Source organism: Homalodisca vitripennis, chromosome 5 (assembly GCF_021130785.1).
Source record: "Homalodisca vitripennis isolate AUS2020 chromosome 5, UT_GWSS_2.1, whole genome shotgun sequence".
Lineage (NCBI taxonomy): Eukaryota > Metazoa > Arthropoda > Insecta > Hemiptera > Cicadellidae > Homalodisca > Homalodisca vitripennis.
This window is the reverse complement of record NC_060211.1, coordinates 159,773,028-159,845,116: the sequence shown is the minus strand read 5'-3', so window position 1 is coordinate 159,845,116 and position 72,089 is coordinate 159,773,028.

Sequence of the window (72,089 nt, the reverse complement as noted above, 5' to 3'; positions counted from 1 at the left end):
TGTAATTCCTGGTAACATAGTTAAGCTGTTAGTTTATAAGATAGCATACGGACTTTGTTATTCGAATTTAAAATGAGCAACTAGATTTTAATTTATTAATTTAGCCTATATTTTAGTTAAGAATGTATAATCATATTTTAATTTGTTATTTAGTGTTTAGTATTATTTTAAGGCCACCGATGGTTTGAGTTGTTCTGAAAAACAGTAAATGACTGTGAAACCCTTGCAAATAAAGCATTATTATTTATTTTCTTTCATTATTTTGATTTGTAAGCCGAAAGAAATTTTCTTCTGAGACTGTGAGGAATGATAATATGTGGGCATGAGGATTCTAATAGATATTACGAATTGCATAATCAGTTAATTACATATGATAAACCTACGGTATGTATTTTGTACATGTACAATAATGCTCTCTTGATTGCAATGTCTTCACTCAGCTTCTTACGTAAACAATGAGCGTTCTATAGTAATATTAAATTATTCCAACGATATTATGAATTAATCTCATGAAATGGGTCTCGTTACTGAATAAACAGCACACGCTAGGGTGACATTTTGCGGTAATTTTTAATGGTTAATTGTAACTTAACAATTAATTATAGAATTTTCTGATGTAATAGTAATTTTATTCATGTCTAGGAAATGAGAGATACAGATTAAAGTTCTAGATCATCTGTGAATTTTTTAAGTCTGGATTAGTTTACATTCTCATTGGATGTATACAATATACTTAAACTATTGTTTAGTTCACTTATTATTATTTTTGTTTTATACTTTTTAATTATACCTTTTATTATACCTTTTTTGAAAACGGCAAAGCCGAAATATTAAAAGAAATTTAAACTAAGAAGTCTAATTTTTTATAATAGAGCAATTCTGCATTATACAACCGAAGTGAATATATATATATATATATATATATATATACCTAAGCCAATATAACATTTTTTTGTCATCTCAAACCAATCATATGTGCTTACCTTATATTACTTCAATGCTCTCTTAAGTAAAGCCTGCACATTTAAGGTAATACTACATTTTATAATTAGTCCTTATCATTATGTGTAGATACGTTATACGAAATATTTCTTTCTATTTGTTTAAAATTATAAATTTTGTAAATCATAATGTTACCAACAGCACAAGCATTATGCTTACTAAAACTAAACTATGAAAACTATCTCATTCACGTGAAACCTCGTATATTATATATATATATTATATATATATATATATATATATTCATATATATATATATATATATATATATATATATGAGGTATATATATTATATACTATATATATATATGAGGTATATATAATATATATATATATATATATATACCTAAGCCAATATAACATTTTTTGTCATCTCAAACCAATCATATGTGCTTACCTTATATTACTTCAATTCTCTCTTAAGTAAAGCTGCACATTTAAGGTAATACTACATTTTATAATTAGTCCTTACCATTATGTGTAGATACGTTATACGAAATATTTCTTTCTATTTGTTTAAAATTATAAATTTTGTAAATCATAATGTTACAAACAGCACAAGCATTATGCTTACTAAAACTAAACTATGAACTATCTCATTCACGTGAAACCTCATATGGTTGTAAATTAACAGAAACATAGCAAAAAATTTCATGTGGCATAGTATTTGGTCTAGACTAGTTGCAATTCTGTTCTGCCTTTAATACACCATGTATGTTTGGTGATTTGCATTTAAATATTAAACTCATTGGTTATAGGATTTAACACCTCACCCAAAAACCTAATATAGGCCTACAAGCATATTTTGAAATATGATAACTTTCGCGGTTATCTTAAGGTCTACATAGTTATAAACATTTTTCAAACTATAATTTTTAACTATAAAAATCTACATACTAATTTAATACTATATTTATATAGATTTAAAAAAGCAGACAACTTTGATTTCATACCACACTTTGTGCATTTCATCATATTTGAATAATACTATTTATTTGTTATCAATTCAATTTTATTTAATATATTTGGGGAAAACATTTAAAATTAATTTATGTAGGTTGAACCTTTAAAATTATAATCTAATGTTAACCTACCATTCCAAATGTCTCCTTAAGAGTTACGGCTAAAATAATTTGGATTGATAAGCAAACCTTAAGTATAGATTACACGTTATAATTACGAATATCTATGCAAATTTGTAGAAAATAACTTGTTCCTGTCGAACAGATTCAATTATAAACCTTTTTATCGAAAATAAAGACTAGACATGTATTTTTTATTTTTTTGTATAAATTATTTTTTATCGTGTAAGCAATTCATAAAATTTTGTTGTAAACCACCGATAAATTCATTATGTAATATGCATTCCTTCTTTTGCATCGTAAAGGGATATAAGTTATAAACTAATACTGAGTAAACATAATCAATATATTAGGTATAAAGGACTCTGACATGAAACATCTCGTCATATAACAATAAACTCTCCACTTTCCATCAGTGACTTTTCTTTATTGACAAGAAAAGACAGTTTAAAACTTAATGGGCTGTGACCCGCTTTTATCAGATGGAGATATCGTTTTAAACCCACTGGTCTGAAGTTTTAAATTATGTTTCAATCTAACACGCATATTCTTATAATATCTATTACATACATATATAAAAGAAGGTTTCGCGACCTGAATGATTGATTGATTGACTGACTGACTAATTATTCATCCACGATTTCAAACTCGATCAGAGTTTAAGTTAAAAACGGAATTACTCACCAAATGAAATTGGGGAAGAAACTTTGCAGCCCTAATATCCCCTTGAGGTCACGAATCATTTAGCCAGACGGTCGTGGTCGTAAACAGCTCCTTAAAACTTTTTGAAAACTGTCAACTGAACTGAAGTTTTTTACATTAGTCTGTTTTTTATTATATTTTCAAGGCTAAGGCCTATGCCCACTTGGTTAAAGTTTTATGTCATAGCATTTATATGAATACTTTGTATTCTTTTCATAAAAGAAAACTCTTTGTAAAAATTATCATTTTTTTAAAATATTTTTTTTTCATTTGGCAAGTAGATAAACTTATTTCCTATAATCGTCATTTATTGGGTGATCGTTAGCAGAGCCTAATATTCGAGGGGCTGGAAAAATTTATTTTTTATTGTATTGTCTGTCCACGCGATATCATAAGTGAAAACCTTTGCTTGAAGCCTCATTTCTATACAAGGGTCATTATGGTACAGGTCATTCAATTAGATTTGGCTGAACGTCTGTAAAAATTTTTACATTTTTCTAAAAAAGTAACCATGATGGCGACGACAAAATAAAAAGTTTGTATAAATCAGTTCAATTATACGACATTTTAATACGTTACATATTAATACATGACAACTACCCCAAAACATACCAGTACATAGTCTTTTGACGACTTAGTGAGTAGAAACTGCTGTGCAACCTAATTACCAAAGAATAAACAAATTTGTAATAAGCTTGAGCTTACTAATGACAATGTAACATTTAATATTTTGTGGATTGGTTGGCAAGTCTTTCGTTAGGTTCTATTGGATCTTTCAATACTAATGCGAGCTGACCTACAGTAGAAACGTCGATAATTCGGACGTCAAAACTCCGGACCGTCAATAATCCGGATTTGTATGTAGCAAAAATTAAAACATCGTACCATTTGCCCTTGCACTATGTTCCTTAGCGTTAAGCGGAAGATGGCGAAAAGGCGCGTAGCAAGGAGTCGGGGAGTGGCCGAGGAAGGAGCCAAACCACTACTGCTGTTCAAAAACCTTTTAGGCATTTTTTATAGCTCAAATAGTGTTTGATGTTTTGCTGTAAACATGTTGCTACTAACAAATTACAATGCAGTGTTTTGAACATAAGAGATGTTTTTGATTAATTTCACCTTCAAACCCTTTACTGCGTAAGAGAAAATATAAAATTTTAAAAGTTTTGTGTACTTAAATAGTATATACTGTCCTTTTTAAGGTAATTTCGATAATCCGGATAATTTTATAATCCGGATGTGGTCCGGTCCCAATTAATCCGGATTATGACGTTTTACTGTATTCTCATCACATATAGTACAGGAAAAAACAATATAGTTTTTCAAAGTAAAGAAATTTGTTTAGCGGTTATATTATGAAATGTACGTAACAGCTACAAACAACCGTTATCTATGTGTAAAACTGATACATTTAGTAATATGAAATCATTGATAACGAATTTTGGAAGATTTAGATACAAAAGATAACGAGTAAGTTAATGTTTAATTATAGCACATAATGCAACACTCTACCTTTCTATTCAAATCATACAACAAAATTGTGTGTGTATTTATATTTAAATGCTGACTTTCTTTAACTATAATATCAATTGTAGGCATTTATCAAGAAGAAACCAATGGTTTTAGTGAACATTTTACCGAAGTGAGTTCTGTAAATGAGTTCTTACATTTGACACATCCGTTTCTGTAGCAGTTAATGCTACGGTCTGTCAAGAAAAGAATGTATCAGAACTCGAGTGAACTTTAAACAATAAATAACACAGAGTACAGGTACGTGTAAAACTTCGCTAAGGTCAGGCTTTCTAGGTTACGGGCAACCATAAAACTACTGAGAGGAAATCCTGGCACTCTCCCCTGAGTGAATTGTTACTTGTAGTTTATTTCATCAGAATTTGAAATATTTTGGAGCTCAAAGATTATAGAAGATTTGGTGAACCCTGAATACTTTGACTATGGAAATTGTAAGGTCTTATAGTGAAAAATAGCTAAATAAACAACATTATCTGTCCACTCGATATTTCGAGATTTGGCTCAACATTATTAAGGTCTATAACTCAATAAATTGGGACAATTTCTCTTTTTTCTGTCTGTAGATATAATATTCTTTGGTGTATAACCATCTGTCTCAATAATGAAATAAGCTATACACTTAAAATTGTGTATCAAACGTCAGCAAAGTCTGTTACTTGACAATTAGTGTATTTTACATCTACCTTTAAAGTTAGGGTTTTATTTTTCCTCTTTTTCTATGGCAATCATTTTGTTGATTGAAATTGTTTTCCAAAACAACATTTCGTTTTTCAAATTAAAATTCACTGAAGAATAATAACCCGTAAAATTTTTATTTGTGAATACAGGAGGTAGGGGGTTAAAATATACGTTTGTGGGCACGATCATACCATCTTTAAACTACCGGAAAATAACTTTTTAGCTCTAACGCATGTATTTAACGTTTAAGAAGTATCATCAAGTACCTTCATCCTGTACGCGAGAGGTCACTTGAAGGTAATCAGCTCATACTTACTTTTTTACTAATTATTTTCCTTTAGTAGGAAATCATCTTAAACATCTTGTAACTAAAAGGTTTTTCATTTTGGGCGGGTACATGTTGGCAGCCTGTGGCGGCCATGCTGTTTTGGTGTCAACTGTTTCATTAGTGTCTTGTTGTTCAGTGAATGCTGCCATTTCATGGCAAGTTATTTCATCATGACAAATTAAACGATTGAGCAGCACGTTCAGATGATTAAACTTTATTATCAAAATGAGTGTTCATTACTTAAAACGTTACCTGCGTTGCGACCATTTTACGGCAGACGCGGAGGCCCTTCAATGTCAACTCTTCAACGTCTGGTAGCTCAATTCGATAAGACCGGTTCGGTAAACAACCGTACACCCAGACGTCAAAGGAACAGCACTATCGAGAACGTCCCCGCTGTCCGTGAAAGTGTGCAGAGGAACCCGAGGCAGTCAATTCCTCGCCGTGCACAAGAACTCGGCCTTTCGCAAAATTTCAACTTGGAGAATTTTGCATCTGGATTTATGCCTGCACCTGTACAAAATACAACTGACCTAGGAGCTCAAAGTTTATGACCATAGACAACCGAGTGGTCTTTGGTGTGTTTGGAAGAGGACCCTAATTTCGGCCGAAATATTATCTTCAGCGACGAAGCACATTTCTGAATGAATGGTTAACATAGGTTAACAAGCATAATTGCCGTATTTGAGACAACGCCAAGCCACATGAAGTTCACCAGGTTCACAGGGGCTATGTTTATAGGGCTACAATATTGGCACTAATATTTCTCTAATTTAAAAATTATTTATTGAATAATCTTGTTATAAAATAAAATATCATACCACTCTGTAATGAATAAAACCTTACGTTTCTATCAATTAGTGTTTACATTTTTAATAAAAATATAAAAAGAAAGCCTATATTATAATTACCTGGGTACATTCAAATCTGCCCTCAATCATTAATAAACATTTTATGAAAGCTGTAAATAATTACAGATGAAAGTGTTTGAGAAGATAGGAGTGTAGAAGAAAAGAAGAGTTTTCTTTCACAACGTGGCAAAGGTGAAACCACATTGAAAGCCGCCGCAATCGACATTGCAGTCCTCATCTTGACTTTGACATTGACTTAAAAAGTTCTTTGGAGAGAACTCAAAGAGTGATTACACTTTTTCAGTGAATATTCAATGGCTGAAACATTTTACTCATTCAAAAATCAATATTGATGGTCCTATTTGTTTTAAATTAAATTCATTATTAGAAATCATGAATGATGCAATTAATGCTTAATAAATTATATTCGTCTCAAATTTGTTTATCTAAGCTGGTTTCTTTTATGTGTTTAATAAATATATTTACTAAATAAATATATATCTACTGCGTTTTAAAACCCACGTTTAGAGGAATAAAAAGTAATTTACGTTCATTGTAATTAGTGTTTTCCATCCAAAGTAAGAAACCAAGTACACTAATGACACAGGGAATTTTTTGCTTTTTCTATGTTACTGAATGATTTTAAAGATATTACAATGATAAATGTTAATTTAAACCTTCATAAATGCCTTTGTGTAAAACTATCAGTTACCTCCTGATGCTCACGCAATATTGTAGGCCATATTGAGTTTGCCTTGTTGCATCTAGCAAAAAGTGTAGATGTATGACTATTTTAAATTACTCCGGTGTTACAATTTTTTTTCCATAGTTGATTTTGTCTTGTTTCCCGGTCAAGTATATATAATTGTATATATAATGTCTATATAAATTCATAGTGTTCTTTGTAAATGATTTAAATATTATTTACTACACAAAGATAAACATTTTCAGACGAACTACCTAAACGTGTGTCTGTAAGCTATTAAGTTTGAAAGATGTTTTCTTCTCAAACGAATGTTTAGAACTATGAAGTTGATGACGAATATACATCAAAAGTACAAAACCTACTGTCACTTGTGACTAAAACAGCACAGACGGATGGTTTAATTGTGAGCTTTGAGAAGGACAGTTGCAAGAAATGTGTGAGGGCTGTTACTAGCAACCGACAAGGACAAGTCTTCTGGCCTATCTTATTCCTTTTCTTATACTAAGTGAGGTTTTCAGTTACTAACACTATTTTTTCAGTCCTCATGGGTCAGGACCTATTTTACATTTAACCAACTCAAAGTGGTAATGTTTTACTGCCTAATGTATTTGTAAAACATTAAAAGAAAGAAAGTGAAAGCTCAGCGGCTTAAAAAGAAAGTTAAGCAATTCCGAAATTTTATTTGAAAAGTTTAACACAGTGCCAGCTTATTTAATGAAACGTAATAAAGCTGTAAGAGTCATGACAAATCTAATTCACATGCTAATTGTAGGATATGATGTAAAGGAAGGAATAATTACATAGACAGTGCTACGATAAGCCAATAACAACAAATAACAGCCTACGGAATAATGTAACCAATTGTACGCGAACGAATTTCCAGCTCTTAATTGATCGTTCAAATCCTTTAATTAGATACACCATTGTAAATTCTATGCAATCAACCATTTCCAAGGTCAATGATCCTAAAGCACGGTGGACCCAACCGAGTTTCTCGGCTGAACTGGAGCTAAACTCAAAGATTCACCCTTCCCACAATGGCTACGTTACTTGTAGAAAACTCACTTGTTGCACCATGTTTTGGGTCGTCTCTATAACCATCGTAGTGCACTCAATTGTGGACCTAATGAGACAATGAGAACACCTCTTCACCTAGATGACACTATATTTTTTAGTCTACGTGTCTCTAATGTTGAAAATACGCCATAAGTTTTCGTTTTTGAAGCTTCTTCGTCGCTGATATATTTTTAGATTAATTTCAGGCGAACCATGACTCCAGATTCCAGGAGTGAAGTTTGTGACAGCGTTAGATTCCAAACGCTGCATTAAGAATAAGATGAACTGGAGCTAAACTGCTCACTTAATAATTCACATTAATTTGATGGTTGTAGCTCATACAATGGACGACTTTAGGGACACACTTAAGGTTTATTTCAAAATCGATCAGTCATAAAAGTACAAACTTAAGAAAATTGCCGTCTAATAGTCATATTATTATTTTTCAGTCTTAATTTTATTATTCTTATATCACGTATAGATCTAATCATTACAATAACAGTACATCCATGTTGGTTTTTATCTTGAGTTGAGCCGAATTCTTGATTTCATAAAGAGTTTACAAATATTAAACGCTAGAAATCTTCTAATGTATTTTTAATTTTAGGAGGGAGAGGCGGAGGGTTGCGCTGATAAGAGGAGAGTGACATTGTGCCTCTTAGAAATTCTTATCATACCTTTACACGTATCATAATTATGTTACTCTATCACTGCCAGCTAAAGAGACCAAATTCGGAAATAGTATTGAGGATACTGTATAATTGTTATTATATGCAATAAGGTGAATGCATATTATTACCCATTTTATATTGACAAATACTGTTACATTTTTATATAGGCCTGTACAACCAAACTCTTAGTAGAAAGTAAGATATAGTTGTGTTCCTTACATTGATACTTACGTAATAATCCTATCCTATTCTATCCTACTCTCCGCTATCATATTTATCCCTTTTCTCAATATTATGGTTGAATGTTAAAGCGAGTAATTTGTATATTATGTTTTACTCCACGTGTCTGCTAATGTTGTATCTAACAAAAAAAACACCAACACAGGAATCAATAAATTAATCAATAATAAAAATTCACACTTTGCACTACAAAATCCACATTTTAGGTCGTAAATATTTTATATCTTGTTGCATAATGCAAGGGGAGTGCACATAACAATTCTAGCATAACAGTATCAATAAATTGTGTTTATATTCAAAACTTACACATTGGCAAATATAATTTACATACATACACGATTGAACTATCTAACCAACATTGGCCAAACTAAGCTTTTGATGATTATGTAACAAATTGCCGGGAAGAAATCAAGATATATGAGACTTCAGGGAATTTTTATATGTTTATTGGGTATTTAAATAATTACTAATATTGAATGTAGGCTGAATATAATGTTATACAAATAACAAATGTATACGACAGATTTCACGGTTATTATCCAATTTTACATTTAAACACAACGTCTAAACAATGCTAGGACAAGTTAAAAGATGGAGATATTATTGTCCAATATTGTGTCATTACATCTCTAGTGCACCAGGATATTCATATAATGTCATGTAAGTGTTTTATTTAGTTATCCTGTTCTACTTAGCCAATCTGTCTGCTCTAGTGCCCCTCTCTGCTCTTGTAACATAAACTAAGTGCTATATTGAACCATTCTGCTCAACTAAGCCTCTCTATCTACCCTAGTCAGTTAATCTGTTTCTTGTTATACAAACTTAGAGCTCCTTCGAGTCAATTTACATGTTCTCTTGAGGCATCTGCTTCCATATGCAGCTATCACACTTACGCTGAGATTAAAGTTCGTTCATTGGATCATGATAAAAATACATGAATATTATGTCATCTATATCGCTCTCTATTCATGGAAGTTTTAAATATTGTTACAAAGAATAATAGTGTTATGGCTACAACAAAAGAAGAAAAACTTGAATAAAGGAGACAAGCCTTGTTTCATTAACATTAATGACCCCAAATTTAGCCAGGGATTAACACGGCAATAACAGTCGCTATTTACACAGGGAGTTTCATTAGCAATACTGTGTTCCTCAGAACAAAGGTATTAACGTACCAATATATTATCAGTTAAAAGTATGTTTTTCTGTTAGTTTTAACTACATGTTATTAAGTTACGTACATTAGTTTACATGATTGAGCATGTTATTCGTACTTAAATTTTACTGTATTTTGTTACTTTAAATATTTTAAATACTGAATTACATCATTTTGATCGCTATAAGCCACAAGTTTCCTTATGACACAACATTCAAGACGGCGACCAGTAGAGCTGGTTAATAAAAGTCACTATAGCGGTCGGATGAATATACGTAGCTACTCGGCAAGATAAGGTAACTGTTGGCAAACTATAAATATGTATAAAATATAAATTTTCAGTTTATGGCTCTTCGTAATATTTCTTCAGTAGAGTATTCATTATTATTGAATGGTTCGTTCTTTATGTTAAACGACCATGAGTGTGAACCTAAGAGATCAGCTTTTATCGTGTTGTAAGATATCTCGAGAAAGATTTCATACGTACGCTTAGTGCTTTACATTTTGCATTAAACTGACTAGAAATCTAAACGAATGACTTCAATATGATATAAATAGTTTCAAGAAAATAAAATTTTACCATGTAGTTAACCATAAGTCTTAATTTAATAGGTAGATAAACACGTATAAGTATATCTGTGACCTTAAGGTTATCCCGTTTTATATCGAATAAGTATTCTTTACGATCTTGAAAGTTTTTTCCTTAGCTGCCAGTTATCGACTGAGAAAAACATGGCTCATTGTCATGTAACAACTGTTTAGAGCTTATAAAAGCTCTTTCTTTATGCCCAATTTTTATAGCATGGACCTCCTGTTTAAAAATTTTAATACATACGGTAAGATAAACAAGTAAATATAAAAAGTCATGTCTCTAGGATATCTCAGGATAATTAGCCCAAAAGGCAAAGAATTTCGTAGCTTGCCTGTGAATTTGCGCAGCGATTTTTAATACTAACTCAAACTGTGGGTACAGGCTCTCTGCCGATTACGGCAGGGACTGTACGTCGCATTGGGATGCGAGACAGACTATACTCCTCCGAGAGCAGTCAGTCCCGCACCCCGCATCGACATAAGCGGGTTGACCAATTCCAGTACAGTACTTTGTTTGGTGTTTATTGTTTTTTATCTAAGTGTTATTTATATTTGGTGACGATTTGTGTTTTTAAGTAGTGAGTATTATTATATTTACCTTAACTGATATGTAAACAGTTTTTTAAACTTCCAAGGGCGAGCAAATAATTGAAACTAATAGCAGGAAATGAAATTTTGTTCAATGCAACATACCCAGGATATTAAGAATGTGTTGAAAAGAGATATGTTATCTATACAACATTGCTCCAAAAATGCCAATTATTCCTGCAACATCAGAGCACAAAACTTACATGAGAACACGGTTTGATGACCCGAATTGGCAACCGGAAGTTGATGGAAGTTTCCGCTAGTGACAAGGGTTTTATTATTAACGCTTAAAAAACATTCCTTTCTCACGATCAGTAAATACATTACTTGTCTTTTGTCGCAGACGAAATTTAAAAAAATCTTTAAAAATCTTTGGTGATAAACTCAAAAATACATCACACACTACAGCTTTCCTCCTCTTACACTTGCTTAGCGCAGGCATTGTAACATACACCACCGAGATCAATGAGTCTACTGTATTACACTGGAACTCGGTCATCTGCCTTGCACTTAAATGTTGACATCTAGGAATCGCTCTAGGGCCTGGGAATGTCGCATGGCATATCAAATCGGCAGCTAGGAGTCTAAACAGATCGCAATTGATTGGTTTGTGTACATCAGCTGTCAGCATGAGATAGACCTCAACATAATCAGAAACCTGCCAGAAGGCTTTGTCAGTATGGGTTTAGAAGCACATTTGGCTGGTTCTTTGAGATGACAGATTTTGTACTAAATCAAATAACGTCGAGATTGGAATTAAAGTAGTATTATATATTGTATATATATATATATATATATATATATATCAAAAGAATATTTCAGGGAAATAAACAATGTATTTAGACATTACAACTGCAATATCAGGGAGGGTTGCATTGGAGGTCCAGTTTTTCATATTAACTCCAGGGTCTGAATTTCCAGCAAAAAACTACATTAAATAAAGTGGCTTGTTTCATTAAAGTCCCAGTTTTCGCAAAGGTCCACAGGTCTCTAATATTAATTTATAAAAATATTAACACAGTTTCACATAAAGTCCCAGGTATCGACTGAGGTCCAGGTTCTGAAATATTATTAAAATACTAGCAGTTCCTCAGTTAACCTCCAAGTGGCATAGGGTCCAGGAGTACAAAGTTTACAACCAGCAGCCTTTTAGGGCATCCATTTGCCTGCGTGCAGACGTCTGCAAGGTAACTTTGCGTCGTTTAACCTGCAGGCGCGTATTCATAACTCAGGATTAATTATACCTTAAATAGAATTTGTCTTTTTAAGGTTGGTTTCAACTTTATATACACTTTTAAAATAGTGCATAATTGGTTTAAGTTTATAACTGAAATTTAATATTGTTAGGCGGTTTACCCATTGCGAGAAATATTTTTGTAGCTCAAAACACAAAATAAATATATACAAGTATTGTGTATTGTACCCCATCTCCTCCCAGTCAAACAAACTCCAGAATTATACCTGTTACCCGATTAATTCTGAAAGTGTAAAACTAAAAAAAAATTTATTAATATTATTAAATGTTGCGTGAATTGTGTGTAGTTTGTAAACTTTATCCAAAATAATAAACAAACACACACGTAAACATCCCTTTGTGATTACGAATACCGAATGTCTGTCTGAACTGTTCACACGGTGTCCGTTTTCATGCTAATTTGATCTTCACATCTTCAACGACCCACAGTGATGCAATGTTAGGTTATTAATTGTATTATCCGTAAGTATATTTAGGACTTTTATTTATACATTTTAATTTACCTGGAGATATAGATCTAATCAAATCAAGTTGCTAATTCACAGTGGTTTATTAATTATATAATCGGTATCCCAATTTGTTGACTTACTTTTACCAGTGATTTTATTGCCATCTGATGACAATAAATATTTCAAAATATCAATTTCTTGTATATTTATATTAATTTGGAAGCTATATGTACACACTTTTATAAATATAAACCTTTACAAAGCTTTTGAAATTCAAACAGCAGGTAAGAATTGGTTTTACGAGCCGTTTAGGGGTTATCTTTAGATTTCGAAATTCTGTAAACAGAAAATGTAAAAAAATTACAATACTTAGTCGCCTAATAACGGTGGCGAAATAGGACTGCTGGTTGGAATACATATATTTAGAAAGTGTTAAAGAAATATGTGACCACCAAGTTTTGGGTAAAATTTTTAGAGACAGAAAAAATGGATACTCCAAGGCCTAAAAGAAAAACTTAAAAATAAAAATTAAATAGGACGGTTTATTAGTAGACTATTACATGAAAGATACAAGTTACTAAATGCTATCCTCCTTACATATATAAATTTAATAAATAATTTACTCTCTGGAGCTTCAATCGTATACATACTGTAAAGTTATTACAGTTTAATTGTTATAGCTTTTTTTTATTTTGGTATTATTACGAAATTGCCTATATTTTTATAAAATACTGCCTGCAGTTTCTAGTGGAGGTGACCTAAAACCTTTTCTAACAGGTTTTTTATTACGTTGTAGTTTAGTAGTGTTTATGGAGTTAATTTTTTTCAAAGTTTGGACATTAAACACAGATGCTTGTATTTCAAAATATTTTAAGACTATTCCCTATTTTCTCCATTGCTGTATTTTGATGAAAGGATATTCACTATATAAAATCCCCTATAAATTATACCTTGCCATTCACCCATTTTAACCCAACCCTCGCCTTCAAAGGAGTGGAATTTTTTTTAATTGTTACGGAAAACCCACCATTGTTTACATATAGCATATAGGCTATGCTTTAGTTTTTGTTTTTTTTTTCAAACATACCCTTTTGTAGCCTTATACCTCATAATATCAATAACTAAACGGTTCGGCACTCAGTATATTGATATCATTACATAACAGCATTACATATCATTCCTATGAAAATAGAACGTGGTTATAATTGTCATATAAATCCGGTTAACTGATAGCCCAAAGAAAAAATGCTTCAGAAAAAAAGAGTGTCCTTCCATACTTCTTTGTAGAATATAAGTATCGGGCCGTAAGCAAAACGAATGGGACGGGACATCGACACGTTCATCACCGTTTATCACGGGGGTTGTGTAAAAAATAGTATAAAATAAGTCATATAGGTTCCCACTGTTTGTTAACTGAAAAACCGATTAAAGCTTTTCTTTTAAAATCACTCCTTGATTAAATTACTAAATATTTATTTTAATCCCTTCAAATGATTACCAAAGCACTAAAACTTTTTTCTCTAGAACCGATTCCGAGTGTTTAAAATTTACATACATACATTCCATCTAATTGAAAAATAAAAATTATGACGCCCCCATTATATCTCATCTTGATAAAATTTGGGATTAAAGATGATATTATATGAATTTAATGAATTTAATTTCTCATGATAGAAATTCCACAATACAATCATTTTGAACCTATTGGAGAGAAAAAAAACTGGCCCAAATTTTTACAAGTAGTTTTGGCCAATTACAAACGCTCTGTAATATATAAATTAACAATTCCTTAATCAACATCCGGCCGGAGGGGGGGGGGCCCGGGGGGGGGGGGGTTAACAACAATATTTTATATAAACACAAAAGGGGGGGGGGGGGGGGGGGTCACACACGGGGGGGGGGGGGGGGGGGGGGGGGGGGGTGGGGGGGGGGGGGGGGGGGGGGGGGGGGGGGGGGGGGCGGGATTAACCAGTCCTATGATGTTAATTTAACTGATTAGTTAATTACATTTCTAAAACTAAATTAATCTAAAATAAACTAATTTAGGAGTCTAGCATTATGGTTTTATTACAAGGTTGTATGCCCGGTCTGTAGCATCTGTGGGGAAGAGGTATATTCATTTTAAAATACGTGCTTAAAAAACCACTACTCTAGCACGTTGGTGAAACACCCCTACAATCCTTCTGACCATAAAGCCAAGCGTAAACCTGTCCTTTTTACAAAAATACTATAATATTGATTGAGTTCTTCTTTGACTTGAAGGCCGGAAGTTGGTTGAAAAAGTTTAGGGCCTAGAATATTGAATGGAATAGACGGAAAAATAGATCATGTTGACTTTTGGTAGTTTAAAACTTATTTTATTTATACGAAGCTTCTCCTACTTGTAAAGTAATTGGTTCCATGTTGGTTATAAATAACTTTCTCTATTTTCCGCCTCCATAACAAAAAATCAGTTCCCTCAGGACCTTAAATATATAAAAAAGAGAATGTTGAAGAAGGTAGGATTGGGAAAATAGAGACTTGCTCTCGTTAAGATTTTTTAAATGAATTATTCGAAGAAAAAAATTTTGAGTTGTTCTTGATCTCTATCTATTAAAGTTTTGGTTAACCCCCCAGCAAGGTAGAGCATGACTGTAGGTTTTAGAATTGTGATTGATGCACAAAAAAATAAAGGGTTCTGAAAAGATTAGAATTACAAAAATTTTCTGTAAAAAATAAAATGGGTTCTTATTTGTGAATCTTAATTTTGATTGGCAAGTCCTAAAATGATGCGGTTCAAAGGCAAGTTTTTTCATTCAAAGCCAAAAAAGACCCAAATATTTTATTGATTTCACTTTTTTCAAAGGGTTTAACCAGCTACGTTAATTGGAAAAAATTGCAGTTTAGGGAATGTGAAAATTAAAGAAGAAGTTAAGTCAGAATCCAAAAAAACAAAAAAATTATAACATTTGTTTATACTGACATTCACGAGTGCATTTTATTTATTAAACACCATTTTCTTAGTAGTAGGAGATACAGAGTTAATTGAATTAGTAAGAAGGGCCCAGAATCTTTTTTTATATTGAAAGGAAATTTAGATTTTTAATGGTATTAACGTATTTTACAAATAAATTACCACCCACAGGCGTTTAGACAATAATGTGTAGAATTTTATAAGGCTTGGTAAATAGCTTGAAAATTGATTTCGACATAGTTAGGACTTAAGAAACCCTAAATAAATCCCGATTTAATCTTTGACATATATAAAATATTATTTTAATCTTAGGCCATTTAAGAAATTTTTACCGCAACAAGTAGGGCTCCTATATGTTGGTTATTAGATAACAGTGAAAGTATACATTTATTCATCATTCTAAATTAATGTGTTAATTCACAAAATTCGATCCTGACTACAGCTTAGGATAAGCTTCATCTTGTTGTCCTCTATATTTATTCCATTCATAAATGTTTACTTGGGGGGGGGGGGGGGTGGGGGGGGGGGGGGGTGGGGGGGGGGGGGGGTGGGGGGGGGGGGGGGTGGGGGGGGGGGGGGGTGGGGGGGGGGGGGGGTGGGGGGCTACGTTTATGTGTTATTAATTGTTGTTTTTATCTGTTTGAGATATCGAGTACGAGTTTGCCAATCTGCTCCGTGCCAGCCTGAGAGGTAGCCGACGGCACCCCCGAAGCTACCCGGACCGATGCAGAACTCAGAGGACCTTGGGAAGTCGATTGTCCCAGATGAGCAGACCGTTAGAGAGTGAGTAACCAACCAGAACGAGAGTGCGTGCCAGGAGGATCTGGTATTATCGCATAACCGAAATCCAAGCTTGGTGTGTACTAGCCGTTACGTAATGTGTCAGACGTATGAGGATCCTACGAACGTAAGTGAATTCTAATATTGTGTTGAGCTCAATCAACCTGAATGAGGAACTTTCGACAGTGTTTTCGAGATTGATGTGTCTCCGTGTGAACTTACAAGGGTCGACCCTGCATGGTGCACTTATCATAGGCCTTGAACAGGAAAATCGAATTTTCTAATATTGGGACCATTTACAGGGGGTTTAGTTAGTAAGTAACAAGATTTTGCCATGTTTCGTTCATAGTATAAATTTTGTAACATTGTAAAAATTTAACGTTGTATTATTAATGTGTAACGAGTAGTCGTAGGGTTTCGTTGGAGGCTGGTAAGGGAGAATTTTTCATAAATTAATATTATGATCAATATCCAATGAGTGATATCTGGTGTCCACAGAAAGGTAAAGCCGGCCACCCCCTTCCCCTTATAACCCATTCCCATCGCTTCCCAATACTGGACTGTGGAATGCCTAAAGAAAATAAATAAATTATTAAATTATTAATACATGATGAGCACACAGCAATTAAGACTGTGGTTAAATGCCTTGCTGTGGGATCTCCCGGGCCCCATCAGCAAGACAACTGCTGTACCGTTGCCAGCCCTTACCAAAATGTTACGCAAGCACTTTTATATTATTTTAAAACTAGCTCACGAATAATACTCAAACGCCAATAGTATAATAGATGATTTGTTTTAAGTGAAACTATATGTTGTAATTCGTGAATTTTTGCTGTTCAAGTGAGCCAAATAGTACTTGCTGTTTTAATGTGTTGCTATGTAATCGTATGCATGCCTCTAAATTTAGTTTTCAAAAATGCTAGATTTAAGAAAATATCAAGTGAACACTGTTTGGCACTGCTAGGTGTATGGCAATGCCAAAACGACTTTAGGTTCTGTTATAAGGATTCTAAGTTGCCACATCGTTTTTGGCTATTAATGGCAGTATATATGTCAATTTGTATATTGGTATTTTTTTTTTAACTTAAAATGTGTATTCCTCGTTTTAAGTAGTAAGACCTTGTGAACTTAACAACTGTTCCAATTTTTAAAGGGGTGACTGACCTACGGCGGCCCCGAGTGAAAGCCCATGCGGCCTCACCTATACTGGGCAAGTAGCGGTTAAAATTTCCTAATCGACACACTTAAATACCTTTTTTTTGTAATAATTGGATCTTAGCAATCCACTGTGGTGTGCTTGCTCGACCAAAAAAAGGAGTAGGAAACTTAAAATTAACGATCTCCTCCTTCTCCATAATCCCACAAATAGTTGTTGTGTCACTAAGGGTTGTTTGTTTTTAAAAACATGTTTGGTTGCCTAGTGTTAGAGTGTCTTTCTTGTTGTGAGCGTATTAATTATAGATGTCACTATTCAACAACCATGTTACTTTAATTATTTTATGTTAAATTTTATTTCGTTTCCTGAAACGAAATTTGTTATTGCCTGAGTATGTTAGTCAACCTTGAATTTTTGAAAGTTTATTTTTGAATTAATGAAGCTTTTGTTTTTATTGACTTTCTGTGAAAGGGAGAGGCACACCCGAGCGACGTATGTTTGCAAGTTTCCATCGATTTTTTAGCGAGATATATTAGTACGAATTTTAACTTCGAAAGAGAGTCCAGATAAGGACATCCAACATTTTTTTCTTTTTTTCTATTTTCAATACCTAAATATCAGTTTGAGATTTAGCTGAAACAAATTCCTGAATCAATTAAAAAAAAAAAAAAAAAAAAAAACAAGGGAAACCTATTGAACATTGGACTTACCGTTTTATGTTACCTCATGCTGAGGACAGCATGGTCTAAGGGTGAGGGGTGTGTGGACGGCCCATTAAGAAAGCCCCTGACCATTTGACACTGTGAGGTTAATATTATTATTGACCAGTGAAGTACTACAGTATTTATATTGTAGTACTACCAACCAACGATTCTTCATTGTTCCCTAACAGTAAAATGTAAGTATTATTACTTACAAAAATATCTACCGTCACCTAAATTATTAAAAGGAAATAAGGAACAGTGATTATTATATATTTATTTAGTAAGATATAAGTCCAAGTAATAGTTGCTCGGAATATTCTAGTTGATCTCAACTGAGTTGTTGTTAAGCAGAAGTAGCCCGATACCCGTGGCAGCTTTAGCTGCAGCTGGCTGAAAAATTTGCTGATTCTGCTGACTCCAGCCTGTGTCTGGCCAAGTTGTGTCGTTTCTAGACTCTGTTACGCCCAAGTAAATCGTTTGGGAGCAGCACCGTACGGAGTCTAGTCCGCCATTTTAATAAAAAATTTGTAGCGAAAAAGTATGTGCGTGGAGTGAGTTGATCGCCGGTACTCGAACGTAACGCGTCGCTCCGTGTTTGCCCCTTCCCTCTAAAATCTAAATTTTTTTAAACCTACTGTTTCGCTGATGAATTATTAATATATTTTAAAAGTACAGTTTAGGGAATGTGAATAGTATCGTAATAATTATTAATGTGAAAGATTAAATTAAAATCAGATTTTTGCGGCCAACTAGTTTTCCTGATTATTTAATTCCCAAGTCCCGTCTCGTCCGTTACAAGTGGTGTCAGGTGTGAAGGTGCGGTTCAAAAGTCCGTGATTGAATTGTTTCCACGTTTCTGCGAGTCCTACGGAGCTGAGGAACCCCTGTGGAGATGGGACTGCGGATCATCAGCGATTCCAGTAAGTAAAAATAATCTATTACGCTTAACCTAAGCTAGCAATAATAATCAGCTAGCAGATTAATTAATAGTTCTTCTATTCAAAATTTATTTTGTATATTTTTAGAGGAAGGGGCACAGATATTAATCAATTAGTTGAAATTTGAAAATAATCTGGTAATATATTATCGATTTAAATTAAAGCATATTTGGAAGACGTATTTAAATTTAATAGTGATGCATTGATCTAGGCATCAGTTCAGACTATCATAAAGGCAGTGAAGCCTAACAGTCCACGTTAACTGCTACTTATTCTTAGTTAACAGTAATTCTAATTATAATTAGTTGTTATTTTTCTCCCCGAAGGCTCTACAGTTGGTCCTTCGATAAACTGTTAAATACAATCCACGACGATAACTGTTCTTTACAATATCCACGATCAATTTGTCCAGTGACAAGATTAGGAGGTGGAAGCCCAGCTATCTATTTCTCACCCTTTGTATTGCTCCCCTTCCTCCTCACCACCCTCGCAACACACCCATCACCTACTCCTAAACACTGGATTTTCAGATAACATAGACCTTTGGCCAACACATGTTTATTTATTTTTCATTCAATTGGACCACCACAAACTGGTATGGTTTTGAAACTCAGATGTGGTGATATATAAGTGATAACCATGAAAAATAGTCTATTTGTAAAATCTCTTTTCAAAGGCAATAAAACATTAATAAACAATACTTTTAAAGTATTTTATAACCAGAAGTAGAATGTGTTTATTTTGGTACATTGATTTGTGTGATAAGTGGTTTTTTTTTGTGTTTAGGGCCGATAGTTTTAAACTCTTTAAGTTACATTTAGAAGGCTCCCGTATCTCTTAAAATGAATAAAAAATAGGTTTTTGCTTTTTTATACGAAATGTTTCAGACCTATTTATCAATATTTTAAGGCATATAAAAAAAAAAATATGAGACTGAAATTATTAAATTTTCTCCAGTTTACTCAGTCACTATTAGGGTGTTTCGTATATTATTTCTTTTCAGAAACCATTAAAGGTTTACTTTTAAACTTTTCAATAGCTTTGTAACAATAAAAAAAACCCTTATCAATACGTTAGATGAAATTCAAAGCCGAAATTGCGGTTTTTTTAAGTATTTGTTCAGGAATAAATGCAAAAGGACTAAATTTGTCAATATTTTTATAAATTAATTTTTTATAACAAATATAAAAGTACCTTATTTTTGGAGCTTGAACGAAATTAAAGATTTCTTCACTGTGTAATGCAAGCTGCTTTGGGTTGTAGATTGCAATTCTGTCACGCAGCTAATGTCCTTTATAAAAATCCTAACAATCACATTCAATCATATTAATTTAATCTTTATTGAACGTTTTTAGGAATAGCTCTCCTAAAGTTTTCTTACGATGCATTAAAGGTTCCAAAAAGGACAATTTCTTTACAAAATAATTAATAGGCCTATACTGCTGATAATAAGGTGATAAAAATATTCATCGTTTGTTATCAATATGATAACAATATAAGAGAAGCGATAAAATATATTTATTATTAGTTAGTTTATTTTTGCATTCTTGTCGATAGAATTCGAATTATATAAATACGGCATATTATTACCTTGTAATTCTTCTGAATTGGATATGGTTAAAATTTAACTTTTGGGATACTTCAAAGTGGAGCTATAAAGATATTAAGACAATGTAAGCATTGGTGGGTTTCCAAGTATATTTACGTAAGTACAAAAGAATACTTTAGTAAAAGTATAGTTAAAATTTCAAATTTATAAAAAATGAGTTTTTAATAATGTTTATGATGGTTAAATATTAGCATCAATTAAATGTCTTTTTCCGGACAACTTGCAGTATTAATTTTGAGACAGAACAGTTTATATAAAACTGTTGATCTGTTGACCCATATGTGAGTACGGATTAGTTTGGAAGACACTAGCCAAGGTTTATAGACTTGGGCCATCAGACAGCTGTTTATGTGGATGGGAATCGTGACGTCATTGAATGACCTGGCCGCCACGTTCTGTACTGAAATAAAACTGTGCGGTATAACGCGAAGTTATTACATTCTCCCTTGTCGGACATAATGTGTGCTTTTACGTACAGTGTTGCTGCTTCAATCAGCAAAACTACAAGTTATAACATCATCATTAGTATTACATGCAAACCTTTCTGTACTTCAAAGGATTGGCTGATCTTTAATCTCAAAACTTGCCACATAAACCACATAAATCCATTTCGAATGGTAGCTGATTTTCTACCAATCAAGCAAAGCTCTGTTACTACTTCAAACTGCTATTCTTACACACAAACGTTTTTCAGGCAAATCATTGTAGGGTTATCTGAAATGAAAACTTAATAATTGTTCTGACATGTGGAACCATGAGAATGGGCAGGATGTCATGCTGCAAGTTGACCTTGAACTGGGGCGAAGATGTTTTCGTACTTTGCTCCCAACAAGTACAATGAATTTCCCTCTTCTCCAAAGTACATAAGTCCAACAAAAAGCTGTCTTTATTTAACAAATATTTTTTACACAGAAATTGCAGTTTTCCTGCCTGAGTTTTTAACTGTTGTTGATGTTATTGTAACATTTATCTCTTGTTAAAGACGCAAATCTCGTAGCGTGAATTGCTTTGTAAAGAAATACAATTTTTGAAACATGAATCAACCTTTTACCTTTTAACCGGACAACCAAAATATTTTTGTTTCAATGAGAGAAACCAACATTACGAGTCTTTAGGACCTTTCTATTGAAAGTTATCGTGCAAACAGACGAACTGCCCTTTAATCTTTAACTCCAAAAACTAAAGAGGTTTTCCTTGGAACTTATCTAGTTTTGAGTCTCTAAAACCTTTCTATACTCTTATCGTACAGTCGGACGACGACATGATTTGAATTATATATATATATATATATATATATATATATATATTTATTTATTTATTTATTTATATTTATATATATATTTATATATTTATACTTCAAATATTATTCCATGATTGAGTTTCTAAAGTGATCGTAATGTCTAGAACTAAAATGGTTCTATTGTTTTATAAATTCTCCATCTGCATACTGTTTAAACCAAAATAAAAGGAGTATACCGGGGCTTCAAATTAGTATGATTTGTAAACAGAATTTTATGAAAAATAATAATACAGGAATGTCTTTTACTATTTAGAAAAAACACATTTTAACGCTTCGATAGTTCAGTAATAGCTAAAGCTCAGTATAGTTTTTCTAAATAAAACTTTAACCATATCGAAACAACCTTAAATATTATTTAAGTGGGTAGTAATTATATCTTTAAAATTTTAACATCTGCCATTATTATACGACTAAAATTAAGGTCGAAAAGGTTGTACGCGGTTTTAACACTGGGATGGTTGTTATGGGGCTGTACTCAAGATGGCCGCCAGGACACTGCGATGATTAAATGGTCAAAACTATATACAATACTTTAAGTTCTGTGCATTAAATAAGTAAAACTTGCATAGGAATCCGTAAGGCCATTTCCTCCTCGTAACAATATAACTGAGATTAAAAACCGTCGTTAAATTACTTTTAGCCAAAAATTTAGCTTCATACATTTTGAATTCCTTCAGTTGGTAGTATGAAGATTGGACAAAGTCTGTGGCTTTATTTGGATTTTACCATTTTGATTAAAGATATTAAATTATATGATTAGTTAACTTGAGACTTAATTGCAATTGCATATAACAAAGTAAATAAGTTTCATAAACAAGTCCCTGCCAGTGCGAAATAGATTAATGTCATACACATAACAGTTTTTTATGTAAAGACTATTGTAATTCTAAAATTAAAACTCGAAGACAGAATTTTTGAAATCCAACTTATCTTTGGGCTACAGCATGAAAGGTAACGCAATGAAAAACTTCAGCTTTATTGACTCCACAGTCTAAACATTCAGACACGGGCAATATTAACGATAAAAACCAAATATTGGAGCTAAACAACATTTTCGAATCAGTGTTTTTTTTTTTTTTTTATATATATACAAAATTAGAACACACTCCTCTAACACGTTATTGCTTGATCCAGATCTTCTTGATTAAACCTTTCAGCCAGAAGCATCTATGTGGGTATGTTAAAACATATTGTACTGTAAAATCGACGCCAAAGGGCCAGAGGGATATTACAATATTTGGTTACCTGGATATAAAACTTATACCTTCTGAGCCCCAGGTTGTTGATGATAAAAAATAATCATTTCCTGAGGTCTAGACGAATATAACAATATATGACAAGCTGAAATATAGGTCTTTTAACCTTTGAGCCCCAGGTTGTTGATGATGTTTATGATGTACATTTTTGTACAGAAAATTAGTCGCCTGAGATTGAGATGGCCTTAGAGTATAGGATAACGATTATCCTGTTCATCCAGTAGTTTGATACAACGGTGCAAATATGTTTTACAAACATGTCATAACTATGTAAAACTTTTCTATCATTTTCACTTTGATTTCGGCAATTTTTGGAAATTAAGGACCAAAACAGGGCCTTCTTGAAATCAAATCGTTGTCTATCTTACTATGCGAAGATCATAAAAGAATTCCTAAATACTTGAAAACTTGGTGCCTAGATTCATCTTGGTCTATAAATAATATTCTATTAACTTTGAGGTCAATGAACAACAAAGTTGTAACTCAATGATCGTATATCGTAGCCTATATACAAATCACAATCTATTTTGTATCTTATAGGTAAATGACCTAATCGACCAACGAACACCTACGAGAAACATGAAGAAAAAACAAATTAGTAAACAGAGCATATTTCGAAGCCTAATCATGTCACATTTTTCAATAAATACTGTGAAGAAATTATTGCGTTGGATCTGTAGGATGTCATAAAAAGCTTGAGAATTTAAAGTTGCAGTTAATCTTAGTGATAAGTTAGTTTAACACATCCTCAGTCACTTATCTTTGTACGTTTTGTTCTCTTTCATGGTTACAATCTGAAATTTACCGCAATTAAAAACCACAACAGGACGGATTTTAAACTATCTACAAATAATTTCCACTAATCCGGGAAAAAAAGTCACAGCCAGTTCGATGAAAACCGTAGTTGTGTTCCGTCGGATCCTTTAATACTACGCTATATCGATTTAATAACATTTAGTCACAAATATAATAATTACTATAAGATTAATTAAATATTGGACTATCTTTTTTAGTATTTTTGCATAATAATAAAAAGTGAAACTCAATAAAAAGTTCTTAATTTCAGATTGTACAGATGCCTATAAATGATAGATAATAAGCGAGTGCATTACTGAGTCTAAAGAAGATTACTATATGCTCTACCTGAATCGGTAGATTCCATACCATCTTATCAATAGTTATTAAATTTTATTAGTTAAATATTACTATTAAATTAAATGTAGTAAATGTAAACATTAATTTAATATGGAATTTTAACCTAGTTTTTCAAATAACTTAATCGTGATCCCTAATTCTTTTCTTATTACTATTAAGTCTTTGAAAATACAATAATAGTAATTTACATAATCACCGACATTAAAGTGATGTTTTTATCAAATATGTTGAGCGACTAACACCTCCAAGCCTCTGGCAACAAGATAAGTTCTTCGTGGTTTGTGCAAGCGATATTTACTGGCGCTACTATCGCAGTCTCACATCTCTATCACTCTACTCCGCTATCCTGCAGTTACCATTTCTCACAATACTCGCCCCGCAGGGCTGTGTATACCTTGCACTAAGTTCCTGTAGGTGGTGATGTAAATGAACCCTTCCATGTTAATGTTTAGTTTAGCTCCAGTTCACCTTCCGCTTAGTACAAACTTCTGGAATCTGCCTCTATCGCAGACTTCACTCTTCGAATATGGAGTCATGTTTGTCTGCCACCAAAGAATTATCCAAAAATAGTCGGCGAAGAAGCTCAAATAAACTTTTTTCAGCGTTTCGACATCAGAAAATCCAAACGACAAAAATAAGGTATAATCTAGATGAAGAGGTATTCTCGTTTCTCATCGGGTGAACATGTAAAACTCAAGCTGAACTCAATATTTATATTGATTCAACCCTTTCCACCACAGTTATGTCTCTTCCATGTTTTTTCTAATTCTGGAATAATATTTCACAGATAGTACTTCAAAATTATGTGGTCATGAACAACATTTGTTATTTACGTATAACTCAGCTACAAATAAAACTTTATTATGATAAACAGTGGTGACAAAGTTGTATAAATAATGGTTGTCAAAACTTCTATCTTCTAATTTATAATAATTCTATTTGCATTAGAGTAACGGATATCTTTCTGGAGCTGATGCTGCAAAAGCTATCGATACATAGTTTACCAATGCAATTATGATTTTAGTGAAGCAAATAAAATTACATTCACAACGCAATGACAGAATATTCATTTCTATACATATAATGTGATCAATCCAATTACCACATAATTTACTGAAACGTCGGATTATAATTAAAGTTGATGTCGCACATATTAGAACGTCCTTGTTAATTACTAATTACAAATGCTAATTATTTGTGGTATTTTGCGGAAGCAATTTCCCTTTGATATTTTATTTCTATGGATTTTATTATGTACAATATTAATATGATCCTTCCTTCGATTATTTTTCCCCTGAAAGCAACTTATATAATATTCAAAATATTTATAAATTATATTAAAATCTTTACGGAATTTTCGTTTCAGCCAAAACATTGGTTAAGGAAAATATGTATTGTATATGTATTTGTAACGTGTTATAGCCTTTGCTAAGGTTGTGTGCAAAAGTTTAAGACTACAGCTCTTTTCATTCTCGAGATGTCCTAAAGTCCAATAGACAGAGAGACATCGCATAGAAAACACATGTTTACGACCTTCTGGCAGACAAAAGAACATTGAGTCGACATACTGATTTATGGGCTTTTCAATGATGCTTAGCCAAATTCCAAGGTTGGGCCATAGAGTCACACTCACAGACCTTATTCATGTCTAAGTAGAAATAAAGCTTAATGCAAGATTTAAAGTTTACGTATGGTCTTTATCGAGATATCTTTCCATATGATACCAGTGGCGTACCTAGAAATCTTCTCTGGGGGTATCCAGAACACCGGGGAGTCAGGAGAATAGAACCCCCCCCCAGATCAGTAGGATGGTCTGGAGCACTCTCTGAGAAATGTTTGATATATGAGGTCCTAAAATTGTTATTTTAGATCTGTTTTGAAGTAATAAAATTAGGGGAAGGATCAGTTGAGAGAGTTTAAAATTTACAGTAAAACCACTCTACCAATCATCGGGAAGCTTATACAATAGTAATTTAAATCTTCTGCACAAGATACAGTTTATATAAAATGTATTTAATTAAAACAAAATGTTATAATTACATTAACAGAATATTGAACAAAGCAGTTAAGTGTAAATCACAAATCAATACCTAAGCTAAATCTCAATGTATGGATCAAAATGCATAAATATCCAAATTTGAATGTTGACTGCAATGCTTTCAAATATATTAGTTAATAGAGATAAAATAACGGAACTTACATTAAAATTTATATTGTTTACTTCTGCGTATCTAAATATTAAACTACTGATAATAACTTCCAGTTTTTTATATCCATAGCAATAAAATACCGGTTTTGGTGCTTTTCGACCAAAAAAAATTAAAATTAAAAATGCATTGTTATATAATAAATATTTATTATTTCAAACTTTAAAATTTCATAATTCATAAGCTTGTGATCCGAATAAGATGAAATGTTTATACAAGATTTGCACTATAAATGAATATGTGAATAGTATGAAAATAGCATTATAATAAATGATTAATAATGAATCATCATCTTAACTTTTATTCTTGACCGGGATTGGATGGGCGACAAACATCGGCTTTGGTCACATTACGGAGTTCTTAGTAATTACATTGAGCGAGCAATTTTGTAAATCGCTGTTATAACGTTTAGTTATAAACGTAGTATTAATTGAGTAGGTGTTGTTAATTTACTGCAACTGGCAACACTGCTCGTTTTTAACGCACAAATCGCCAGACTGTCCAGGACGATGTTGCCTCGTAGTGATAACGAATGACAACAAACTAACACAGTACAGAAACTGCTCAGAGCTCAGCAACTCACTCACTCACTACTGTGACAACTGATCACGTCGGGGACTAAAACATTTTGTACCGGGAACTCGTCTGTCCCGAGAATATTAGATACCATACACCGAAAGTACCCGGTACAGGTTACCTGATGCAATTTACTCTGAATCGTTTAGCAGTAACAGTATATATTCACTCAACGATAACTAACTCAGGACAAGTACATTATGTACTCACTTACTGTAAGTACTGGGCACAGGTAGAAGGCATAAGAAATAATTAAAACTAACGGCGCTTTTGTAGTTGCTGTGTGACGGTGATTCAAATATTTAGCGCTTTGAACAAATAGAATTATTATATGTGAGTGCCGTGAATTTTGAAAATAAAATAGTTATAAAGTATAAATTTACATACTTGATTATGACTGAATTCAAATTTACATCATAAATGCTATTTTTAGTTGAAAATAGACTTCTATTTAGTGGACATTACTAGCCTCAATGACATGTCTGGGTTTGGACTGCCATTGGTCTGGAGCTTTGTGAGTATGTCATATATTCCTAGTAATATTCATTGTCTAGTACAATTTTTGGTCCTAAATCCTTAAATGTTTAAGGATAACAAGGTTTTGGTAGATTTCATAGACTTGGAGTTTTTACCGATGTTATTATGTTGAAGTCAAAATTGTGTAAAGTAAAATAGTTACACAATTCTTGAACTAAAACGTTAGGCCGACTTTAATAAATTATTATACACAAAATTCACTAAAAGACATTATAGAGTGTTCATGAACTTGAGAAGACAGAATTATATTCAGTGAGAGTAAAATTTACTTTGATGCTAACAGAATGTTTTACTGCCTTTGTTCGAGCACTGAGAACATTTCATGTTAAGTTAATTCCTGCCCAAGGCTAATCTCCGGAAAATGCGAATAACTCATCGACTGTTGCTTGTTTTCTTACACTACCGAAGTCTTGAAATATTGCGTTCATGTAAACTTTTAGATAATCCCGTATTACTGATTAAAATTAGACATATTTAAGTTTGTTTTTTTTTTATTTTCTTCAAGAATTATAATGTGATTTTATGCGTTACTTTGAAAAACATAATGTTTCATAATGAGAATTAAAATATGATCTTTTTCGAATGTTTTAAAACTAGGGAGGAATACCCCACACCAAGTGTCACGTAACAGGCTCTTCTGAGGGTTTATGCAAAATTTTTTTAAGTTTATAATTACATTTGTTATTATACATGTCCTGAAATGCTCAGTTTGTTTTACATTTTATTTGTTCTAATGATTAGCCAATTCTTACAGAATGAAATCCACCATTATTTAACTATATGATCGTTGTTTGTATACAAATTAAGCTTTATGTAAAACTCAAGTCTATATGTCGGTTCGTTTTGTCTGTATCTATATCTGCCTCGCAGCACAATATCTTGAGAACTAACCTGTAGACTTGATATTTTTGTAACAAGCTTAATATCTATACTAGTAACATCAGTTTGATGATAGTGTATGTCCACTCTATTAGCTTGTACTGAGCTTAAGATAACATAGTTACATTACTCTTATGGGTAACCATGATGGCAACGAAAAAATAATAGAATAAGTAAATCTTGGTAACAAATTGAGTATAATCATATGACATTTTAACATGTGACATATTAACATATGTGGCCTAACGAAATGAGTTATAGACTTTTGCATGCAAACTAAGCGAAGCCTGTTTAAACGACTGGAGTTAACTCTTCCTTGTTAATTGATATTAACACGGTTTCGCAAAATATAAATTAGGAGTAAATGAACCATACAAATTCATTATAAAAATGTTACATTTTTTTTATAAATTTATTCTACATTCTATATTCAGTCTGATGTAGAAATATCGTGCGTCTAGTTAGGGAGAGACGTTCAGATAAATGTTCAAATTAGAGCGCCTGTCTCCAATATCTTCACGGTGGGTTACCATTCATCTTGGCAAAGCACAAAGGTGGCTGAACGTCGAACAAGACAGATTATTCAGAGAGAGATGTTGAGTGAATTTTGGTAATTTTTATCTTTTCCTTTTCCCACATCAGTCTGGCATCTATTGACATCTATTCCGAACGAAGTGGGAAGCATTGGTGATGAATGAATATGGAATGGGTAGTCAAATGTATGTCTGAATGAGAGCTCGACGTGGTATTTATGTTCAAATTTTAGCATTTTTTGACGGTTGCTATAAAAATGAAATTTGTCTCCGCAATAAATAATTGACTACTGACTATCTAAACTGGCAACGCTCTTTACTGTAATAAACGCCACAAAATATTTATAGGTGAAAATAATTATTAGCAACTGCTGAAAAAACTAGGATTATTCAACTTCTCTTAAATTAATACGTTTTAAGTTTATAATGGTATGAAAATATAATCTGAGAAAATATCGTTTTGGTTGTTAACTTTTTGAATTCCTCCCATTTCGATCTCCACCAAAATTAGCGTGGCTGGCTTTCGTTTCTTACATGGAAAAATTGTCTCTTTAAGTTAAAAAAATAAAGTTCTAGAATTATCCAGAGCAAATAGGTTCTCAGCTCTCAGACCTTTACAATTTTACAAATGAGGTATTCTCAATCATACCTTCGAAGAATACCGGGTACAAATGAATACAACGAACCGAGTGGCCCACTAAGTCATTTTACTAGTACTAGTACGAGTAGTTAAACTAATCGTAAATATTATTAGTAAATCGAAACAGTCCAAATTTTTTTTGTATATGTGACCGCAAATTATTTAAAGAACTCCTTGAATAGCAGAGGAGAGATTTAGCACCAGTTTTGAAGATTGATAAGCAAGGCACAGCTAGAAGGTAGGTTTTTTAAATCTATTCCTTATACCGGAAGTAGATTACAAGCGTAAGTAGGCGTTCCTTGGCAAAAATAGGGGTTTCCAGCCTAAATATACATATTTTCTTGATCGGGGCAACAAAGCAAACTCAACTTTGTACCCTAAATACATTAAATTACCAATGAATTTTGGTACTTTGAAAAACATAATGTTTCATAATGAGCATTAAAATATGATCTTTTAAAACTAGGTAATCTCACTGACAGTAGAGAGACTTTACGAAGGAGCCTAGTAGGCGACTATGCCCATCGTATGTTTTATAAAGCTTGTGATTATTCAGAAGAATATTGCCTACGAATCCGCAGGTAACTCCACTAAATAAATAATCAAAAGATATCCTTAAAAAAAATGTCCAACCATTACATAAAAATTTTATAAATTTAAATCACAGTAATACTATTAATAATATGGTATGGGGCTCATAAAAACTTGTATAAATTTATAGTTTTTTACATAGAAAACAAAATAATTTGTATTTAATACTGTATACACACTACTTTTATTTTATAAAAAATCCTTTTTTTTATGCGTTCATTTAAAAGCTCTACAGTCAGGTTCAAATAGATTCAGAAGGCTTAATTAATCGTAATAGTTCCATCGCAGTTGCCTAAAACTATAAAAATATATCACATAGACTACTTTGAAAATTATAAATAAGGGAAAATGTATTGCAGATTTCAATTTAATAACGGTTAAAGAATTACCCGAACATAAGAAGAAAAGACATATAAAATTAAGCAATTATTGCAATGTATAATAGTTCTTTTGACAATACTTGAGCTTTGAGCAAGGCTCTAACTAAGTGTATTGGAAAACAAAGAAGTCGTTGGGGAATAAACAATCATCTCAAGCCAACAAACAGCGTCGAAGCAATCATCACTTCGTTCTGTTATTGGTTCTGCTCATGGAAATGCAATTATTACTAAAGCAATACTCTTTTAGATTTAACAAAGCATTAGCACCAATATATTTATCAAAACACTACAATACTGGGTTTTTTTTAATTTTCGAGACCTTAATAATAATCTGTGTTTTTGCCTTGGCATATTGCTTAGTAAAATCTAGAACGTTTAACAATATCTATGTCTTCAAAGTAATGTTGTTAAAACATTTCGATAAACACGTTTATGGGATTTTAAGAAAAATTAATACGCTTAAAAATATTATGTAAAAATGTTTACAATACTTATTTCACCTTTTACCATACAATTTAAATAAAATGGTATACTAAATTTAATTTCTACTTGTATAATTCACCTGAGCAGGATTTTTTATAGATCCTCTTTTTATAAAATCTAATAATATTAGTACGGGCGTATGTCTACACTAAATATATCGGATGCAAATATGAGCATAAATTTTAAAATATTTAAGCTACGTTTACATTGGCAAGAAATTGTAAATGTGTTATCTGAGAGTAAAGATTGCTAATCAGCAATCACTCTTGAGCGGTGTCGGTGATTTTTAGCGACAACTGTAATGCAGTGTTAGACAGTAAAACTGCCAAGTCTAAACTAAGCCTATGTTTACGATCAATTACTGACAGTTGTTTCAAAAAAAAAGATCACAAATTGTCTCGGACAGATGTTTGAGAACTGGACTGCAATGTTGGACATTCAAATTTCAATTATAAACATCGCCGAGACATTACTCTCGTGTGTGAACAGATTTTGCATTTACTCCTCAGCAACCAACGATGCAGCTGTTGCAAAGTACTCGTGATTTAAATTGCTTATCCTTGTTCACATTATGTGACAGCAGTTGCACAATTTGACCCGCTAGTGTGTCGTATCTTACTAGGCGAACAATGGCCTAGAGCGGTAAGATTGTCATGTTCATACATTAATGATTGAAAAGAAAAGGAAGTCAGTATTGTTCTAGATAATTAAGAGCACACATTTCATGTTTATATAGTGGATATTCAGCTATGAATTGTTATGAAATTCAGGAGTTTATGATTTAAGTTTGTTAAATTAATTTTAGTTTATGCTTCAGGAGTTTAGCAGATTTTATTTATATATGTGTATGAAGAAAAATAACTTACATTAAACCAAATTGAAAATGAGCGTTATGTAAATAGTATGGTGTTATAAATTTAATTTTTAAGACAGTATTAGGTACATCAAGTTGTTACATCTTTATTACATACTCCAAAATATCTCGTACCGCCAATCCGCAAACATTTACATCAATATAAAACAAAATTTAAATTGTGCCAACATGTAGAATTTGGTAATGGTAGACAGTTTTTTAAGGATATCTTTTGATTATTTATTTAGTGGAGTTACCTGCGGATTCGTAGGCAATATTCTTCTGAATAATCACAAGCTCTATAAACATTACGGATGGGCATAAGAATATATATTACTTTTATATTTTATACAAAATATTATATTTATTTGTTACAAATTTGGATTAGTAAAAATTGTGCATCCTCGTAATTTAAACTTATCTATTTCATGCTTGCATCTATAATGATTTTGTAATATTGTAAATTAAGTTCCATTCACACAAATTAAGAGCTTTGAATCCACTTAGAAATCCAAGAGGAAGTGTAACACAAATCCTATAAGCACAAAATGTATTGGCAAGATCGTAACCAGATAAACCAACCATCGAGACTGATTTTTGTTTGCCAATGTTCATCTCCACAACGTGTAAGCCAATACATCTCAAGTACTTCACAATACAAATCAAATACACAAACACGAGTATATCCCGCCTGATTACAGCAACTCTCGTGATATTTAACTGCGCAATAGCATGTTTAAGATTTCAAATCTGTTTATTTATTCTCTTTTACAGAAAAGTATTTTATAATCATCATTTGTGTATTATCTATAACAATATTAGTCATAATATCATCCATTGATTCAATACTAAATCATATATGAAGCTACAGCTTCCACTGCAATCGTATAAAGAAAATCTCGTAATCGATTTTCTGAGAGTACATAGCAGTCATTTTTATACCAAAACATTTCTTTCAATTTAAAATCAGTTTTATATAACTCTTCGCCTTATAAAATTCTCAATTATTCTATTCAACGAAAAGCAAACGGTCCAAATTTAAATAAGTACATACTTCATAAAACCTCCATGCAATACACAAAATCCATATCGTTTTGCATTAAAGAATGTTAGTTTTAATAATTTACCTGACTCAAGATACTATATTAAAAAAACTAAATAATACCATTGAATTGGTCCGGCATTCTCTAAAACTTAAGTCTATGCCTTTGTGAAGCAAATAAAAATGATCTGGCTCTAAATATTTCAGCTGATAATATTCCACCATGATCGAGGTTATATTAACAAGGTGTGTTGTTCAAGATAACTTCCTTTTTTTGAAGATTTAAATCCCGATTAACCTCATTAGACCTGAGGTTATAAAATACTGTATAATCTACTTTTTTACAATATTCTTGGCCATTAGCACCGACAAATTGATTAAAACTTAAACTAAGAGTAGGTAGTTGAAGCATTGTTGCATTCACTATTTCGTTAATGAAAACCATTACGCTACTATTGTTGTAAGATTTTAAAGGAAAGATCCAGTCATCCAATGGAGGATATTTTCATGAAACAGGCCAATTTTTATACATCCTCTTTATACTGAGTTGAAGGTCCAACTTCCAATTTCGTTTGATCATGAGCTATATTTTTTATAGGAATATTATGAACAAAACTAATGAGATCTACAAAAAGTTTTAGTTTATTTTTAAATATTTTATAATATTTCTGACTGTATGCAGACCATGAATTTCCAGGCGCAAATTGAAACAGCAGTTTAAAAGGGCGACGATGGAGGTTTAGTTCAATATTTCACACACAATAAGGCTGGAAAGACTGATGGTGTTTTGGGAAAATGATAGATGAACTCTAGCTGTCAGATCCTGGTTTATTTCACCAAGGCAAGTAAACCATTATTTTGGATGAGAAAAACCATGCGATACAGTAATGGACTTGTCGGTTTTATTTGAATGGCTATTTCAAAATACATCGTTTCGTTTTCTCACATAATAAGAATACGATACAAGTACCTATTATATTACGTTTGAACTGAGTGTTGAAATTTTAGTGACTAAGGTATTTCGGTATCCTATAAGTCATATTCTAATTTTCATTCTAAGTAACTACTTTTAGATACACCCCACCTGCCTATTATCCCTAGCTAAAATCTGTGAAGGATTTTTCCGGACATTTGCCATCGTTCAGTGAAACAAGAAATCAGTAACACTACGTTTCGAGATCTGCAATCTGATCTCTTGTTCAGGTAAAGAACTAACCTAATACATGTAATTCAAACTAGGTTAAAATAAACAAAATCTTACCAAAGCGTTGTGGCACGCCTAAGTCAGGAATCACAACCTCCACGTTGTTTGTCAACTTCACTAACTCTATAAACATGTACTTAATAAAAAACTATACAAAAACACTAATCATTCTAATCATAAAATCTGTATATAAGAAATCTTAAAAGTGTGTCATAATATAGTTTAATATTTCATTTTTTCCAAATATTAGATTTGATGGTTTCTTCACTAAATCAACTTACCTGTATATCCCTTCACATTTAGATTTAAAATTAAAATTAACATTTGCTCTACAAGCACATTTTGTAAGTTAACCAAATTTTCGTAAATTTTTGAATGACTTCCTGATTACAGGTTGTTAGTTATTCAACAATTTGACGCTACCCCTTTTTTAAAGTATCTTCTTTCTTTATTATTTCTAATAGTTATCTTACTAATTCATCATGAATAAAAATTGATAATTTTGCAATACTTTTGTTCCATCGAATTCCATTTCTTGTCGCTATGGGTAGTTATCTGTTGACTTCATGTTTCATAACGTGGATTTGCTCATCCTTCTAGATATTAAAGGATTTAAATCCCCAGTGAAGACTACGCCACAACTAAATGGTATTCCCTAGAATCTTGACAAAGTCTTATTAGCAATCATTGCCGTGTAATTGACTAATTATCTCGTAATAATGAGCTTTTCATTCTTTCATTGTGATATCTATAGATTTTTTAAACGATATTGACAAAAACGCATTCAGTATGCCGGCTAAAATGTTTACAGAAACAGAGAAAGGATCTCGGTTGTCACGTAATACTGAGCTTCCTCATTCTTTCATTGTGATATCTATAGATTTTTTAAACGATATTGACAAAAACGCATTCAGTATGCCGGCTAAAATGTTTACAGAAACAGAGAAAGGATCTCGGTTGTCACGTAATACTGAGCTTCATCATTCTTTCATTGTGATATCTATAGATTTTTTAAAACGATATTGACAAAAACGCATTCAGTATGCCGGCTAAAATGTTCACAGAAACAGAGAAAGGATCTCGGTTGTCACGTAATACTGAGCTTCATCATTCTTTCATTGTGATATCTATAGATTTTTTAAACGATATTGACAAAAACGCATTCAGTATGCCGGCTAAAATGTTTACAGAAACAGAGAAAGGATCTCGGTTGTCACGTAATACTGAGCTTCATCATTCTTTCATTGTGATATCTATAGATTTTTTAAACGATATTGACAAAAACGCATTCAGTATGCCGGCTAAAATGTTCACAGAAACAGAGAAAGGATCTCGGTTGTCACGTAATACTGAGCTTTATCATTCTTTCATTATGATATCTATAGATTGTTTTAAACGATATTGACAAAAGCGCATTCAGTATGCCGGTACAATGTTCACAGAAATAGAGAAAGGATCGCGGTTGTCTCGTAATACTGAGCTCCTCGTTCCTTCCGACAGCTGAGCAATCTCTTATTCATTCTACACCCCATTTTATTTAGATGTATGTCCATCATTATAACTTTATAAACTGTGAAAACATTAAATTATATTTTGTAATAAAATAGATTATCTTAAGCCATTAATTAGTGTCTGCTTTATCCAGATCGGCTTGATTAATCATTGGAATCAGGAAATCTATGTAGGTATGTTAAAATATCTATTGCACTGTAAAATCGTCGCCTGAGGGCCAGATAAATATTACAATATCTGACTAGGTGAAATATAGAAATTTTATGAGCGCGTTTAACCTCTTTCTTTATAATTAAAATAAAATCACCTCAGTATAAATTTCCTAATTTCAGATCATACAGATTACAATGATGGAGAGACAATAAGCGGGTATATTACTAAGTTTAAGTATATTCCTATGTGCTATATCTGATTAGGTAGATTCCGTATCATCTTAATAGAAATTATTATATTTTATTAGTGAAATATTTATATAAAGTAGTTTTATTGTGTGAAAATTAATTTAAGATGAAATTAAAGCCTAATTTTTCTAATATCCTCAGTCAAGATCATTACTACAAAAGTTTTTAATTACAATAAAAGTAATGTCTACGATAAATGACTTTGCTTTGATTTTTTTTTTTATCTGTTGAGCTACTAATACCTCGACGCCTCTGGCAGCAAGATAAGTTCTTGGTTTTTGCAAGCAATATTTGCAGGCGCTAGTATTTTTATCACACATCTCTATCACTCTACTCCGCTAGCCTGAGGTTACCATTACCCACAATCCTCACCTTGCATTAGTATGCATATCTTACTACACTGTTTCCTGTAGAAGTTTTTCAAATCTCCCTTCCGTATAAATGTTGTTTTGGCTCCAGTTCACCTTCCTCTTAGTGCAATATCTGAAAACCTGGCGCTGTCACAGACTTGTATCATGGAATAAGGATTCATGTTCGTCTGAAGAGATTCAAAAACTAACTTAAAGATTATATGTTCATTAGAAAACGTTACTATATTATACCAATGCTACAGCAACAATGAACCTGTATTACGATACACATTAGGGACAAAGTTTTAAAACTAAAAGGTTCTAAAAGCTGGGATTTTTTAAATTTCTATTAATACTATTACTAATTCATTAAAATAACGGATTATCTTTCTGGAGCCGATGCATGAAAAACTCTCGATAAGTAGTTTACCAATACAATTGTGTATTTGATTGAAGCAATTAAAACTACACGCGCAAAGGCAATGAAAGAACATTCATTTCTGTACATACGAGATGATAAATCTAATTACCACATAATTATATGTGGTAAACGTTGGACTATGATGTGCCACATATTGATACTTCCATCGGGTAAATTACTAATTATAAATGCTAATTATTGGTTGTTATACTGTATTATTTGGAAGTATTTTCCCTGTGATGTTTATTTCTATGAATTAGTATGAAATTTAATATTAATACGATACTCTCTGCATTTATTTTCCGCCATAGTTAATTGTGCAAAATATTTACGAATGGAATGTGCAAATATTAGGGAAGATTCTTTTCAGCCTAGTAATTTTTTAAGTCAGTATGTAAAACAAAGTAGGATTACGCCAAACCACGTTGCTAAAGTTGCATGTAAATTCAAATCTAAAGGTCATTTCATTCTCGAAACGTCCTGCATTGACAGACATCATACAAAAAGAACATTTCTACATCCTCCTGGCAAACAAAAAAAATTGAGTTACCCTAATGAGTGATACGCTTCAATGATGCTCAGCCAAATCCCATGGTTGGACATGCGTCATTATAGAACTTATTGTTGTCTATGTAGAAATAAAGGTTCATGGAAAAGTTAAAAGTGTGCAGATGGTGTTTATCGAGATATGTTGCACACATTATACATTCAAAATGTTTGCTCATTGAGGTATTTAATTAATACAAGTTCCGGTATTGTAGACAGGATACTACAACACAATCGTACTCTGAAATCAGATCTTGTCAACAACTTTTAGATATAATTTATTTGTTTTTTTTTAATTATCCTTTTTCGTTAAAATCTTGTATGATTGTTCACAAATTTATTTATTCCCCTATTTTTTTATTACCGTCACGGTTACGCCTAAAACTAATGTAAAATATGTACTAACGTTTAGCCAAAACCATCGAGTAGCATGCATCAACATTGAAATTATCGTGGCTTACATAAAGAGTAAATGAAGGTCCGTTCAACATTTCAAGTCTATAGGTCAATTCATTTTCGATATATCCACGCGGACAGAAAGAAATGAACATTTTTCAGCCCCGGGAATTAAGCAAATCTTTTCATTTTCACAAATTTGATAATAGTTTGGTCTTTTTTAACTAAAGATTAAGAAGATTCGAGAAAATTAAAACTTTCCTACAACGTAATATAAGCAAGCTACGAATAAATAAAAATAGAAAGTGAGAGGTAAACATAATAGTAAAATTCAGATATGAGTGCAGACAGCTAAGTAAAAATACTTTAAATATATTTGGACTTATTAAATTAGTTAGGAGGTTTGGAAGCTCAGGATTGTGGAAAATAGTCCCAAAATTCTTATAATTGTAGCGGCTTATTCAAAATGTGATAGCCAAAATAATTAGGTAATTCTATAAGTATACGAGTTTTACTTAGAGGTTAGGTTCTCGTAATAAGTCATCGATACTAGAAATTTTTATATGATATATTCCTTCCTGGATGTCTCTGTGACAACTGAGTTTGTTTAGTTATTTTTTGTGTAAATTGTGAAATTTGGTCTTAAAATTAATCCATTTTAATCTTGGCGATGATCGTTCAAAGGATTTTTCCCTGAACAACCATAGTTTTCGGGTTTTTAAGAATCTGAGTGTATAATAATACTTTCACTGTATTTGTGTGTGTGGGGGGGAGCGCCGAATTGAATTTTTCTAAGTGACAAAAGATAGTGCCACCACGTAAAAAGTAGAGCAGAGTTTGATAGAGCAGTTTAATTAAAGGTCTCAAGTTTCTTCAGAACTTTTATTACAGATACGGTGTTATATTATCGTTGAATGTCCATGTTGAATGTTGCCGAATTCACAAGTTACGTTCCATATTCCGAGTGTCATGTTATACTATAGAGTGCCAACTACTAAAAAAACTGCTTAGTATGGGACACACAATCACAGAATTCTCAATGGAACAATGGTTTGCAGCATGATCTGGACGGCTAGTTCTAGTACTACAAAAGTCATGTCCTATTGGAACTTTAGAAAAATCTGTTTAGTGGCCTTGTTCTAGCCTCAATAAAATAAACTGGGTTTGGAATGTTTTTGCCTGGGGCTTTGTAAATATAATATAACGAATGGTAAAAAGTTCCGGAACGGTTTAATATATTTTTTTACCAATATAGATAAAGTAATGAGACTTGGTATATCAATAATAGCCATAAATGTCTATTCTTATAGACAAAATTCTTAAATAGCAGCATAGGTCGAGTTTTATATCAAATTAAAGGTCTTAGTTAGTAGAACACATTGCCGCAAACCGGACCTCAAAAGGTTTACTCTAACTGAAATGGCGGCGTTTTAAAGTTATTCGTCATTTATCCAAATAAGTCATTCTCTTACATTAAGATAACATTAATTTAATAATTAGAATTGAAAATTTAGTACTTACAGTTAGAAAGTGTTCAAAATGTGGTCCAAGTTTCTCTTGGCAACAGCCCAATCTGTGGTAGAAGCCTTCAATAACTTTTTGAATCATCTCAGGAGGTATTTGATGAGTTTCCTCTGTTATGCGGTGAATTAGTTCTTCTGTGTTGGCAGGCTTAGTTAAAAAACCCTTTGTTTTAAATAACCCCATAAAAATAAATCAAGAGGATTTAGATCATGTGATCTAGGTGGCCACTCTATTGCTCCCCTACGTCCTATCCAACGATTGCGAAAGTCTCTGTCAAGCAGCGCTCGTACTTGTAAAGCATAATGAGGTGGTGCACCATCATGTTGAAACCATACTGTGTTATAACTTCGACCCAACACAGCACGTAAAGCCGGTATAATGGTTTCTCTCAACATCAATTCATATGTCACCCCATTCAAAATTTCCATTGATTATGAAAGGTCCAACAGTATGATTGCCAACAATCCCAGCCCACACGTTAACTTTTTCAGGTTTCTGGGTATGGCTTTCCCTCATCCAGTGAGGATTGTCGTCGCTCCAATAACGACAGTTATGCCTACTTACATCGCCATGAAGTGTAAAGGTAGCTTCGTCTGAAAATACAACTTTTGCTAAGAAATTTCGATCTTGTACATATCTATTCATCATTGTTCTCACAAAATTCCACTCTTCTGTCAAAATCGTCTTCCGAAAGCTCCTGGACCAATCTGACCTTATACGGATAATAGTGGTTTTGTTTTAAAACGTTTAACTCTGAAACATGGCTTATTCCGTGATTAGTTGCTGCAGTTCTTGTTGATGTGTGTGGCTCTTCGATGAAACTTTGTAATACTTCTATGGATGTATTTTCGTCAGTAGCAGATAAAGGTCTACCACTTCTTGGACGGTCTTTAACATTGCCGGTATCTAGAAATCGTTGGACTGTTCTACAGACGGTAGACTTTGATATTGGTGGCCGGTCCGGAAATGTGTCATTAAATAAATGCACAACTTCGTCATATGATCGTACACGGTCACCATACCCCTTCATCATAAGCAGGTTTATTCTCTCAGTCTCAGTCAGAGACATCCCTATCACAAGATTCACAACTAGTCACTGTTAACAATTAAATTAAAACCCAATCTACACTTTACAAATCTTAAATTAAGATCGACTTTGTAACAGCTCATGAGGAAAATTAAGTTTCCTGTCTAAACGCATTCTACCCTCAGAATGATAAGATACACAGTTAATGACCCTGCAGTTGGACTTTCAACAGGAATTTCAAAAACAAATTTCACTGAATAGAAAGGATGTAAACACTAATGAGTTTTCAAGACCAATACACTATCCCGGAAATCCCATTGTTGCAATGAATGTTACCAACACAGAAGAACTAATTCATCGCATCACAGATAAATGACGAATAACTTTAAAACGCCGCCACTTCAGTTAGAGTGAACCTTTTGAGGTCCGGTTGCGGCAATGTGTTCTACTAACTAAGACCTTTAATTTGGTATAAAAACTCGACCTATGCTGCTATTTAAGAATTTTGTCTGACTCCTCGTGGGCCGTCCTCCATAAGGGATAAAAAAGTTTTAATACCTTAAAAACCTAGAAATTTATGGCTATTATTGATATACCAAGTCTCATTACTTTATCTATATTGGTAAAAAATATATTAAAACCGTTCCGGGACTTTTTTACCATTCTGTATATACCTAGTAATTTTCATTGATTAGTAATTTTGTTGATTCTACCTCCTTAAATGTTCAAGGGTCTAATGTCTTTGGTAAATTTCATAGGCTGTGAACCTTCATCGATTTTTACTATGTTGGAGTAAACATTACGTAAACCCAAATATTTAACTCGAATAAAAAAGTTAGTCAATCTTAATAAATTACATATAACAATAAAACACGCTAAAATATATTTATCGGTTCGCGGAGAGTTTTCATGAACTCATGAAAACAGTTGTATATCCACTGAGAGTAAAATTTACTTTGATGCTTAAACAATGTTTTACTGTCTTTGTTTGAGCACTGAGAACATTTTAGGTTCAGTTAACTCCTGCCCAAGGCTTATCTCCTAGCAAAGGCGCATTACTTATCGACCGTTGCTTGTATTTCTTACACTTCCAAAGTTAATTTTTATACAATACCACATTACTAAATAAAAGTATAAAACTTTAATTAATTTTACGTGTTCCTTTGCAAATATGATGTTTACATAATTAAGCATTGAAATATTGTCTTCTTCGTGCTGTTTTAAAATTAGCTAAGAGTACGTCACCACGTGTCGCGTACGGTAACAAACTTCGCTGTGTGCAAAAATCTCCAGTCTGTATTATAAGGGTTACTATAAACGTCCTGACTGTTCTCAGATTGTTCTAAAATTTATTCATTCAGCTATTTTCTCGTTGCTATCATATATTTATCCATTTAATATGATAAATGGATAAATATATTACGCTATTTAAGCTTGCTCACAAACGATTAGGCAATTTTTATGAAATTACCTTCACCGCCATCAAACTCGCTTAGAAATATATGTATGGAAAAAAGCTTCATAAAATATTCCAGTCTACAGATCGCTTCTTTTTGTTTGTCTCGCTGCAAAATGTCTTGAGGATGAACAAATATATGAACTTGAAATTTTGTAAGGATCTTCATTTCTAAACAAGCAACATCACTTCGATTATATTGCATGTCACTCCATGGATATTAACTGAGGCTAGCGAACATTCTTACATTTTTCTTGTGGGTGACCATGATAGCAACGATAAAATAGTGGAATATATTTTTTTTTAACTCAGTACAATCAAGACATTTTAACATGTGACATAGTAACTCATTAAATAGGCTCGAGCTTTTGCATGCAAACTCAACGAAGCCTGTTACGCGGCGTATGTGTATCCTCCTTTATTTATTTATATTAACACAGTTTCGCATACAATTAATTAGGCATGGATATTTCAAACAATTTAATTACCAAACGTTACTTACATTTTTTGTAACGACAATTTTTTTAATGAACATAAATTATATTTTGATGCATGCACAGTACCATATTGGAAAAATTTTGGATAGGACTATATTCTGGCGCGGGAAGCAAGAGATATCTAAAGCGACAGAATCGAGAGATTGCAAGTCACGTACGCCCTCACACCCAACCACCACCCCCCCCCTCACATTATTCATCGCTACATATTATTCCGCCAATGGTTAACTGTGCTAAGTGACATGCTATATAAAAACCCATACAACAAGGCGAAAATTGGTATAAAATCTTTTTCGTTTCCTTTCTCGGGTAAACCAAGGCGAAGTATCTTTCGAGTACTGTGGCGTCGATATAGTAGACGCAGCAATTACGCGTAATCGCCAAAGTCGACTGGGTAGACGATATTTAATAAGTAGTTTAAATACCCGAGTAACCATATAACTGCATTCAACACTTTTCGATGTTTCGATTAGTGCCCATTTTAAATATCTTTAATCCTGCTTCGTGCCGTAAGTGTGTTTTGATGTAAAAGCAAGCCATAAAGAGTGTAAAATTTATATTAACTATTATAATAATATCAAAATTAATAATTAAATGTTTCCCTAGCAAACAACTGTTGTTTTTTTTTCATACAAGAAACATTTGTTATTTTTTTGTAATATTATACTATAATAAATACATTTCTTTGATTAATATCCCTTTTGACTATTCTTATCATAACACATTGATTTTATCCTATAAAAAAGCTAATGCCGTTTTATAGTGTGTCTCTAAGCACTTGTCATTTCATAAAAAAGCTTTTGATAGTGTATTATAAATTATTTTTCGTAATTTTTTTCAATCGCCTTGTTCATAATTCTATGGTATTTCACACGGTATAGCTCTAAAAATACATACGACAATTTTGATTGAAACTCCAAAAATTTATAGAAGGGTATAACATTTTACTAGCACAAAAATATGTTTAATTTTTATTTTACCAAAAATATCTAGTAATTATTTTATTACCAAAAATGTTATGAAAACCTGTGAGTTGGTTTTATTGAACAGTATTTCACCCAAAATCTTGCATTTAACCCCGTCGTAATGCATGTAAACACAAGGATTACTATTACAGCCCTGGAATATCTTTTAAAAACTAATATTGCAGTTAATTGATAAACCTATTGTTGCTAATGCTTTGATAGATATGGGAGAATTGTTTGTCATCAATACTTGTTATTCCATGAGCAGAACCAATAACAGATCGAAGTGATGATTGCTCCGTCGCTGTTTGCCTTGCTTGTTGGCTTGAGATGATTGTTTATTCCCCAGCGACTCCTCTGTTTCCAATACACTTCGCACCTTGCTCAACACTCTAGTTTTGCTAAATGCACTCTTTGTTTATGTTCATTTACATTTTCCTTATAATAAATGGATGATTCTTAAACCAACAGTAATTTGAAATCTATATACATTAACTGAGGTTTTATTTATCATCGTATAAGTTAAAACAGTTACATCTAATCTATGCGATATATCTTTTTTTGAAATTAAGAAATTAGTATCATTATTAGGGGCCTCCTAAATCCATTTAAATGTCTAGGTTTTACAAATTGCTCCCTAAATTAACATTTTTCGTTCACTTCATGTCTCAAAACTCGTGATCCGTTTAAAATAAAATTGTGAAAGAAAGAACACATTTAAAATTTATATTGGTTCTGAAAGCAGGCTTTCGATAGATAATAAAGTTAAGTAGGATTTTATCTTGTTTTACCGGGCGAAGTATACACTGAGATCCAACTATCAGACAATTACCCTACATAATAGTTATGTATCCTTCAGAAAACTAGATATAGGGCAGGGACGTAGCCATGAAAAAACTGGGGGGGGTCCAGACAAGTGATATTTTCATGTCGTGGACAGAGAGTAAGGCCCCTATTTATTTCTTAAAAAGTTCTTGACCCATTTCTATGTTATGAATCATCTTTCAGAAGTAAATGCCAGTAATACAGAGCTATTTAAATAATAATAATCGTTCACTAAAAAGGAAATTTAAATATTTAAAAATTAGGAAGGCGGGTCCGAACCCCTTGGACCTCTCGCTGGCTACGTCTTTGATACAGGGCTGAACGTGACAACTTTAGAAACCTGTATCGGGCTAGCAGATACTAATTTAACATTAGTGGTTTATGTTTTACGTCTAGTACGATGTACACATACAAGCGTCCAATTGTTTTCACAAACTTTTGATAGTTGAATAATCGTTCTCATTTCAATAGTCTATAATAATTAACTTTTACCTATCAATCTCTTGTGACGTTTATTACAGTAAAGTGCGTGACCAGATTAAATGACAGAGTGATGTGCGAAAAGTTCGTAACTTCCCAAAATTCACTCAACATCTCTCTCTGGATAATCTGTCTTGTTCGACATTCAGCCACCTTTGTGCTTTGCCAAGATGAATGGTAACCCACCGTGAAGATATTGGAGACAGGCGCTCTAATTTGAACATTTATCTGAACGTCTCTCTTTAACTAGACGCACGATATTTTCTACATCTGTCTGAAAATTGATGTATACGTACACTTTATCCCATAGAACATTAATATTAATTTACATTTTATCTAGGCAGTATTTAATGTATATCAAGCGCAATTTAAATGGTCCATCACGCTTTTATCAAACGCGAAGATAATTCGAAGTAAAATTGTGATAGAAGTCTTGCAGTCCTAATAAACTTTTTGTATTTGTTAATTCATACGCATGTCAATCTTATTTTTCTATTTAGCACAGAAAAAGTCATAGTTATTCATAAAACTCATATTTACTATCGGATGAACATAGGAAAAGCCCTTTACATTGATTGGTTAATAAAGCCAGCAAAGTGTATATTTTGGTCCCTGTATTCATAAAACAACGGTTTAACGAACAAATTGAACAATGTTTTAAATTGTATACGAATGTCTCCCTTTACGCAGTGAAAGCATTAGTTTTGGTTAATGTAACAAGGGACGAAAATTCTTCCAACTGGGCCAATTTAAAAGTAAACAGAAATCAAACAAATTGCAATCTATACGTGTACAGTCTTTAATGAGAGTAATAACTCCACTTAGTTAAAATGAGCAAATAAAAATGATAAACCAAGTTAGTTGGAAGTGGTAGGGATGAATACGTTTTTACATCCGGCACAACAACTAAAATCAAAACATGTAACATCCAATAACATGTTTGCAACAAAAACTAAGCATAAAAAGTAAATTGTTTATATTTTTCACGCATCTGTTATATTTCAGCCACTAAATAGACTTAAAAGATGCAAACAAAAAGTTTTGTTATGATGTCCCCTAATTGCCGCCCTGATTTTTATACATTTGGAAACTTTTGGGTGAAAGACTGTTGTTCAATAACCAATTCACAGGTATTTATAAGATTTTCTGGCAATAAAATACTTATTACATAATCTTTTTGGTAAGATTAAAAAATAAAATATATTCTTAATTTTATGTTAGTAAAATGTTATTGTACTTTTATATAAATTTTAGGGTTTCAATCAAAACTGTTCGTATAGTTTTTTCACAAAAAATAATTTATAAAAAAACACTAAAAAAATATTTTTTTCATGAAAAATAATGAAGTGATCGAAGATTAATTCTGCCCTTGCAAAAAGCCCGCCTGCCCGGCCATTTGTGGTGGTTTGGAAGTCACCTTTAAGCCTTTGGCCCCCAGGTTGTGTAAGAGGAGACTTCTTAATCCTAACTTTACCTGGTAAACTAAGAATTTATTTTTGTAATGAACATTTTTGAACTGAATAAAATGCCACGCGGCATACCATTCGGTAGCATACCAGTTGATCGACTGTCAAAATGATGATTGAGGTCGTAATAACTACATTTCAAGTGATAGTATGTAAAATCTGAATACTTTCTAATTAACACTACTACTTTAAACAATATTAAATGTAGAAAAATATTGGCATCTTAAGGTCTCTGCAATATTTAATGTGTTTTGAAGAACGGCATAAGAATTATATTTATTTTATAAAATAAGGTTTGCCTCAAATTGGTTTTAAGAGAGTTTAAACTAAAGTTTTAAACCATCTCAATAAACTAAATGTTTGTTTTAATACAAAATACGGAATTAAAAAAGTGCTTTTATGTCAGAAATAGACGCAGACAATATTTTTGTAAGGTAATAAAAATCTTTTAAACATTTAAATAAAGGATCATAATGTAAGAAATTAATTGTAGATATAAAAATCAATTATTTTATTAACATTTGTTACAATTTTTTTAACGTGACATCCATTTTATTTTAATCGTGTAATTATACCATTAAAAATAATGTGAAATAAATACTTATACATAAAAAACTGTTATACAATTATTTAAACAGTTTTTAAATAAATATTTGGTTTCTTATATTAAATGCTGTATCATTCTGTAATAAAGATTTTGGAAACAAATATGTGTTAGCAATTTTAGATATAGATCATTAGTTTTTTGTATATTTTTATACAGGGTTGTACATAAAGTCCTGCACAGGTATAATATTTTCTGAACGGTAACAGATAAATCAACAAGATTTGGTACATCTACACTACACCAAAAAAATCTACTTTTTTGAAGGAACTATCAGTTTTCTGTATTATCATGGTGACGTCCCGCAAGGAGTCAGAAGGAAATCTTAAATAGGAGCATAGGTCAATATGCACATAATTTTATAGGGCTTATCTAGCAGAGTTTAATGACGCAAACCGCACTCAAAAAAGATTGATCCAGTAACAAAATGGCGGCTGTTCAAAGGTTTTACTTGGATACATTTTATTAGTAGCCATAACCCCAGTATAGCAAAACTGCAACCAAAGAATACTGCAGCTAAATACTACATTATGCTTGTCAGTTGTACAGAAGTGAATTATGACGTTAGTTATCCTCAAGGGTTACAAATTTGGGTCCTAATATATTGATAACGGGGAAAACCTGATAACAGTAACAATTAGAAAGCTCTTATCTTTGGGTCGCAGTTTTGACTTTCCTATTAGCCAGTCTATTCTTAGTAGGCTATTCTAGTTTTCTTGTTTTAGTAGTGCTGTCCAACCTTTCTATCAGTACGCTTTAGTTCAAAAGAGTTTATCGTATTGCTTGTAGTTCTTCAACTACACTTGTCGCTTGACGAACGTGAACGTATAACACTTCTTATTATGGTTGGTTGGGGAAACAACAGACGATCACACGAGGAATCGCCAAATCTTGTTGATTTATCTGTTACCGTTCAGAAAATATTATACCTGTGCAGGACTTTATGTACACCCTGTGGGAGTAGGACACTATAAAATATTTTAAAGTTAGACTCTTATAACTTCATCTTAAAATATATTTATTCCACTCATAAATAAATAATTATTTTCTACTCATATGTCAGATTTAAAAAGTACAATAGTTTTAATATTATCAAGAGGGATTAATATAACAGAAAGCCCTCTTGATTTTCACAGACGATATTAAACCACGAAAACTCGTACAAGAAAAACGTCAGGAAATTGAAAGAAATGAAACTGGAGGAGACGAACAAATTGAATTTACAGCGTAACAAAAATATTCAAGTAGGTTTTGTCACATCTTGTGGTTGTAGTTTTACACGAGAGGTTTTGCTAACCGAGATTTAAACTGTTCCACTTAAAGTTGCTCAAACTGTGGCACTTGCTTGTAGAGTTGTAGTCAAACCGTCTCAAGATCCTGAACATTTCGGGGTGGAAACACGTCATACATATCAAAGTTTTCCAATTTCACGCTTTGACTTCTTTGATCCCTGTCAACAGTATATTTTGACTTTCATATCGGAGCTGTAATCATTTCATTTATATGTGCGTAGCAAATCTCATACCATATTTTATTTCAGGATAGTAGTTTTACAGAGAATAACTTTACGCTGCCGAGTCGACCATTAGTGAACAGTGTAATTGTAACATTTTATAATTTTTAAAGTTTAGTGTTTTTTTATATAACATTTTATATCGGCGCCATTAAACGAGCTTTACCTAAAATTTGGCCCAATTTCGACTGTCTTCTACTGTGTTACGAGTTAAGTAGTTGTACAACCGTTACAGAACTAGATAAATGGATTGAAAGTCACCATTTTTAGCTTGGTAACGGGTCTGTATGGTTATTGAAGTTAATTGAAAGTTCATTTACTTGTCTGAAAGTTGGTTTTTAAGTGTGCAAAGATAGGAAAAATGCTATCGTTTCATAGTTGTAAAAGTTTTGAAATCCTCATGTTTCCACCTTCATCAGAAACTAGCGCATATGGCCATCGATTTCTTTCTTAGAAAAAACTTTTCTACTGATTTCAAGATACACCGGATTGTGTGCTTATATCAGTGCACTTTTAACTGCCATATACATACAACCGTTAAATTATCTTCAGCTGCCCCATAAACACAATTTTCCATCTTTATTCAACTGTTTTAAACTCTCCTACAATACCATCAGTAAAGTTAAAACACTTAATCCAAAATATTTATTTGTAATTTTGGAGTGATGGTGCTCAGAAGATTTTGTAAAGTCATGGATAAAGTAATTATCTACTAGTCTAGCACGTGCTGTAATTTATTTAAGGTACGTGATTTATGGAATCGAAATGTGAGAGTTACGTAAAATTATTTTTCTATAGTTTGGTTTACAAAATTTAAAGAGGCTTTCATAAATATTTCTGGGAAACAATTTTTTTGTTCACCTCTTAGGCTGTAATAATGCCACACTGACAGGAGGGCATAAACCTGAAAAGGTAAAATACATCTGGCACTGGGAGGAGCTGATTTCTTATATCAAACTTCTGCCACTTCAAAAACTGAGATTGCGCTTTGTTTATTGCCAAGGTGAAACGTACCTTACTATGAAACTGCAGCCGTTTAAATTAAAAGTGCTATTAGGATGGAATCTAGGGTATTCTAGGTCGAACAACTGTTTCTCTCCCACATCGTAACCTGTGAAGATGGTTACTTCAATAACGTTTCTGTGTAAAGCTATTAACTTGCAGTCAAGTGCTATTGCAAAGTTTCGGAGGAATCAGTTACGAAGAAGCGTTAGTAAAGCACCAACATTTAACTAATCACTGTAAGGTGGAATTCTAGGAGGATTTAAATTGTGAAGAAAACTATACGGGGATGTATATTAGCTCCACACCAGAGTCCACAGATTGGTATTTCAATATCTCATTGGCAAATTGGTTCAACGAAGAATCGTTAGTGCTTACTGTCATGCCATTTTTTGTGTAAGAATCACTCCTTTATTTAGCCATTCAAGATTATCTGCGTGTAATTTCGAGAATTCTTTTGAATTAAAAACAGTTTAGGTTCTTGACGACTGAACGTAGATAGTTTTTGAATGTTAAAGCAACAGTTTTATGCCAATTAGAACTAAAACATTTAGTATAATAATAAAATTGGAAAATTTTGAGTTTGAGAATGTTTAGACCTAAAACCGTAAAAGATCACCTAGAATCAAGTGGACCTCGAAGAGCATTGTCGTCCACCAACTTATTCTTTACTTTCATTTTAAAATTAAATTATTCTCGCTAATTACTCATAAAAACACACAGTTTTATTCAAGTACCACACGTGGAAAGCTTCTAAGGCCACAATGAACTTATTTTAGGCAGTCAGTTTCTTAGGCAGATCTCCCGATTTCTTAGATTTAGTAAAACTTGCGTTTTCTACTTTTTACCTTTTAAAAGTGCTTAAAAATACATTTTTAACTCATCTTCTTGCACGTATAGCCTTAAGTTGAAGTTTTGGTATGATCTACTGATGAACTGCATATGTCATATTACTTCCAATAAACTGAAAGGTTGAATTAAATATTATGATTAAACTTTAAAATATATTACAAAAACGGTACAAGATAAAACAGCAAGTTATATATATGACAGAGGATTTTTCATATTTATGAACAACTCTAAAATGGGGAATATAGGAGGATAATATGTATTGGAATCTGTTTCACAAGGTTACTTGACGTCATAGTAACTCCTCGGATATACATATTATTTTTCCACTGCAATGCAGTTTCAGATTTTTACAAAACCAGATTCAGAATAGACATATATAGACGTTAAAGATAAATATAAAGAAAAATGAAGATACTTAATATCCCAAGATTTATATTAGAAAGAATTTTTGGTTACCAGGAATTAAAAGTCTCGATACAAATATTTGTTAAAAAATGATGTTTGAAAATAACACTAGAGTAGGATTTTAAATTAAAATTTATTTAATCGTATAAATCAAGAAGTAAGATGAGGGTCATTTAATTTATTATTTGGATTTATACCACGAATAACCCTAAAATGTTAGTTGAAAGTGAAGAAAACAAGCCATTGATCAGAGAGTTGCCAAGGAGTTTAATTTATTTTACCTGAAGACAGTCCTGGGAGTTGCCAAGATTGATAGTTGAGCAACTTCTGTATTGTCTTTTACCCAATCTTCGTTCATCAATCTTATTTATTACGCAAACGAAATGTGTTGACTGTTCCTTACAGTTTTCCACTAGGTAGAAAGCTGAAATATGGCATGGATACTCCACTTAGAGTAACTAATAAAATCAAAACATAAAATCTGTCAATTCCTAAGATTTTAAACAGTAGTTTGAAATTGCGTTCGTTCCTTTTAAGATTGACATTAGGAAACATTCATAACACCCTATAAAGTGAAGAAATTGAATTAACTTTATAAACATTTAAAACTGTTGTATATATATTCTAGTATTTTATCGTTATGTAGTTAGAAGAAATTATAAAACAAATTTATTGATATTTATGCTATGAGTATTTAGGAAGATAATACAAATTGTATCGTGACATGGGATTGTTATCAGTAGAAGAACAAAAAGTGGATGGTAACTTAACTCTTGGTTTTTTACTATAGTTATTGGTTATACAAGGTTGTGTAGGATAGATAAGGATAAGAATACAAATTATAAGAAAATAAATTACTCCAAGACTGAAAAATTAAAGAAAATATTAATTAATTCCTATTGGGTACTTGTATAACTAATAGAGGATTAGTGCTCTGAGTCATATTTTAGTGTTCTAAGTAAATGCAGTTTGAATATGGAATTAAAAAATGGCCACATAAAGAAGGCATCATTAATCATTATTCTGAACAAATGGTTTTAAGAGATAGCAAGGAATTGTTTTGAACTAATTAATAATGAATTTAATGAAACTAATGAATAAATTTTAACAGAGGGAATAACTTTTAAACTAATATATATTTTAACAGAGGGCAAAATAAAATTGTCAACAGAATAAACATTAGGATTGTTCAGCTGGCGGAAGGAACGAGGAGCTCAGTATTACGTGACAACCGAGATCCTTTCTCTGATTCTGTGAACATCTCAGCCGGCATACTGATTGTGATGTTGTCAATATCGTATACAGCATGTGGAGACGTCACCAGGATAGACTCATGAAGCTCAGTATTACGTGACAACCGAGATCCTTTCTCTGTTTCTGTGGACATCTCAGCCGGCATACAGATTGTGATGTTGTCAATATCGTATACAGCATGTGGAGACGTCACCAGGATAGACTCATTAAGCTCAGTATTACGTGACAGCCGAGATCCTTTCTCTGTTACTGTGAACATCTCAGCCGGAATATTTATATAAATTAGGCATAGTTTAGGCATTTCTTTATATAGAGTAGATTATATAAATATAGATTTATTTATATAATATATATTTATATAAAATAATAAAATGAAAAGAAGGTTCTTCATGAGACCAAAAAATAAATAAATAAAATAAAAATTACAAGGAAATTAACAGACATTCACCCATCACCATTCATACAAAGCGATCATCCCAAAATCTATGCCACGATATGGTCAACCCGACGAGGCCCGAAACAGATGGTCCTTAAGCACCCCTCGAAACCGCTCTCGACTACGAATACCTCTGATATGATTCGGGAGATTATTCCAGAGTCGACAAGCAGAGACTGTGAATGATTTACTGTAATAGAGGATCTATGGACGGGAATAGACAACAAGAGGCTCCACGTCGAGTATTCCAATTGCTTCTTTCAGAAATAAAAGAAAAGCGTTCAGACAAATAAGAAGGGGAATAATCGTTATACAAAATAGAATTTAAAATGCGAAGAATGTGGAACTGACGGAGTAGATTCAATTTTAGAAGATTTAACTGATTGGTGAAGGGTTTTATATGGTCATATCGTCTAAGGTTGAAGATAAAGCGAACACAATAATTTTGAGCACTTGTAATCTGTCCGAAAGCTCAACCGTCATGTCATGTATAACTACAGTAATTGAAATGGCAGAAAATCAGGGTCTTCACTAGCATTACTTTCAAATTCAAGGGTAAAGAAATAGCGAATTGCTTAAGACAATGAAAACCAGCACATACCCTGCTAACAAGTCTCAGTAACATTATTGGGCCCCCATATAAAGAATTTTTTTTTAATAGTCAATCCAAGATTTTTGATCTTGTCACTGTATGAAAGAGAATGACCGTTCAATATGAGTGTAGGAGAGTTGTTCAAGTCGATACTGCTCAGAAGTGTGGAAGTTCGAATAAGAATAGTTTGAGTCTTGCTTTCGTTATGTTTCAGTCTGTGGTTGAAGGCTCATGTTGTAATAGTGTCAATGTCAGTGTTCATGTCAGCAACAAAGTTTGGATAGTTTAAAACGGGAAAGTGACTGTAAATTTGCAAGTCGTTGGAATGCAGGTGAAAAAAGTGAGTGCAGTTACGTATCTTAGCAGTTAAATTGATTTGATCCAGTCTTCGATGTAAATTGAAAAAAGAAGAGGGCCCAGGACAGAGCCTTGAGGCACTCCTCGATATACAGGTTTTCCAGTAGGACTCTTGTTCGTTGGACCTAACACACTGCTGACGACTTGACAGTTACGACCCAAACCACTCCACACAGCCATCAGGGAATGCGATTTTAGACAGTTTCAGAAGAAGCAATGGATGGTAAACTCAGTCGAAAGCCTAAGAAAAATCAAAAAGCGTTAAAATGGTAACAAGCCATAACATCCAGCAATGTGTCGGCAGTAGTGTGTGGTGAGTAGCGTTTAGTGGAAGAATAGTTAAAATACAGGAACGGAAGAGGTTAGTCAAGTTGGTCTTGTCGTAATTATCACGTCCCAGTTAATTGCAATTAAAGCCCCCATTACAATGACGTGGCGGTAAGGAGCCATACAATTGATAAGAGAGTGTTCGAGTTCCACATGAAAATCCAGGTCAGTTGCCCTGTAGCACACAGCCACTAGAAACGTGTATTCCGTTACATCGATGATCATGTACTCAGGACGCCCTAACCTGGAGTTATCAGAAGAGTAAAGGACGATACAGTAAGATGAGATTTTACAAAAGCGGCTACTTCCCCACCTCTCTTCGAAGTGCGATCGTTTCTATAAGTATTGTACGTTGTTATTGTATCGTTTCTAATAACATTGTTATTGCTATTTATTAATCATTCAACATCACATTTTCATTTGTGCCATTGTTATCTGGTCATCATTGTGTAACATTTGCTTTGTTGTAGCTACCATGCATTTGGTTTTTTATTTTTTCTTATATTACGAGTATATATGCGTTACATTAATACATATTTATATTGTAAATTTTCACGTTTTCATTACGTTATTTTTCGATGCAAAGATTTTTACAGTACGTAATCTTTTAAATAGTATATATTCATGCTGCTGATCGCGTCTCGATCTCCACACACAGGCTAATCCCATGTGGAGATCATTTCCTGTTTTTGTGTATATGTGTGATCTGTATTTGTATGAGGAAATAAATATTCATTCATTCTTTATTCTGTTACAACAATATCGATTTATTTTACGTGTATGCAACAATATTTTGAATAAAGATATAGAGGGCTTAATAGTCCTAACTCCGCCGCCTCTTTAATAAAGGCATTTTGTTCATGTCTTTTTGCATTTTTAAATGTAAAGATTCCCTGTGAGAACTTTTAAACCTACGAGTAGAGTAATATAGACTCCTAGGGCTGACAGTTTTAGTACAGTTGGTTACAATTATTAAGTGAATAAAATATTCTTAACCATACTATAGCTCTCTATAGTTACCAAAATGTTATAATTTATAACTGATTAAGATTGTATTTCAAATACATTCATTCTAATTTAACTAATTGAATAATTTTTGCAAACTGTGGAACCAACCAGATGTGAAGCGTAAGTGTAAAAAGTTATTTTATGACAAAAGTTCAACTCACTTCAGGATCACTTTGAAGTGTCAGCATACATGTCAGGTGAAACAGTGAATGTCAACCGTGGACGGTTTAAGGGACCGTTATTCACAATATGTGCCCTATTCTCACACAAAAGATCCCTAGGGAGAGTACCTTGTTTTGTAGTAAAAAGAAAATATCCGAATCTTCGTTATGAGCGATGATCACTATCAATTTTTAAAAAGGATAATTATTTCCTACAAATCAACAGGATGACTGGAATTTGGTAATTTCCCCGCATGACATGAACCAAGAGAGTCCCTTCCATTCCTTGTAGGATTGGACAAGTCATTATACTATTTATTACTGAACGGGAATGATCATTTATCTAAGCTTCGCTCACAAAGTAGAAGATCTCTTAACTTTATGCTGATAGTATACACACGAAAACAGGATATTTTTATTTTTGAAAAAAGTTGTTTCTGAACGTGCAGCGTATGTATGGAACTGTTATGTATGCTAAACAAACTTACAGAATCAAAGAGAGTGGATCTGAGATTCAGAGAACATTTATAACATTGAGCTTCGCACAAACCACGAGTAATGGGGCAGTGGCTCCATGTATCAACGATTTTTTTGGGGAAGAACAAAAACAATCACCCTTCCGCACCGATTTTATTTTGACAGTTACGGTTAAATATAAATCAATGAGTGAAAGTTTTTGTAGAGAACTTCTTTTTATAGAATTGATTCTGCTTTAGAAATATTTTTAGTCTTATAGTTCTTCAAAATATTTAATAAATATTTTATTATACTTGGAATCCATTAGTATTTACATCTTTACATAGCAGCAGATTTCATAATAAGTCCAGAGATCTTTAGAAAACTTCACTGTAAATACGATAGACAATACACAAGTATTCATGTGAACAATAATTGCTTAACTTTATTAACTTCTTATACAAATCAAATTCATCCTTTTTATTTGGATAGGTTTTTAATTCATACAAATATATAATGTAATATATTTTAATTAAGGGTTTTAAAACATATTACCATATTTTTACAAAAACATTGTTAAAAATAAACGTTTCAGTCAGATAATATTTCGAACTTTTATATAAACCTTTAAACTTATAGAAATTTTCAAAAACCAATACAGTAGGTAGGCTACCAATTACAAGTAATTGAGAAATTCAAACATTTTTCTTAGCAAACTCTAAAATCGTTTGTGATGAATTATATGTTTCTTACAAATTATTAAAATCAAATCGATAACCTCTTATTAACCCTTTAAAAAACGGCAATCATATTTTTAATATGTTGTCTTTTATTTACGCTAGTAAAAAATATTAGCTTATTAAAGTGTACATAGTATGGACATTCGCTTTGAACTGAGTAAAGTGGTTCAATTCATTATAAGCTACCCACTACTCACGAGAAAATATTGTAATCTTTACAAGCAATTAAAAAATCTGTTTTTAATAAATTGTCAGAAACAATTAAACAATTCCATGTGTCTTTGTAAAACTGTTATGCTGGTCAATTTTTCTTCGATATAACTCAAGCACTATCCATAGAATCTTGATTTATAAATCAATATAATATTACAATATTTAATGAATCATAGTTTGGAACAAACTAAAAAAAAACTTGGTACGAATTTCAAATAATTTGTATTCATTAGTTTAGCATTCTTTGTTACAGTTTTAATTACACACAAATACTTAGCTAACAATAGTAAAAGTAGATAAATCTTAAACAATATTTTCAGAATTTCAGTGTCATTTTTTTATGCTAGCAAAAACAAATCCCATACACTTTTTTACATCAGGAGATCAGACCTTAAAGGATAAGGATGATTTTGATAGAAACGGCAATAGAAACCTACGCTGGAGAACATGACAACGAAAGTACTCAAAAATATTTGTTCGGCTACTCTAACCTTGCTTCAAAGAAAACTACCCTTAGTTTCCAATATTACATAAAATGAAGGAGCCAATCATAGTCCCAAATTCAAGAATCTATTGAAAAATCAATCATTTTCAAACTTTTTCGAAATTATGAGGATATCTCTTGTTTTAGAAATAGTCTTAGGTATGAACAATTTCAAAATGTATAGTTCCCAAATTAAAATTAAATGAGATGCTTATGATGAGTAGGCCGAACATTTGAGGATACAGTTCAACAATCAACAGTGAAAACATTAATAAAATATCCACCGTATTTTGTAGTAACAATGATTAACTAAATACAAATAATTGGAAGCTTGTACTGCTTGCATATGCCAAGGTCAATACTTGCCAGTGTTCAATATAATGGTAATAGATGTAAGCAGCACGGGCTTGTTTGTCCATGATTAAGACATAAACAATGGGCTGTACCTTCGGTAATAAAACATGATCCAACTGATCAAACAATTCATAATTACAGATAAAGGCTGTTAGAGGGGATTTTACTATTTGAAAGCCTTCTTGCATTATATAATTCACCACTACTTATTACCACGTGACTAAACCTAGGTTTAATAGCTTTGTGTTTACTTTAATGCTCCATAAAAATAAATAAAATGACAGATTGACAGATGAAATTAAGTATTTCTGGCACCCATTGATGATTTACATGAAATACAGTCCCTAATTATAAAAAAACCCATTCAGTTGAAAATCTAAAATACCAAAAAATATCTCAATTTCTGCTCCTGTTGGGTTTTTTACATGGTTTTGTACCTACATGTTAAGAATACCTGTTTGGAAAATCTACAGAAGTGAGTGAACTCATTGGACGGGTAAGCGTCAAACCTTGGCGGTGGGGGGGGATTAGACATAACAGAACACAGTTTTAAATCAAAATATGCAATATTATTGTTAGTTAGGTTGTAAGAATTAACTTTTGTGTCCATTATGAATTACTTTGGTGATAAAAAAATTAAAATGGGTAATTACTACACTACTTGTAAAACTACATACCTACTACCCAAAGAATGTAAGAAAAAGCTATATAAATAAAGAAAAAAGAGAAAAAATAATAATTAAGTAGCTTGAAACTATCCAAAAGTTGGCAGCCTGTCATAAAGAACCCCATATTTACGAGATCATATTGTTGGTTGGAAGACGCTTCAGCCAGTCACAGAAGAGGTCAGCCGCTATCTATTCAATCAATTCACTGTACAGACGGATACTTATTATGGCAGTTTCATTTTTAACATCTGTGCACAGTGAGGCAAAAAATATTTCTAGAAGTCAATGATAAAAAGCGGTCGTGAATCGGAAACACTTTGGTCAGGACACCTTTTAGTCTGAGAACCAAAACTGAGTAGGAAAATGATAATGAAGGAAACGTATTTATTTTTGTGAAGTATCACCCCTTAAAGAAATTACGACAGAAGTCTATCAAACTGTTCTTATTTTAATATTCTATATAAGTTAGTGAAAAAGTCACCCTTCCCCAGATTTATTCCTTATATTTGAAAGTCAATACAAACTGCAATTACAACAAAATACTACTTTATATTACTTTAGTTTTGTCTTTATAGTCTTAATGTTTTATTGTAATATATCGTTTGTAAATAAGTAACTTTAAAATTACCTTTGGATCCTTTTACGTACGTGAGAACCAATTTTGAAAAAACAGCCTGATAGATACATATTAAATTATGCAAGTAGATGCAAATATTAAATTTATAGAAGTATGGTTGTTAACCTACAGCAAATATTTAAACAGTGGAATTTGTTGATGTATTTTGCATATATGCCATACTATTTTAGGAATTTACGAGTATATACAAAGTCCAGAGAAACATAGATAATAATATCCCACTCAAAGGAACATTAAAGATTATATAATTTACACTAACAGCGTTTCTATTCAAACAGGATTGAAACAAGTAGGCTAACTGTTTAACCTTTCATGTCCAACCCCTTGTTGTGTCAACCACTCCGCAGCAGCTTGAGAGTGTTTAAACTTATTCAATAAAGAAACTTTCTGCCGACCAAAGCGTAGACCTTTTATTGTTTTTCTCAAGTAGAGAATACAAACGATGAAGTTAAAATAAGATTTAGTTTTCAAGCAATACTGGAATACCAGCGGATGATTTTTATGAAAAACGTGTTTTATATAACCTTTTGTATTTTAAATATGACCTTTTAAAAGAATGGCTAGGCACAATGTCGTGTCTTCTGGAATTTTATTGTAAATCAAAACTGAAGATGTTCGAAATAAAAAATATATTAAAACATGAATGATTTTTAAATTATTAAAAATGTGTATGTTTATATCTTGAAAAAACCCATTTCATCCAGTATATTCAAATTCAGTATTTCTAAGAATATTTACCTAAATGCTCTAATATAAGGTGGATGACAGTCGTACACAAATGTATTTGCAATTATAAGCTTATGTTGTCTGTTACATATTTTCCCCTCATCCTTACACATAAAATAGTTTTGCGCCACTCATAAAGATGAGTTTATAAGTTCAATTTAACTAAAACTCTAAAACAAACCGCTAAATAAATATAGCCAAGAAAATTCGAAACGGACAAATATACAGAAAGTTGTAGCTGTAAAAATCAAATAGGTAATAACCTTTATCCAAAGGAATTTCAATAGTGCAACTGTTTACTTTTTTAAATTGACTCAAAACCCGAAACCCAGAATAAAGAAAACCGGTTAATAATCAAATGCGACCCATATAAATATTAGTCAAAAATGAACTGGTAGATCATTTTTTTTAACAGTTTCATTATCAGTTTTAAAACAGATTACTTTATTTTTGAGTCAAAAGTAGTATGTAAACGACAAAGAATAATTACAACATACATCCATAATTTTGCACACAAGTAATAACCGGATATCTGAGAGATGGCCTTGTGACACCCGGATATGCCTGAGATGACCCGGATATACAGTGACACATTTGAGGTTATGTTAACAGTTTAGTGAAGAAGAACATGTACTGTAACGTATAACTGTACTTGGTTGAGAGGTTGATAAACTCTAAACAAGTAGTATTATGTTTTATTGTGTAGCCGCGCTCTACTAGATTTTGGAAAAATGCTATAACTGGCATAATACCTAAAATCCTAGTACCAAAACTTTTTCAGTTTTCCCTATGCTGGACTTTTACTATTACTGCTACATAAGGAAGTTCCTCATTCCCTTACTGCGCATGCGTGTGTGTTCCGTTCAGGTACGTAAAAGCTACAGGATTGCACTGATACTTTACATAGATGTTATTAGGATCCCTTCTTAACATGTAGGCCTATTCTTATCTTCAAAAATCCCTCCGGGCTAAGCCTCAATGGATCTCTAAATTTGCGAAATAATCTATTTTAAAGAGCAAAAAAAACTATTCTGTTTAAAATTTTTTTATTACAACATATTGTTTTTTTTTATTTTGCCAGCTATTTATCCGTGATGCCCACACGTATTTTTATTTTGTAAATTTAGTTCATTAAATCACTATTTTTAATCTGATTACATTAATAGCCTTGAAAACATAGAGTACAGTTAATAGTAAACAACATTTATGATTTTCAACCTTCTCTGCAACAGTTTTTGAGCATTGATTATAGAAAATATTCATGTAAGAAAATTAATAGTGTTTAGTAAAAATGTATTTTTAACACAGCAGTCAACAGAATATTCACAACAGCAAAGTAACCAAAGACGACAGAAAGCAACCAAACATTTAAGTAGTGCCAGGCTTGGCGCGCCTGCAACAACTTTCTAGACTAAATACGGTCTTAGCTGCGAAGGTGTACAGTATCCTACTTTACTGCAGGCGTTTTGTGTCACTGTTTTCACAGTAACTTACGGCAGCAAATCCACTTCAGTGTTTTGGATAGTCAGATGAGTTATATGTGTTGGATTTATTTCTGCTGCTGCACTCAGGACGGTAACTTTTAAAGTAGGGAATCCTTCGCCCTTCAAGAGATATGAACGGTTACTGCGAAGTACACGTTGTGGATTCTCAAGCAAAATGTGGTTTCTTCTACATTTTTCCGCCACCATCGCGTATTTCACTTGAACTTTTCTCATCCTTCACAGTTCTTCAGGTAATAAATCTCTTCTTTGCGCATTTTTAAAGCTGTCAATTTTAAGTATGGTGATCGAGATATACAACTAGAAATGTTATTTATTACTATAATCTTACTGAATCACGTTATTACAATTACAATGATCAATTTTTCTCTCAACTTTATTTGGCTTCGAACTTTAATTTGATACGTTACGATATATATGCTAGTAACAACAGGGAAAATTATAAAACCGTTTTTTTTTTCATGTGTTTTTCATATTGCAATATTTAAAAATTAAACATAGTTTATTTTATCAAAATAACTATATAAAATTTAAGTCAGATATTTCTAAAATCATACGTTACACTCAGCATGCTGTTTGTTTCCTTTGCTCCAACTAGTATCTATTGTCTGGAAAATGTCTTAAATAAGAAAATGCAACTCCAATGTGAAAAAATGCTGTTTTATACAGCTAGCTAAAAAAACAAGTTTTAAACGCAAGCCAAACTTCAGGTCAGCGTGGGAGGCTTGGCTTTTCCTCTTCCATATCACCAACAGCTAATCCTATAGCTGCTCCTCCTATATAGCCTCCATTGCATTATCCATTGCATAGGGAAGTATTACTTCGTAATTTGAATGTTGCCGATGTCAAGTAAGATAATGATTTAAACAAAACCATTTCAAACACATCTCATGAAGTGCTTTTCTTCGTTATTTTCGATATTTACCCACCACATTCCTTCTAAACACTGAAATTCAAAAACAACTGGAAGTTGAAAGACCAAACTTAAACAAACACAAAACCAAAAGAACGACCCCATGGCCACGACAAACAGCTCCAAATCAAAGACTGCTGCGCTCACATGACAATATAGGTACGGCTAGGCTGTCTCAAGCTGTCAGCAGCTGGTATCCTGGCAATAAGGATGGAACATTCAAGTTGCAACAATTCGTCGTCCAAAGTTGAAATCATGTTTCATTCAAAAACAAATAATCTTATAATATCTATTAAATACATTATTATTATTAGAAAATGTTACAAAAGAATCTAAATTCTAAAATAACCAGTTTTAGTTGCGTTCATTTTATTTTCTAATGTTTGTTGAAGTTCTACGGAAATATTTTTCATTTAAAGGCAATATGAACACTTTCGGAATATTAATTATAGCCCTTTTCCTTTTCCATAATAAAAACTTCTCAGTTTGTCCCTCTAGAATGGCGACTGTCAGTTAACTGAACTTTAATAAGACATTTTTGCACTATTCTAAAACCAATTGAAATCCAATTGGTTCTGTCCAAGGTTATATACCCACTTGGGCTAAGGAAAATGTATATAGCATAGCATTTCTGCCAATTATTTTCATCTCTTTGCGTGAAAATAAAAACTGGTTACTAAAAATTATATATCTGTAATGTTTTTAAAAAACCAGCATGTTTTTAGTTGAATACACTGATTTTCTGTAACCGTCATATATTACCTGGCCGTTATAGAGAAGCCCATCACTTAAGGGAATGAAAATATTAAATTTCTGACTCCCTAATATTTGACGATTGTCTATCCATGGAATTATGCTGAACGTCACTGACTTCTATCAATCAGTAGGCTTGCATATTTTCTTCTATCTGATAAGAACTGTAAAAACCTACCTTTATACCTTTGTCCACAGGAGACATCAGAACATTGAAATAACCCCCATTCTTAGAGCAAACCGGTTGCGTGTTCCTACGTTATGCGTCATCAGTTACACTATAGGTTTTATAACTTAAATATTTTGTACAGTGGTTGCAGTTTTTAAAAGTATGTAAACCGTTATCTACGTGGAAAATGCATACATTTATTTATATAAAACCTTCCGTACAGGTTCTTGTATGAGATGGGAAAAAACACAAAGAATAACGGACTGAGTTATATTTTAGAATTCAAGCGCATAGTGCTGTGCACAGCTTTTTCATTTCTATTGTATTATGGAATTTAATTGACATTAAATGTATAAGAGGTGAATACTGTAAAATACGGGTTTATATATTCCAGTTAATAGACAACCTGAGATTTTATCTCAAAGCAAATTATGGCCGGAAAGCCGATCTCGTGAATGGTTTTTGTAATGATTCAAATTAATCCTACCCATCCAGGTATATAGCGAACAAGTGACATTAGAGGCATCACTTTTCAGGCGGTAACCTCACTGTATCTACGTAGTCCCTAAGTTTTTAGTGCACGCTTGTCATTAATCTTAATAATAATGGTAGGGAGTTTATTAATACCCATTGCACTTCGTCCCTAAATTTGTTTCTTGCATCCATTTATAATTTTACAGCGCTGTCACGAAATGCATGAGTGTAGTAGGACTTGAGTGCACTCTATACTAAATGACAAGAGGTTATGTCAAGCCCGCTAACAAGGTCAGGCTTTCTAGGTTTACAGACCAACCATAAAACCATTGAGAGGAAACCCTCGGTAACTCCTCTAGAGTGAGATGTTACTAGTAAAATTTTACCATAAATGAGCAAATGTTTGCAGCTCAAAAAAACCATAAAACATTGGTGAGGCATAATTTTCTAGTTATGGGGATTGCTGAATTTCTTTAGCCATTTTCCATCTGATGGTAAAATAACATTCAGTTATTTTACCAAATTTCTTTGTTATTGTTCATCGTATACAGATCTATCACTTAACGTGAAATTTAAATTTTAAACTTTAAAATACCAACTGATTTTAACTAAACATCTTTCTTTGTCAAAGAATTTTACTTTAGTAAAGTGGATCATTCAAAATGTCAAAGGTAAATTAATCATATATGAGTTATAAACTTTTAAGTCTAACGACCTACAGGTAAAATTTCTAAATTAAAGCCATTTAAATTTAAGCTAGCCACAAATGTATGTATGACATTTCATGTTTGTTTGGATTTAATAAAACTGTTTCTTTTAACATGCAACTACGTTTATTTTTACCCTAATAAGTACAATTCATCCTAATATTATTATACAAATATGTTATGAAAAGAATTATTAGTAAATATAAGTTTAAGTTAACGGTATGAACATATGTTTTCGGGGTACAAGTATGTAGGTGATATTTCCATAACCTCATTCATTTCCATACATGACAAGAATCACGATCAAGATATCGAAACTTGTTTACTTGTACTACTCGGCCCGCTCTACTCTGTTACGTATTTTATTCATATTCTGGCCTTCTATATCCACAGTTAAGAAATTTCATATCTACTATTTTATGCATTTCATCATATACATGAGTTTAGTCTGTGGTTATATTTTGCTATTTGTAGGAAGAATCAAATTCCCCAGTCAGCTAATATTTCCTTGTAATATACTCACTTATGCTCTTGTGAACCAGTGTATTTTGTTCCATTGGACCTAGTAGCTGTAATATAATTTCTTCCTGAGATATTCTGCTCTACTTAATCAATCTATTTTCCTCTAGTTAGCAGGATGTTCTTGTAATGTACTCTAAGTGTTCTCAAAAGCCATTTTTGACTCTAACAAGCTAACATATCTACTCTCTTGTCCTCGGTTGCTTTTTAATCTGATCTAAGTGATATAAAGAACTTTTCTGCTGTACTAAGCCATTCCGTGTACTCTATTCAGCGAATATGTTCTTTTAATACAAGCGACGTGCTCACTTGTGTCTCTTGTAAAGCCAATATATTTGTTTACGTCGACTAATACGCTTTTATAAATGTAATCTAAGTGCTTTACTTAAGCGATTTGCTCCACTTGACCAACCTCTCTGCTCTAGTGACCCTCTTTGCTCTTGCAATAGAAACTGATTGCCAAATTGAACCATTCTGCTCAACAAAGACTCTCTATTAATCTGTCATGTAGCTAAGTGCTCAATTCTACTCTTTGGGTTAATTTATCTAAGGATATATTCCTGGGCCTAAACTGATCTATTAAGACAAACCTACTGCTACCATGGCTAAACGTGTTGCCATTATTGAAGTTAATTTGAGCATTATAAAAATACAGTAATAATATTACATTTATATCGCAATTAAGGTTTAGAATTGGGTAGGAAAGAATATTAATGTTTTAGGCAATATCATAAGACATCAAATTGATTAAAGAGACAACCCTTGTGTGGTTCATTAACATTACGATCCCTCATTTATCCAGGGATTAACACATGAATAACATTCTCTAATTAGGCCAAGCTGCTTCTTAGCAATATTTTGTCCCTCATAAAAAAATGCATTTTTACCGATGTATTATTATCTAAAAAATATTTTTTTTCTTTTTGGTTGTAAGTGAATATAATATTACGCACGTTATTTTATTTGTATAATTAAGCTAATTCATTTTTTTATTTCATAATTTAAATCCTTACATTCTAATTTAATAAAATACTTTTACTAGTATAAGACGTATTTTTGGGGGGGGGTGGGGGGGGGGGGGGGTGGGGGGGGGGGGGGGTGGGGGGGGGGGGGGGTGGGGGGGGGGGGGGGTGGGGGGGGGGGGGGGTGGGGGGGGGGTTACCTGAAGACGAGGGCTCGGGAGTTGCAAGATTGATAGTTGAGCAACACCTTCGTGTATTGTCTTTTACACACAATCTCTTCGTTCATCCAATCATTATTTATTACGCAAAACGAAATGTGTTGACTGTTCCTTACAATTTTCCACTAAGGTACGAAAGACTGGAAAAATATGACATGGGAGTACTCCACTTTAGAGTAACTAACTAAAATCAAAACATCAAAAATCTGTTCCAATTCATTAAGATTTTTAAACAGTAGTTTGATAATTGCGTTCGTTTCCTTTTAACGAATTTGACATTATGGAACATTCAATAAACACCCTATAAGTCGGTAAGAAAATCGAATGAACTTTATAACATTTTAAAAATTTTCTGTATATTATCGAGTTACTTTATCGTTATGTAGTCGGAAGAAAGAAAATATAAAAAAAGCATTTACTGATACTTTGTGTGCTATGAGCTATTTTTATGTATATGAAGATAATACAAATTGATTAATCGTGACATGGCGATTGAAATTATTTAATTGTCTTTTTTTTGCATTTAAGGAGAGGTAAGGGGGGACATAAAAAATCTCTTTAATGGATGCTTATAAATCCTGTACGGAACACAAGGAAAGAGTAATGGGTCTCCAAAAACAATCAATGTCGTAACTCATGGACTATCAAATTTTTTAAAACCCCTCACTATCAGTCATTACTAAATTTGTTCCAATCTCTATGGAACGCTAGAGAGAGGAATATTATCGATTGGCTGATTTATTTCGTAATTTTCACAAAACAATAATATAAGGCTTAGTTATACTAACTTGTATCATAGGCAAAAAAACCAAAGAACTTAAAAATTATAAAAAATGCTATGAGGTAGTTAACACTTAGCGTCATGCTAACTTTTAATTTAAAGATTCTTTTTAAGGTTATTCTCCCAACCTTCAGGCGGATGCAGATGGCAGGATGGACCTCAAGCGATCACGACTGAAGCCTCCTAGAAAACTACTGACATAACATGTCCATGACATTTTTGCACCTAAAAGTTATTATTTTAGGTTCCTCATTATGTTTATTCTCTCCACAGACTGGAGGGTAAATGTACTTCTAATGCGGCTTCAAAACTCGTTAATCGCAGAAAGCAGTGATATCGTGCCTCTACATTGATCTTCCCTGATATTCATGGTCACGTTAGTTGTTTACGCACAATGGAAACAGAATCTTCTCTTAGGCCTCCAGGAGACTCTATTTCATTTGTTATAGTATTATTTAAATGTGTAAATACAAAAACTATTTGAACAAATGGTTGTATTTTTGTAAGTTTATCCAATGAATTTGTTGTGTTTATTCAAATTTAGAATTAATTATCAGTCACCACCCGTTCAAAGACCAAACAATAACAACTGTATGAAGTTCAAAACAATATCTATTACTTTAAAAATCCCGAAAGTATTCGACTCTGTTTCCTAAAAATAATAAACTAAAAAACTTACAGTTAATTATTTAAGAAGGGTAGTTAGTTTTCTTGTTAAATACAGGATAAATAAACTGAGTTTACCAACGGCAGTCAGTTTTTGTCAAGATAAAAGTTATGCTGCTTAACCGCTTTTAAAACTTCTTTGTATGTTTTGTTACTGTTATCGGTTTACCAACTGTTTAATATATAATTAAATAATATTATTTCCATATATCTAGGATTTTATATGAATTTTCACAAGCTAAGGCAATACAATAAATAAATTTCTTGTCTAGCAAGTAATTGATTTAGGGCTCGTTAATAATGTAACTAAAAATGGACGGATCACGGCAACCTTAAATTATTCTAGCTTTCCATTTACTATAGTTATTGGTTTTACACAAAGGTTGGTCGTTAGGCCTTGCTTACTTAAAAAATAAGGATAAGCATACAAATTATATGAAAAATAAATTACTCCTGAAAGAGTTAAAGAACTGAAAAGTGAAAGAAAATATCAATCTAATTCCTAGCTGGTCCTTAGTCTAATTTAATAAGTGGCAATTATAGTGCTCTGTTTTTATTATTTTAGTTATTTTTAGTGTTCTAAGTAAATGCCATGTTTTTAATTTTGAATAAACAAAATTATTGACACAAAAAGTTACCCATTATTCTTATATTCTGGACCAAATGGTTTTTAAGAGATAGTAAAGGAAATGTTTTGAACCTAATTAATTATGGTTTTAATTAAAGTAAAGAATTAAATTAAAATACACCAATCTATTTTATATCAGTATATAATTTGATGGCTTCCGAATTTTTCACCTGTATATATGTATTTTAACATGAGGGGCTAAAATAAAATTGTCCAACAAAGAATAAATATTAGGATTGTTCAGCTCGGCGGGAAGGAAACAGAGGGAGCTCCAGTAATTTATCGTGACAAACCAAGATCCATTCCTCTGTTTCTGTGGAACATCTCAGCCGGGCATACTGAATTGTGATGTTTGTCAATATATCCGTATTACAGCATGCCGGAGCACGTCACCAGGATAGAATTATTACAGCTCAGTATTACTGTGACAACAACGGATATCCAATTTTCTTGTTTTCTCGTGGAACATCTCAGCCGGCATACTGATTGTGATGTTGTGTCAAGTAATCGTGATATACAAACATGCGGAGAACGTCACCAGGATTAGAAACTCCCACGAATGAAGCTGCTCAGTATTACGAGTAGACAAACCGACGATCCCATTTTCCTCGTTTCTTGTGAACAATCTCAGCCGGGCATACTGATTGTAATGTTGTCAATATCGTTATACAGCATGTGCTGACGTCACCAGGATAGAATAATGAAGCTCAGTAATTACGATGGCAACCGTGATCCTTTCTCTGTTTTGTGAACATCTCAGCCGGCATACTGATTGTGGTGTTGTCAATATCGTATAGGCCTACAGCATGTGGAGAAGTCACCAGGATAGACTCATGAAGCTCAGTATTACGTTGACAACCGTGATCTTTCTTGTTTTTGTGAATCATCTCAGCCGGCATACTGATTGTGGTGTTGGTCAATATCGTATAGGCCTACAGCATGTGGAGAAGAAGTCACCAGGGATAGACTATAAGATCATGAAGCTCAGTATTCCGTGACAACCGAGATCCTTTCTCTGGTTACTGTGAAATATCTCAGCCGGCATAACTGATTGCGGTGTTGTTCAATATCGTATTAGTCCTACAATAGCCACCGTGGAGAACGTTCCACCAGGATAGACTTCATTGGAAGCTCAGTATTACGTGATGGACAACCAAGAGATCCATTCTCTTTTTACTGTGAATATCTCCAGCCGGCATAACCGAATTGTGGATGTTGTCAATATCGTACCCTACAGCATGTGGGAGGACGTCGCACAGCGATAGATCAAAAAGCTCAGATAATTTACGTGACCAAACCGAGGATCCTTTCTCTTGTATCGAAGTGCAACATCTCAGCCGGCATTTACTGATTGCTGATGTTGTCAATATTGTATACAGCATCGTGGAGGGACGTCACCAGGAGAGTTAGAATTTATTTGAGGCCTCAGTATTATGTGGGACAAAACCGAACATCCATTTTCTTTTTCTTGGGTGAACATCTCTCAGCCTCGGCTCACTACTGGATTGCTCGATGTTTGTCAATATCGTAGTACAGCATTGCGGGGGACCCCGTCACCAGGATAGAATCATGAAGCATCAGTTTCATTTACGTGCGACAACCGAATCTCATTTTCTGTTTCTGTGAAACCATCTCAAGCCGGCATATCTAGAATTGTGATTGTTGTCAATATTCGTATTATAGCGTTTATGCTCGTCGTCATCAGGATGAGACTCATGAAGCTCGAGTTAATAGTGACAACCGAGATACCTTTTTAGTATTCTCGCTTGTGAACATCTCAGCTGGCATACTGATTGTGGATGTTGGTCAAATATTCGTATATAAGCGTATGCTGGACGTCATTCGGGATAGACTCATGAAGCTCAGTAATACATGACAACCCGAGATCCTTTCTCTTGTTACTGTGAAACATCTCAGCCGGCATACTGATTTGGTGGACGTTGATCAATATCGTAGTACAGCATTGCGGAGACGTCATCAGGATAGAATACTCGAAGCTTCATTATCTATGTGACAACCCCGAGGATCCATTCTCTGTTTCTGTGAAACAATCTCAGGCCGGCATACTGATTTGTGATGTTATCAAATTTTTGTTATACAGCATGTGGAGACGTCACAGGATTAGAATCATTTGAATGGCTCAGTATTATCGTGGCAACCGAGATTCCATTCTCTTATTTTTACTGTGAAACATTCTCAGCCGGCATTAGCTGATTGTGACGTTGTTCAATATCGTTGTACAGCATGTGGAGACGTCACCAGGAATAAAATTTATGAAGCTCAGTTATTTATGTGACAAACCGATATCCATTTTTTTTTTCTTGTTGAACATCTTCAGCCGGCCATTACTGATTGTGATGTTGGTCAATTATGTATACAGCATGGCGGAGACGTCACCAGGATTAGAATCATTGAAGCTTCAGTATTACATGACAACCCGACATCCATTTTTCTGTTTCCTGTTGAACATCTTCTAGCCGGGCATACTGATTGTGATGCTTGTCAATATTCGTAATACAGCTATGGCGAGAGGGACGTCAACCAGGATAGAATCATGAAGACTCAGTTATTACGTGACAACCGACATACCATTTTCTGTTTATCGATGAACATTCTCAGCCGGGAAATATATTTATATAAATTAGGCATATTTTGAGGCATTTATTTTATTACAGACGTAGATTACATAAATATAGAATTATTTTGAAAACACTTTGTTAACTCTGTCCGAAAGCTCAACCGTCATTGGTTTTTTCATGAATTAATCCTACAGTAATTTGATAATGGCCCAAGAAAAATCACGGTCTTCACTCGTCACCAGGATATAGAAATCATGACAGCTCAGTTATTACGTGAACAACCCGACATCCACTCTCCTGTTTCTCTTTGTGAACATCCTCAGCCGGCTCATTACCGATTGTGGATGTTGTCAATATCGGTAGTACAGCATGTGCTGACGCTCACAAGGACTTAGCAACTAATGAAGATCAGTATTACGTCTGGCAAACCGTGATTCCTTTCTCTGTTTCTGTGAACATCTCAGCCGGCATACTGATTGTGATGTTATCATTTTTGTATACAGCATGTGGAGACGTCACCAGGATAGAATCATGATGCTCAGTATTATGTGGCAACCGAGATCCATTCTCTATTTCTGTGAACATCTCAGCCGGCATACTGATTGTGACGTTGTCAATATCGTGTACAGCATGTGGAGACGTCACCAGGAGTAGAATTTGAAGCTCAGTATTATGTGACAACCGATTTCCATTTTCTTTTTCTGTGAACATCTCAGCCGGCATACTGATTGTGATGTTGTCAATATCGTATACAGCATGCGGAGACGTCACCAGGATAGAATAATGAAGCTCAGCATTACGTGGCAACCGTGATCCTTTCTCTGTTTTCTGTGAACATCTCAGCCGGCATACTGATTGTGGTGTTGTCAATATCGTATAGGCCTACAGCATGTGGAGAAGTCACCAGGATCGTGACAACCAAGATTCCATTCTCTATTTCTGCGAATCTCAGCCGGCATACTGATTGTGATGTTATCAATTTTGTATACAGCATGCGGAGACGTAATCAGGATAGAATCATGAAGCTCATTATTATGTGACAACCGAGATCCATTTTCTGTTTCTGTGAACATCTCAGCCGGGCTTACGATTGTGATGTTGTCAATATTGTATACAGCATGCGGAGACGTCACCAGGATAGAATCATGAAGCTCAGTATTACGTGACAACCGACATCCATTTTTCTGTTTCTATGAACATCTCAGCCGGAATATATTTTATATAAATTAGGCATATTTTAGGCATTTATTTATACAGAGTAGATTTACATAAATATAGATTATTTTGAAACACTTTGTAATCTGTCCGAAAGCTCAACCGTCATGTCATGAATAACTACAGTAATTGAAAATGGCAAAAAATCACGGTCTTCACTCGTCACCAGGATAGAATCATGAAGCTCAGTATTACGTGACAACCGACATCCACTCTCTGTTTCTGTGAACATCTCAGCCGGCATACCGATTGTGATGTTGTCAATATCGTATACAGCATGTGCTGACGTCACCAGGATAGAATAATGAAGCTCAGTATTACGTGGCAACCGTGATCCTTTCTCTGTTTCTGTGAACATCTCAGCCGGCATACTGATTGTGGTGTTGTCAATATCGTTATAGGCCTACAGCATGTGGAGAAGTCACCAGGATCGTGACAACCAAGATCCATTCTCTATTTCTGTGAACATCTCAGCCGGCATACTGATTGTGATGTTATTCAATTTTGTATACAGCATGCGGAGACGTCATCAGGATAGAATCATGAAGCTCATTATTATGTGACAACCGAGATCCATTCTCTGTTTCTGTGAACATCTCAGCCGGCATACTGATTGTGATGTTATCAATTTTGTATACAGCATGTGGAGACGTCACCAGGATAGAATCATGATGCTCAGTATTTATGTGG